General features: G+C 41.0%; 2 protein-coding genes across 4 annotated transcripts in view; both read left to right on the plus strand.

Moving 5' to 3' along the window:
* Positions 1-4,986, plus strand: part of nmi (N-myc (and STAT) interactor) — a 12,853-nt gene extending 7,867 nt beyond the window's left edge. For both annotated transcript variants that reach the window (XM_028023599.1, XM_028023600.1), the window contains exons 7-9: positions 311-497; positions 1,829-1,932; positions 4,195-4,986. In XM_028023599.1, the coding sequence (XP_027879400.1) occupies positions 311-497; positions 1,829-1,932; positions 4,195-4,398 (495 nt within the window). In that variant the 3' untranslated portion in view covers positions 4,399-4,986. The remainder of the gene's footprint in view (positions 1-310; positions 498-1,828; positions 1,933-4,194) is intronic.
* Positions 4,987-13,707: 8,721 nt separating this feature from the next.
* ubxn4 (UBX domain protein 4) lies at positions 13,708-60,745 on the plus strand. 2 transcript variants are annotated; one of them, XM_028024277.1, is made up of 13 exons: positions 13,708-13,900; positions 15,550-15,652; positions 17,602-17,630; positions 17,735-17,853; positions 24,040-24,193; positions 32,662-32,764; positions 39,070-39,124; positions 46,308-46,472; positions 46,565-46,692; positions 50,237-50,339; positions 51,078-51,209; positions 58,705-58,913; positions 59,970-60,745. In XM_028024277.1, the coding sequence occupies exons 1-13, from the start codon at positions 13,819-13,821 to the stop codon at positions 60,106-60,108; spliced, it is 1,521 nt and encodes a 506-aa protein (XP_027880078.1). In that variant the 5' UTR covers positions 13,708-13,818; the 3' UTR covers positions 60,109-60,745. The 2 variants fall into 2 exon arrangements, with proteins under 2 accessions (XP_027880078.1, XP_027880077.1); XM_028024276.1 differs by having other exon boundaries at positions 13,709-13,900; positions 32,644-32,764.
* Positions 60,746-60,948: the final 203 nt, after the last annotated feature.

Genomic DNA, 60,948 nt, shown 5'->3' on the forward strand with positions numbered 1-60,948 from the left:
TAAAAAGACAGATGGTTAGATAGACAAAGGTGTGCACTGATATTATAGATGGTGTTGAATATAATCAGGATTGCATCATTCACACTCACTGAGTTTTTGCCCTTGCTTCTCCCCTTTTTGATAAATTTCATTCATTTTGCTTTGCTCATTCTGCCAACCAACACCTAACATCTTTGAGGGTCGCATGTTACACTGACGTCTGATATTCTATAATATATAAAGTGTGAACATAGTGTAAATATTGTCATTACCACTCAAACATTGCATTATGAAATAACTTTTTTGCAATACCTTTGTTTTATCTGTGGAGGTCCATGTGGATGTGTCCAGAAAAGAGCTGAAAGTATACAACATCCCCCCTGCCATGCCGGAGGACAGAATGGAGGACCGTCTGGAGATCAGCTTTTCCAGACCAACCAGGGGAGGAGGAGAAGTGGAAAGTGTGGATTACGATGGCAAGACTGGAACTGGGTCCATTACATTTTTGAAACCTGGAGGTATTACTCTCAGGGTCACACACACTGAGATGTAGTAAAATGCCAAAACAACCTACGTGTGTCCTTTGTTACCCATTTACCTTGAAGTCTACATGACATGGTATAGTAGCAATTCATAAGGTATGGCACTCAGAATTATTGTCTGAGTGTCAACGTGTGGCCCAACAGATTTACTTAGATTCAGCTAAGTGTTTTATTAGTAATTGCTCTAGGTTTATTTCAAGCTGTGGCTGCTATCCAGTAGCATCAGTATGTGAAAACACTACAAAGTGAAGTGCGTTGTAGTCCTCGAAGTGCTATGTACAGTAAGTACCATTTACCATTTAGACACCTGTCTGAAAGGTTTATTTTGTCAAAGAAATGCACTTGAAATAGGGAAGGAAAAATATAGAAACTACAAGATTTTAATATGAAGGATTAATTTCTTTATACTAAGATTGAAATAGATCCAAAACTTGACAGATCATTCCTGTACAATAATTTAGTGCTATAAGGTAAATGCTTTTTTATTTGCAAGTATTTGAGGTGGAGGTGGTCAGCACATACAAATACTTGGGCCAACAACTAGACAATCAGCTGAACTGGTTCTCCAATGTAGATAATGTGTACAAGAAAGAGAGACACACAGAGACTGAACCGCCTCATCTGCAGAGCTGGCTCCGTGGTCGGTGTGAGCCTGGAGTCTGTGGAGACGGTGGTGGAACAGAGGACACTGTCTAAACTCAGTCTAGTCCTGGAGAACACCAGCCATCCTCTGTACACTGTTTTCTCCAACCAGAGGAGCTCCTTCAGTGACAGGTTCCTCTCACTGGGTTGTTCAACTGAGAGGATTAAAAACTCCTTTGTCCCACAAGCCATTAGGCTTTATAATGCTGCTATCTTTGGGAGGGTGAAGGGAGGGAGATGGGGTAACTAGTATGTTAACATATTTAAGCACTTTTACTAGACCTCTTTTTAGTGGTAATGTATTTATTTATTATATTCTTGTACCTTTTATGGATGTCTCCAGTTGTACGATTTTAATGCTGTGTGGATGTGAATTAATGTGTGAGCAACAGATAACCTCAATTTCCCTACAGGATTAATAAATTTTAACCTAACCTTATTTGAACCCCGAAATTGCTAGAAGTTTGAGACTGAGATCATGCCATAAGTACTCTCCAGTTATTTTAATCAGTAAAACAAAACTTATTAAATTGCCTATAGATTGTGTCTGAATGGCCACAATCCATTCATTTTGAATGGACACTAGTGTAAAGATAATAAAATCAAATTTTTGAGCTAATGATGAATTCCATGCTGAAATGTTGTCTTTGTGTGTGTGCGTATAGTTGCCTGGAGGTTGGCCAGAAAAGGAGTGTACAAAGTAAATCTTGAATCTGAAGTTAATGTCAAGGTTGGACCAGCGTATGAGTACAAGTTGGAGAAGTTTCAAGTAAGAGACAATACACTCGTCCTACAAACAGTTCTGTTTATTTTATCCTTTATAAATATTTCTGTCCATCATTCATTCCTCAAAGAATTTGTTCTTCATGGGCAAAAGTGTGCATAAAAACGGTCCTGTTTTCCAACAAAATGTTCTTGGGTTTTTTTTGTCAGATTACCATTTACTTCTCAAGTCCTAGCAAATTGACGATTCAGTTTGTGACTTGAGTCTGACTCCAACTCACAATACAAAAAGGCAGAGCCACGCTGGATCTGCTAATGGAAACTGAATCTGGCTGGGCAGACCAGGACCAAACCAGTTGGAGGCGCACCTCTGCCCTGCTCTTGACCTCTGTACTGTCCTAAATGTTCCATCAGAAATTTCTAAAAAAAACAACAAACACAGTTGTGAGAGGTGTCAATAGTGACTTGATAGGTAAGCCTGGCAGTGGATGTGGCAATAGGAATCAAATGTAACAGAAGTAGTAAACAGTGGATGTAAAGTCGACACAGGTAGCTAACCAGTGACAGGTTGTCTTTGCGATGCGAACCGGAGACGGAGGAAAGACAGTGTTGGTAGCTTTCTAACACCTTAATGAACACAACCAGAATCAACTTTACAGCAGATGGAGTTGGTTCTTCCTTGTTGGTTATAGTAGCTGCAAACAGCGACAAATTGACCTTAATCTCGAGGGCAGTGGAAGCTGATAGAACTACTTTGTCCCTGGATGCTAATGCACCCATCAGAACAAACTAATAATTGAGATGCATGAGTTGAAGGTTGTCAAGCCTTTATGCAACAGGACATCTGAAGAGGCAAGGACACTGGCCTCTTCAGATGGGTCCTATGCTACAACCAGCCAGCTGTGAACTCTTCATAAGCAGGTTATAGATGGGCAGCAGAACATTTTAAAACAGATACTAATGTAAACATGAGAGAAGAGACTGCAGGAGAATCAGAGACAGACACTGGTTCTGGTATCAGATAAGTGAGTAAACAGTCCTCTGAGTTGGGAGTTGGTCTACAAGACGTACTTCGATAAGTTGAAAGGTATTTTTCTCCTCAAACCATTTCTGTACAGTGTTTGCTTTGTGGCAGTGAGCATTACCCTGCGGTTTTAGCTGTGGCTCTATATTCCCACTCCATGTTTAATCACATTACACACTTTTCCACTAGAGCACCTCCAATTGGTTTGGTCCTTGTCCATGATTGGCTCGTGATTTACCTCACTTAAAACTCCAAACAACATTATAGTTTAGCTGTGGACTGTGGACATGCTGTCTGCTACCAGAGAGCTGCTCAGTATAGAGGAGTGTAATTATGAGTTTAATCACACTCAGCACCAGGAACACTTTAAATTTTGGAGCAGAATGACTGATTTAGCTGCACAGCTAGCAGCTCATCTCTCTGAAGAACTGACAGTAATAAAAAGAGAAACGGTTCAGTTGTGGTCAGCTTTCTGTCAGAGCTGCAGTTTAGTGGAGACAGTGGGAAACACCTGAACTAAATAATATTAGCTTATGATGTGAATTTTATTTTTTCCTTTGGATTTAAAAAAACAATTATAAAGCTCAGGTGTGGATATTGGTTTACATCTTTTGACTGCTTTACCTAAATAAAAAAGGTTGCACATTTAATTAATGTAATTTTATTTATATGTATAGCAAAATAATCAGCTGATCTAAGTATTTATCATTATGCTGGATTTATTTATTCCCTATCTGGGTTTATTTGAGTCCATCAGAACCAGAAACTGGAGGTTTCTCCATTGCTGAGTGTTGCTGCAAACATCAGCAGAGAGTTGAGCACAGCTGCTGCTGCTCACATCCCATCAACAATCGTGAGGAACAGAGAATCATGGAAAAGCTCACTACCTGGGTTAGAACCGAACCTCACACTAACTGGTTAGGGAACGAATTCCCAGTGGGAAAGCAGCTATTGATTACTCATGTTCCAAGCTAATCACATGGACATGCCACTCCCTGTTATAGTAGAACTGGTCTTCAAAATAAAAGTCTTGCCATGGTAATAATTCTAAATATTAATTGACGGATCAAGTCTGAATTATGTCTGTATAATTACTCTGTGCAGCATCTTACTCATTCCCATAAACAGAACATCTGCCCTACTCCAGATGTTGCTCTCTCAATTGCTGCCTACTCCATGTCACTCCAACACCACAACACTAATCAATTAATGCTTTGAAAATCTTGGGCACCGTATGTCCCACATCATTATGCAAGTTGATCTTATGTCTGTTATTCATTTCAGACATCATGCGGCTCATCAAGGCGAACCGTTCTTCTGGAAGGCATTGATGATGTGGAGGATGAGGAGGACCTGCAGGACCACCTGGAAATTCATTTTCAGAAGCCCAACAACAGTGGTGGTGAAATTGAAAACATCAAGTATATTTCTAAGGGAAAGTCTCTCCAGGCATTTTTCAGTGAGGACAAAATAGACATAACCAACTAAAGTTAGTTGGAAGTAGTCATCTTCAGCAGTATGTGAGTTTTCAGGAAGAGAGGAGAGCCTGACTCCATGGTCTGTTCAGTGGTAAAAACAGAAAATGATTTTAGTTTTGACACTTGGAAATGTTATTTGGTTACGGTGATATTTTCTTTATGTTCTGGAAAAGCGGGTGTAGGTTTAATTTTAGTATATATAAGTTACTATGCTTACACAATCTGTAGATATGAACTGGGTTTCCAGACAGAAACTACGTATGTTCAGTAACCATGTGACATCTCAACCCTGACGAGCTAAAATTACATATATGGAATATTGATCTTAATGTAATTTATGACATAACAGGTATTGGCAGCCAGTTTCTAAAGTGTTTAAAGTATACTTCAGCACTAATTTAAGCATAAATTATGTATTGTATGAATATATGGTGGTAAATTACCCTCACTAGGGATGACAGATATTTTGCATACTGTGTAAAAAGCAAAAATCAGACTTTTTGCCTGGGTTATCACTAAGGTTTAAGCTTCTACTTGTTATTGTCTCTTCTGCCCTGTTTATGATGCCTATTAAAATATAAAGACTACGTTAGTAGAATTGGTTTTGTGTGTGTCTTTTACTTTTGACTTCAAAGTTAAAGGAATGACTTATCATTCCTTCAAATGATAATAGTCCTATTTGCTAGAAAAAAATAGGTAGCCTATAATGACATAGCAAATGTACGTTTTGTCTTTGCTTGAGTTCAAAAATTCTCAAGATCTCGATTTTTTTCTTTTTGTTTTAATGGCTGGTTTCTCTAATATATGTTGAACTCCTCCACGTACATAATCTTTCCTTGTTATCTAAAAGAACACTTCTTTAAACACCTATTAGCTGACTGTCCTTAATTTAGTATCCAAACCACAAGAGGACACATATTTTAGATTACTTTTAACAACTGTTTGCATCCATAATGTTTTAGGACATTCATGGAAAATAAGGGAAGTGCATCAAGGTTGTAATTTAAATCGTAGTCTATACAAGTATCATGCAGAGTTTTTGCCGTATTACATACAGTACAGACCAAAAGTTTGGACACACCTTTCTAATTCAATGGATTTTCTTTATTTTCGTGACTATTTATAAGACAAGAAATCCCACTTATTAACCTGACAGGGCACACCTATGAAGTGAAAACCATTTCAGGTGACGACCTCTTGAAGCTCATCAAGAAAATGCAGAGTGTGTGCAAAGCAGCAATCACAGCAAAAGGTTGCTACTTTGAAGAAACTAGAATATAAGGGGTATTTTCAGTTGTTTTACACTTTTTTTGTTTAGTGCATATTTCCACATGTGTTATTCATAGTTTTGATGCCTTCAGTGTGAATCTACAATGTCAATAGTCATGAAAATAAAGGAAACTCATTGAATTAAAAGGTGTGTCCAAACTTTTGTCATGGAACGGTGGGGTGTAGGTGATGGTGAGGCAGACGCAGCAGACCCAGGTAAGGTAAATGGTGTATTTAATGACGGGAACACAGTCCAAACAACGAGCAGCAGGCACATCGACACACTGGCCACGAATAGACTAGACATTGACGACGACAAGGACCCGACGAGGAACAAGGAACACAGGTGGATTTAAATACACAGCGGGTAATCACAGAACGAGACACACCTGGGAACAATCAAGGGGAGGACAGGACAACGAAGAGACTCAAGGACACAAAAACTCGAAATTAACACACAGAAAACACAGAACACGACAGTACCCCCCACTCTAGGGCGGCTACCAGACGCCCACAAAACAAAAACACAACAAGGGTGGGCGGAGGGGCGCTGGACGGGGGGCCAGAGTCCAGAAAAAACAAAAAACAACCCACCATCGTGGGCGGAAACACAGGAAGGGCCAAGAGTCCAAAAACAACAAAAAACTACCCACAGGATGGGCGGAGTCAAAGGAGGCGGGAACCACAGAGGTGGTCTGGCGGTCGTCCGCGACGGCGGGAACCACGGAGGTGGTCCGGCGGTCGTCCGCGGCGCTGGAGGCGGGAACCACGGAGGCGGTCCGGCGGCCGTCCGCGGCGCTGGAGGTGGCGATGAGGAGTCCCGGGGGCCTCCCACAGACGGCGACGACGAGCCCCCAGAGGCAGGGTCTCTGGTGGAGCGCAGAGAGTCGGGGTCTCGGTCGGAACGCAAGGGGTCTCGGTCGGAACGCAGGGGGTCTCGGTCGGAACGCAAGGGGTCTCGGTCGGAACGCAGGGGGTCTCGGGTGGAACGCAGGGAGTCTCGGGTGGAACGCAGGGAGTCTCGGTCTCGGGTGGAACGCAGAGGGTCTCGGTCTCGGGTGGAACGCAGAGGGTCTCGGTCTCAGGAGGAAGGCAGGGGGTCTCGGTCTCGGGAGGAACTCAGAGGGTCTGGGTCTCGGGAGGAACGCAGAGGGTCTGGGTCTCGGAAGGAACGCAGAGGGTCTGGGTCTCGGAAGGAACGCAGAGGGTCTGGGTCTCGGAAGGAACGCAGAGGGTCGGGGTCTCGGAAGGAACGCAGAGGGTCTGGGTCTCGGAAGGAACGCAGAGGGTCGGGGTCTCGGAAGGAACGCAGAGGGTCTGGGTCTTGGGAGGAACACAGAGGGTCCGGGTCTCAGGAAGAACACTGGGAGTCTCGGGAGGAAGTCCAGAGCTAAGCCTCGGGGCCGGCAGCGGAGGTGAGCCGGGACGAAGCCTCGGGGCCAGCTGCGGCTCCGGAAAGCGATGAGGGGCTGGGTGCACCGGCGGCTCACGTCGCTGTCTCCGAGTGGGCAGCGGAGGTGGCGGCTCCGGAAAGCAACGAAGGGCCCGGTGCACTGGCGGCTCATGTCACTGTCTCCGGGCAGACAGCGGAGGAGGTGTTCCCGGAAAACGACGAGGGGCCGGCTCCACCGGCGGCTCACGTCGCTGTCTCCAAGCGGGCAGCGGAGGTGGCGGCTCCGGAAAGCGACGAGGGGCCCGGTGCACCGGCGGCTCATGTCACTGTCTCCGGGCAGACAGCGGAGGAGGTGTTCCCGGAAAACGACGAGGGGCCGGCTCCACCGGCGGCTCACGTTGCTGTCTCCGGGCAGGCAGCGGAGGTGGTCTTCCCGTGGGGCGACCAGGGGCCGGGTCCACCGACGGCTCAGGTCGCTGACTACCTGGACGGAGAAATCGACGGGGGCCGAATCCGGGGGGTGCCAACACCAGTCTTGTCCCCCGGAAAAGCTCCCGCTGCAGGTCGGCGAGCGCCTCAGCAAGCACCCTCTCCTCCCTGCCAGATCTCCGCCTCGGTCCGCTCTGCCTCTTAGGAGGAAACCTCACTCCAGCTGGGTCCATTATTAAGCAGCCTCACCAATCGGTTTGGGTCGGGTCCTTCTGTCATGGAACGGTGGGGTGTAGGTGATGGTGAGGCAGACACAGCAGACCCAGGTAAGGTAAATGGTGTATTTAATGACGGGAACACAGTCCAAACAACGAGCAGCAGGCACATCGACACACTGGCCACGAATAGACTAGACATTGACGACGACAAGGACCCGACGAGGAACAAGGAACACAGGTGGATTTAAATACACAGCGGGTAATCACAGAACGAGACACACCTGGGAACAATCAAGGGGAGGACAGGACAACGAAGAGACTCAAGGACACAGAAAACTCGAAATTAACACACAGAAAACACAGAACACGACACTTTTAGTCTGTACTGTATGTCACAGGCAAACATTAAAAAAAATTTAAAACATAAACACATATCATGTCCCCAGGAAGCAATCGTTTCTCAACAGCCAAGAGCCCAAACCTTCTGGTTAAACCAAGTACAAGGTACTAGTTTCTACTAGGATAGGATTGACTACAGGGAATGAAACAGGTCTGAGGATACTTCAGTCTTGCTGTGCCTCAGGTGAACATAGAGCTGAAGCTCTGGCTGGATTAAGGCATCACGAGGGAGAAATATACTGTTCTCCTGTATGACATACTGATGGTATAAACACTTTTCTACTAATGAGACGCAGCTATATTTATCCATAAATATAGAGCTGGGCACTGCCCCTGGAGCTGGGCACTGCCCCTGATCCTGTTCCGGCTCCCACTCCACCAATCCGGCCTGGGTATTCAGAGATTCATCCACCTACCTCTGAGAAATACACAGGTGATGTAAGTCATTGTGGAGGATTTCTTCTACAGTGTTCACTAGCCTTTAACCATTCCCCTCAAAGCTTTTGTCACGATGGTGCCAAGATAGCTTACGTTACCTCCCTTCTGTCCGGCAGAGCCTTAGAGTGGGCGGAGGCCAGGTTTCCCAATCCTGCAGACTTTGGATGTACGTTTGAGGAGTTCTTAAGGGAGTTTAAATTGATTTTTCAACAAGGATCAGACAACACGGCAACATCTGGAAGTCTATGGACTTTAAAACAAGGACAAAGGCCAGTTTCTGACTTCGCTGTAGATTTCAGAATAAAGGCAGCAGCATCAGGTTGGAACGAGTCTGCTCTTAAGAGTGTGTTCTTTCAGGCTCTTAGTGAAACGCTAAAACACAAGTTAGCAACTCTAGATGAACCTGGGACCCTGAACGAACTCATTATGCTTGGCCACTAGATTAGACAACCGCTTGAGAGAGTGAAATAAAGAGAAGTCCAAACGAGCCACCTCATCCAGATTTTTGACTGCTATGGTTCCATCAACATTTCTTTCTTCTTCCCCACAAAGCTTACCTGAGCCAGAGCCTATGCAGGACGGTCACACCTGTTTAACCCTGGAAGAATGACAAAGAAGAATGAGCTCAAACCAGTGTCTGTTTAGTGGTTCTGTAGGTCATTTCATTGCAGCCTGTCCTATACGGCCAAAAACCCGTGCCCATCAGTAAGAGTGAGGAGCTTGATGGGTCCAAAAGAAAAAACAAAATCTCCTCGCCCATTGCTTCCAGGCATCCTAATCTTCAATAACGACTCGGTTAACCTCTCCGTATTGATAGACTCGGGCTGCGAACAAAATCTAATCAACTCCTTTTTTTGTTCAACAGGCTTCCATTGAGACCATCCCACTTCCTTCACATCTCCATGTCTCTGCTCCGGACGGTAAAGCCCTGCCACCGATCACAGACAAAACAAAACCATTACAATTAATAATTTCTGGAAATCACAGTGAACATATCTCGTTCTATGATTTTCCTACTGCTAACTCATCAGTTATCCTTGGTTTCAACTGAATTCAGAGAGAAGACCCAAATATTAACTGGTCAGAACTCCATATAGAATCTTGGTCACACAACTGTCACTTCACTTGCCTCTGTTCAGTAGTTCCTCCAGGTCCATCCCTGGCAAATTTACAAGAAGCAGACCCTCCTGATCTAACCACTCTACCTGCCGAATACCATGATCTAGCACCGGTCTTTAGTAAGTCCCTAACCCAGCTCCCTGGCACTTCAATGGCAACATTCTCTATCCCCTATTAGTTTAAGAACTATGGAATTCTTTCGGGAATCAATACTTAGCTTAGGACTTTACTTTTGCCTTGCTTTGGGTTCCGTACTTTCTTCTAAAGCTCTTCAAACTGCCTTGTTGCCAGAAATGTGCTATATAAATAAAAAATGTCTATTCCTTGATGAACAATGGGTAAAACGGCATTTAAATCCATCACCTAATGTGGCTTATCGCAGCAGATGTCTGTTCACCATACCATTCTAGTAAATTAGTTTCAGAATGCTCAGAGACATTGCAGGTCCTGCACCTATGACTCTCTCTCATGCTATGCTATGTCAGCAAATGTGGCTCTCAATGCCTATGTTCGTCTCTCCTGAAGTCTCCACAGCTCTGCCTGGTCCTTAAATTTAAAAAATACAGCTAATAGGGTAGCGATAGCATTTATTGTGCCACAGTTTCAAATTAAAGTAGGAAAAGGGATTAGAGATGGATTCTGGGTGTATACAGGAGAAATGCTTGCTTTGCTTTTAACAGTTCAATGGGTGGAAGAGGTCAGATCATTAAAATCTATCATTTGCTCAGATTCTAGTTTTTCATTACTCAGTTAGCAAAATAATCAATCAGACAGAAGCCCAGAAAAATAAAATGAAATACAAAAAAATGTACAGAATCAATATGATTCTATAAAAATTTACTGATGGGGCTAACAGTAAAATTTTGTATGGGTTCCAACACATCACGGGATTAAGGGGAATGAAATGGCTGAGGAGAGTACCAATCAGGTAAGGATAATTATTTCACAACTTAGAATCAGACACACTGGATTGAATAGATCACTAGTTTTGATAGGGAAACATCAGGCAGGGAAATGTAACTGCGGGGAAGATTAGACAGTGGAACATGTTATTATGAGTTGTAGGAATTATCTGATTCAGAAAAACAAGTTAATTAGAAATCTTAGTAATATGAGAATTAAATTTGATATTGTTGATTTACTGCAAAAGGACTCGGGAAGCAGAAGATATCAGGCTATATTTGATTTTCTGAAACAGAGTAAGTTGTATAATAGGATATAATTTTTTTTTTTGTCATGTGGTCCACACTCCTTACCAGTTGGTGACAGTAATGCTGACATAACGTTTCTTGCCAACCGCCAATACATTTCCAGAAGAAGAAGAAGCAGCAGCAGCAGCAGCAGCAGCAGCAGCAAAAATATGGAAAGAAGGATCGATACCAAATAGTTGGAAAAGGGCAATAATATTACCATTTAATAAGCCAGGTAAAGATCCTACCTGTCCAAATAATTACAGACCAATTGCTCTAACTTCTCATTTAAGTAAATGGATGGAGAAAATAATAATAAATAGACTAGGATATTTTCTTGAGAAGAATAATCTAATTAATGGATATCAATGTGGAAACAGAACAGGAAGATCAACAATGGATGCTCTAACTAGAGTCAGTAATGAAATAGGGAAAGCTTTAAAAATGAAGGAACTAATGATTATAGTATTTTTTGATATAGAAAAAGCGTATGACTCACTATGGAAAGAAGGATTACTTATAAAAATGAAACAGATGGGAATAGGTGGGAGAATGTATAATTGGATAGCAAATTTTCTGTTAGATAGAAAAATAAGAATAACAATTGGGAATGATTATTCAAAAGAATTTAATGTTGAAAATGGAATACCTCAAGGTAGTGCAATTAGTCCAATTTTATTTAATATTATGATCAATGATATTTTCTATGACACTGATAAATGTATAAAATCTGCACTATATGCAGATGATGGGGTCATATGGATGAAGGGGAAAAATATTAAATATGTGGTAGGAAATATTAAAAAAGCAATTAGTAAAGTAGAAAAATGGTCTTATGAATGGGGTTTTAAATTATCAGCAAGCAAGTCTTCTTATATGGTTGTCACAGAGAAATATTAATATAGAAACAATAACATTATATGGACAAACGTTAGAAAGAGTAACAGAATATAAATATCTAGGTTTATGGTTGGATAGTACTTATTCATGGAAAACACATTTAGATAACTTAGAAACCAAGTGTAAAAAAAGTTATTAATCTATTAAAGGCTGTGGCTGGAAATAATTGGGGTGCAGATAGACAGTCATTATTAAGCATATACAGGGCTCTCATGAGATCAATAATAGATTATGGCAGTTTTATATATGGAGCAGCAGCTAAAACATCATTACAAAAAATAGAAAGATTACAGTGTAGGGCTTTACGTATATGTACAGGAGCAGTAAAAACAACACCTATTAATGCTCTTTTAATTGAAACTGGGGAAACTCCACTGGAAATGAGGAGAATTAAATTAGCTTTAGCATATTGGATGAAAGTTAAAAGTAATAAAGATGATAATGTGAATTCAATTATTTTACAGAATTGTTGGGAATATTTGAAGTTCCAAAGTAATGGATTTGGATGGATGGTTAGGAAATGGATTAAAATGTATAGATTAGAGGACAAGGAAATAGCTCATTTTAATCCAATTAGCGTTATTCCTTCATGGTTAATACCAGAGGTTAATGTAGATTTGGAAATTAATACAATGAAAAATGATTGGAATTTAAATGAAATAGGGATCAAGACTGATATTTATTTAAGAAGTACATATAACAATTATCTTAAAATTTATACAGATGGTTCTAAGAATTTAAAAGGATATGTGGGAATAGGAATATATATATCAGAGTTTAAAAAATTTATTTCTAAAAGAATATCAGATCAATTGCCGGTTTTTACAGCAGAAATGGTGGCAGTTATATTAAGCTTGCAATGGGTTGAGGAGGTCTGACCAGACAGGGTGGTGGTGTGCACAGATTCCAAAGCAGTAGTAGAAAGTAGGTCAATTGGTTTCTCTACATTCTCCCTAGGTGTGAGTGTGTGTGTGCATGGTTGTTTGTCCTGTATGTCTCTGTGTTGCCCTGCGACAGACTGGCGACCTGTCCAGGGTGTACCCCGCCTCTCGCCCGGAACGTAGCTGGAGATGGGCACCAGCAACCCTCCCGACCCCATTAGGGACAAGGGTGAACAGAAAATGGATGGATGGATGGATAGTAGAAAGTATTAAGGGAGAAGGAAACGATAGAAAAGATTTAGTATTAGAAATTCATCATATTTTATTGAGATTATATAGGGGTGGCATTGATGTTTGGTTTTGTTGGGTGCCAGCACATGAAGGAGTAAAAGGCAATGAAAAGGCAGATAAATTAGCTAAAAGGGCTTTAGAGGGGGAAATAATAATTTCAATTCCTTTTGGGAAAGGGGAAGGGAAATCACTTATTAGAAGTAAAGAAATGGAGAAATGGCAAAAAATGTGGAATGAAGATAAGAAAGGAAGAAGATTATATGAAATACAAAAGTCAGTTCGAATTCGAAGCATTAATGAAAGAAACAGAAGAGAAGAAATAATAATTAGTAGATTAAGAGTAGGTCATACCTACTTAAATGACATGCTTTATACAATAGGGAGGAAAAATAATGATAAATGTGAGAGATGTGGAGAGAAAGAAAATGTAGAACACATCTTGATGAACTGTAAGTCATATGAACTCGAAAGGCAAGAATTAAAGAAAATAGTTAGAAATATAGGGCATGAATGGAATCTTAAAGGTATATTAGGAAATGAAGGAAACATAACAGATATTCACAAATTAAGGAAAGCATTGTTTATTTATCTTAAGACTACAAAATTAAAAAATAGAATTTAATAGATGTGAAGTAATGCTGCTACACACTCATGTACAGTAGGTGGCGGTATGCACCTTAAAGTTGTTTGTGATCCGCCATAATAGAAAAGCAGCAGCAGCAGCAGCAGCAGCAGACTCCGTACCAGTAAGTGGCGGTAATGCTACTAACAGTTTGTTGCCAACCGCCAGTAAAACCAACAAGAAGAAGCAGCAGCAGAAGAAGACGACACTATTACTGCTACTATTATTGCTGATGTCACAGCAAATTGAACACGTAGACACTAGAAACTAAATATTCAGCGATGCTTTGGTTTGACGGATCCATTCCTGAGGCCATAAACTCTGCTAAACAACGCAGTTTGGTCTTTGTCGTTGTCATTGCAGGTAACTGTGATAAAATAATTCTAAACGGACGTTGATGTTAGAGCCTTCCGGCATTAGCAAGCGACCTCTCGGTGTTTGATAAACTCGTTCCAACGTTTCGCTGTTGTTTGTTCGAACCGGTTCGTTTTAATGCTGTTTCTAGTTTGCCTCGGAAATCAGTTAGACACGAGGATGACGTCAAATCCAACTTAAACTTATTAAAGCAGCAGGTGAACCAGCTGGCTTTGCTTGTTTTGATTTCACTCGGAAACATGGCTACCATCCAACACCCAGGCAAGCCGCCAACCACAAATTTCTTAAGAACTATGGCTTTCAAACACCGTAGAAGACTTTCCCTTACGGAAGGTGTACAGTCCTTTAAGTGTGATCAATTTAATGCAACATCTCATAAAATTAAGTATTATGAAAAAGTTCAACATATTTTGTCACTCATTCAGAGAGTGAAACAGATGGAGTGAGATATTTCAATCATTTATTTTTTTAATGTTGAGATAACGAAAACACAAAACTTGGCCGAAGCTTTTAGTGTGGTGTTCTACTTCCATTGTGTGACTGAGACATTTGGAATTGCTGTGGTTCTTAGACTGACAGACTTCATAGAGAGGAACCCAGTGGGGTCTTTTCCCAGCTCTGTACTTGAGTTTTGGTGTTACGACCAGAATTTCTTCCCACATTTTTGTCGCATGCTTGTATTAAAGCTGTTTAGGGACGACCATTGTAATATGCTGTTTATACAATTGTTTTACAAAAATAATGCTTTAAATATGTTTTTGCATTTTACTGGAATCTTTTGTGATAGGCGACTATAGGGTAGAGCTTAATTTTGAAGATGAAGAAAAATTAGATGCATGGTTGTATGTTTAGATTTGTTGACCTTTAGTCTTTTGCAAAAAAACCCTCCAAACTTTTTTGCATTTTTCTATTGGCTCTGATCAAGCTAAACAGCAATTCTGTTCTGCAAAAGTGAATTAATTTTAGTTTAATAGAATTCTTTTAAGCTTTATTAATCCAGCTGCCTCAACAAAGTGAAACATGAGTCCATATGACTAACAGTTCTAGTTTGAATTCAGTTAAACAGGAAGATGATTCCAAACACATCAGAAAATCTACAACACAATGTGATAAAACAATACCCTAGTCAAATCTCTTAAAACTGAAGAGTTGCATCTCAAAAAAAGAGAGCCGGTCGAAGTCTAGCCACATACACGTGATAGAACTATTAAAGTAATACAGGAAAGGACTTTCCAAGGTCGCTGCAGCTTGTTTTATGTAATAAATACAGACAGTATGGAATGTATCTTCTGGATTTAGGGTTGAATTCAAGTCATTTTCAGATCTAGTAAAGGCCAGATGACTTACTATAACTGGATATGTAGAACAGTAACATTCTTTTTTCCCCTCAACTGTAGTTACTAGGCAGCAAACTGTTTGGTTGTTACTTATATAAAACACAGTTGTATCTATTTGAGGAGGACAACAAGTCTGTGTCTTCATGATGTAGAGTATTGTTTACATGTAAAGATATTAGATGTCTGATTTAAATTATTCTTTTTAATCAATTTAGTAAACTTATTTTTCAGCTAACCCTTCTGTGAGATGTTTACAGGTTCTGTGTTAAATCCATTCTGCCTGTGATTTTACTCTGTCAGGGGAAGATGAACAATCTAAGCAGCTGATGTCCAGTTGGGAAGACGGCAGCGTCTCGGAGGCTGCCCAGAACTGCGTTGTGGCCATCAGGGTTGATGCCAAGAGGTACAGATTAGTTTTCTGCTGTGTGTACAGCTTCAGTTAGTTTGTTAAAACAGCTATGTAAAAATTAAAAATTGATTGTCACAGCAAATGTCTGACCTATAAAAGCACTTTGAACACTGCAATATGATATAATTGTTTATGGGTCACAAACGACAGCTCAGTCAACATAAATGACTTGGGCTCAGCCATATTTGGGAGGAATTCTTGTGCGAATTATTCAGCTACTCTGATAGCCCAAAGTTAGACTCCTGGGGCCTCGTGCATAAAGCGTGCGTGCGCACAAAAATGTGCTGCGTCTTATTTTACGCACAAGCCGGCATGTATAAAAATTAACTTTGTATCAAAGTCTGCGTAAATGTACGCACATTTAGCTGCCGTGAAAATGTGTGGCAGGACGGCAAACTTTTTCAGTGAACAATATCAAACTACAAAGCTAAATACACTGAAATCTGACTCCATTCAGTTATTTAGACCAAGAAGTTTCAAACCCAATGTTTTTTCATGATTTTAATATTTTATTGTTTATACGTAAACAATGAAACTGAACTGCATTTATCCTCAGGCAATAATATAACACGCACACAAAATAAAGAAAATAAAAATAGAAGGATGTGAAAACCTCACTCAAATGTAAATAGTACTTTTCCTCAGTTTTTGCCTCAAAGATTGGTCTGTGCGCATGAAATACATCTATGGGGTTATTTCATTCTGACTGAAAAAGACAATAGGATTGGATCAGCAGATTAACTCCAGATAGGTTTGATTATTTTTAAAGTGATCAAGGTGTGTATGCAATCACACATATTCAAGTAGCTGTGCAAAGGTATGCTGCGTAAATGTGGGGCGCTTTGGCTCTGATGGAGAACATCGCCAATGGAAGGATTCAGAGCGAGCGATTGATCATATTGATCTGCTGGGAAATGTTGATGATGGTTTATTAGCGTTACATTGCTCAGACTGATCATCCTGGAGCTCTGAACAAAACTTAAAGAGCCGTGAGGTACCGATACCGGTCCAGCTGCAGTCATCCTTCAGTCGAGCCGCCTGCTTTGTGAATGCTCCTTTCTAAACAGAAAGCATCTCTATTCTATAAATGTATAACTTAGGCACATAATTCCACTATTTAGAATAAACGTCCACATTCTCACTCAAATGACTCTGGTGCGCTGTCTGCCCGGCTGAAAATGCTACTGTTCAAACAGGCACGATTTCTTTCTTTCTTTATTTTTTTATTTGGATTTTTTTTTTCTTTAAAATGTATTATTTTTGTTTTTGTGAGGTGGCCTTATGTGTCCTGAAAGCACCTTTTATATAAAATATATAGTTATTATTATAATAAATATTTATACTGCTACAAACAAGAACGTTGCCATGGTTATTGCTTCATGTGGTGTCTGACACCTGGTATTTATACTAATTTACATAATGTATTTATGGGTGGCGACAGACGAACCAGCAGTTGCGCTCAATTTCCCGCAAACTAGGATGTACAAAGGAAAGGTGCGTGCGCACAGCTTTATACATCCAAATTTTTTTGTGCGCCGCACTTTTCTAAATTTTTCCATAGGCCAAGTTTTAGTGTGAAAACTGCGTACTCTTTTATGCATGAGGCCCCTGGTCTTTTTGGGTTCAAACATCTAGTAGGTGGGTAATTTTCCAGTTTGCAAGTGCAGCAGTGGAACTGGAGCCAACAGGTTTAGAACATGCAAGATCCTCACATTCATTTACTTTTTGATGACCATTGCGAGTTCACTTTTCACTCCATTTATTGTATTTTGCAAAATAATTACCTCAGTTGGCCATGTTCATAAAATATTGGCTTTGAGCTGAACTTGGTGTGTTGTATAAGATTTTTATTTTATCTCTATAGATGTTACTAAACAGTCCATACAAATTCAAAATGCTTTAATGTATATTTTATTCCTCATGGTATCACTTTCTCTTCCCAGTGACACTTGTGTCCAGTTTTCCCAGATCTGTATCCTTTGTTGCTGTATATGTGTTTTACATATATTGTAACTACATTTATGTCTAAGTACAAGACTTTGTTAAAGCTTGTGTTCCTTCATTAGCCTGTTATAGATCCCGTAGTATGCATACCCTCTAGCTTCTTCATTGGGGTGACTGGAATTCCTCTGGAGGTCATTGCTGGAAGCGTGTCTCCTGATGAACTGATGAAGAGAATCAACAAAGTAAAAAAGGTAAATCCTCCCTGTAGCACTGGCATCTTTTCAACACATTATATTAAAAAGATGGCTTGATGAAAATAAACAAATAGGTTAACTAAAACCAAATGTAGAGTATTTGGTAGCTGGAGGTTCGACACAAAGCTTAAAACAAAAAGGATTAATGGCTAAGTTGATGCAGCAGGTCTTGATGCTCAATTCCGACTTTTGTTTGTTTTTTGCTGAAATTCTCCCTTTTTTTGTCTGGTCATTGATACTATTAATTAAACGTGACTGTAATCATATTTTTATGTGAATAATTTACGACTCCAAAGCAAGCAGCATGCGCAGGCCAACAGCGTAGATGTCAGACAGCATCCATCCATATTCTTCTGTTTTTCCGGAGTTGGGTCGCAGGGATAGCAGACTAAGTAGGGACTCCTACTTAGTCAAGTGTAGTAGTAGTAGACTAGGGACTAGTTAGTCCCTAGTCCCTAAGATTATGGGCCCTCTCCCATAATCGTTGGGAGAGGGCCCAGACTTCCCTCTCCCAACCACTTTGGCTAGCTCCTCCAAGGGAATCCCAAGGTGTTCCCAGGCAAGCTGAGAAACATAGTCCCTCTAGCATGTCCTGGGACGTGTCTGGAACACCTCACCAGGGAGGCGTCCTAACCAAATGTCAAACCACCTCCACTAGCTTCTCTTTACCTAAGGAGCAGCGGCTCTACTCTGAGTCGCTCCCGGATGACTGAGCTTCTCATTCTATCTCTAATGGAGAGCCCAGACTTAAGAAAACTCATATCAACCTATTGTACCTGTGAGCTCGTTCTTTCGGTCATGACCTAAAGCTCATGACCATAGATGAGGGTAGGAATGTAGATTGACCGGTTAATCAAGTGCTTCACTTTTTGAGTCGGCTCTCTCTTCACCCCGACAGACTGATACTGCGGACGCTGCGCCAATCCGTCTGTCCATCTCCCGCTCTATTTTTCCCTCATTAGTGAACACTCTTCTACTCTGGATTTGTACCTGGTGAGAGGTGCAAGGCAGGAGTGGCATGCTTAAACTCCTCCACTTGGGAGAGATCATCCTCCCTGACCCGAAGAAGGCACTCTACCCTTTTCCGACTCAAGACCATGGCCTTGGATTTGGAGGCACTGCTCCTCATCTTGGCTGCTTCACATGGCGAACCACTCCAGCAAATGCTGTAGATCACGACCTGATGAAGCCAAACATCATCTGCAAAAACCAGATTGTTTTGATTGTTGCTGCCGCGACAGGCACTAACAACCTTGCAACCACAGCTTCGATAAGCCGCCTCAACAATAATGGCGTCAAACATGGTCCACTCAGACTCGATGTCCCCCACCTCTCTCAGAATGTGGGAGTTAAAGCTCCTTCTCACGGGAGACTCTGCCAGGTGTTCCCAGCAGACCCTCATAATACATTTAGGTCTGCCAGGTCTGACCAGCATTCTCTCCCCCACCATCATAGCCAACCAGTGACGTGCATCATGGGAAAATAACAAATAATAATAAAATAATTTATATTGCTATTTTCAATGTACAATAAAGTACCTATTTTTCATTTAGATTAACCAATTTTGATAATTTTTTTTCAAAATCGCTGAATTTTCGCATTTTCCCATTCAAACGCTCGGTGAGGCAGCAGCGAGCTGAGCCTCACCTGGGATCGATCAACGTCTCGCTAACTTCACTGGCTGCCATTCTATGAGAGCATGTTCCTCCTGTCTGTACGTCGCCAATAAAATGGCTAAAAAACATTTAATGTATGAACTGATTTTCCATAATTTAGCTTATGTATATAATGTACAGTGTTTTTTGTCACAAACTGTGTGTGTAAAGTGTTTGTGTGCTGAGGAGCGATCAGAAACGGCAGAGGTGAAGCAGGCAGTTTTCTTGCCTCATGGCAGGGGGCGCTCATGATCCCAGACATTGTGACTCCACAACTGCAGAGTAAGAGACAGTAACAGCGAGCTGGCCATACAGTAAAGTCAAGTCCAGCGATATATTTATAGTTTTCTCCTCTTACCTCACCAATCACTTATTAATAATCGCAAAATAAACATTAAGCCTAAAACCATACTACTGCAACAGAATGTTCTGCTCTTCGTGTGGGAAATATCCGAGTGTTTTTTTGTGGCGCTGTCATTTGCTATGGCCACAAGTCTGCGCGTAGCTGCGCTGATACAGAGAGCGAGAAAGAAGTGGTTTCGAGTTGTACTTTAACGGTTTTCCCTTTGCTGCACAGCACGAAATTAGTAATATCTACATGTCCAAGTTTGATTGAGTTAACAGAATTATTGTACGGCGGCAGCGCGGCTATGGATTACATGGAAAAGAATAGTCTTTTTGCCCTCCAGCGTCTGCATGCACAAAATTTCCTTGCGTAAACAATAACATGCAGGGGTCTATATTTGTAAATCTGATTATGATTACGTGTCCCTCACCAGCTATGAATCTCACCGCACATCACTGGAGCCAACTCACCACCAGGTAGTGGTTAGTGGACAGCTCTGCGCCCCTCTTCACCTGAGTGTCCAAGACCTGTGGCCGCAGATCAGTGAACCTTTCATATAGAGATAAATGATATCAGTGAAATCTTGCAGCCTAGGGTGTCCAGGTGCCAAGAGCATATACGGACATCCTTGAACATGGTCTTTGTTATGGACAATCCATTACGAGCACAAGTTCAACAACAGAACACCACTCATGTTCTGTTGTTGGGGATCAGGGAAACCCCAGGGGATCTGAACCCCCTGATTTGAACCCAAGATCGGGGGGTACCTCCCAACCACACCCTTCCAGGTCTCACTGTCATTTCCCACGTGAGCATTGAAGTTCCCCAGCAGAGCAAGGGAGTCTCCAGTACCCCGTCCAAACACTCCAAAAAGGGTGGGTAATCTGAAATGTTACTTGCCGCATAAGCACAAAGCACCCATCCCCCCACTCGTAGGCTATTTGGCGCATAAGTACAAGCAACACTTAGAACCTGTCTGGGGTAAACCACAACATTCAGGCACCCAGATGGGGGACAACAAGTATGCCCACTCCTGCCTAGCACCTCTCACCAGGTACAAATCCAGAGTAGAAGAGTGTTCCTCTCAAGTAGACTGGTTCGAGAACCAGAGCCATGCGTTGAGATGAGATCTACAGTATTTCTAGCCGGAACCTCTCAACCTCACACACCAGCTCAGGCTCTTTCCTCACCAAAGAGATAACATTCCATGTCCCGAGAGCCAGCTTCGGTAAGATCAAATCACTAAGCCCCCCCCCCTCTCCCCCCCCCCCCCCCCCCCCACTCATCTCACACTGCACCCATGGAGGGCTGCCACCTTATTTCTGGTACAGAAGTATTAATGGATGCTGCTGTTGAGGAATCAGCTTTAAATTACTTATTTATCGTTATTCAGAGCCGACAGGATTGTTACAAGATCATAGCATGAAGGAAGATGATAAAAAGAAAGCACAACTAATAGCGATGATGTTTTGACTGCAGCTTCAGTAGAGAAGTCTGGATGTGTCGTCAAAACCAGGAGAATGGGATTGGAATGTGATGGGGTTCACTGATAGACTACTTTCATAATGTCATAATTTTAAATTTCAGCCATTATTTACATTTGGCTCTTTCTCCGGTAAGGAATGTCTAATGTCAATAACTTATCAGTCAGATAAGATGCAACATAACCATTGTCGTGGAAAACATTACTTTAGCAAGAGTCTGGATGAGAAGATTTAAGAAATTTATGAAAACATTGCGAGGTCAGAACAGAAATACAGAGTCAAAGGAGTCTGTCAAGTATGCAAGTGGATTTGGCTTTCTTTTATAGGTTCTGGTCAGAGAAGAGAGACTTGATTGGACTATATGTGTGAATCCTTGATGTCACGTATATTTCGTCCAATCACTCTATGTGATTGGACGAATTCATAAGGATTCTGTGGAGCCCAATACAGATGGTTTTGCCAATTGTCTATTGTTAAGGAAATTGTTCTTTGATCAAGAACCTCTCCCTGCTGTTATATGATACTGTAGAGGTCTATGTGAAAGCCGCTTGACCAATCTCATAAGACTATGCAGATAACCTAAAGCAGAAGAGGGATGAGGAGCAGATCATAAAATTTTACATTACACCATTTAGACTGTGAACGTTTTGAAAACAATCTGATTTAGTACCACATAAGGAAGTGGAACAGATCAGACTTTTGGGGGTTCGAAAACATCAAATTTGGGTCGTTCAGATTGTCATGAAAAAGTCAATTACAGGTTGCATATGGGCTAGCTAAAAAAAGTCTGATTTGGGTTGCATTTTCCTCGTAGCCTCGGACAGTACAGAGACATACAGTACATGGTGGTGCAAAGAAGTTTGAATTTTTTGATAAAAAATTTAAAGAAATAAAATAGAAAATAATTTCATATAGAGATAAATGATATTGGTAAAGATGATCTACTGATGCTATAGGATGCCCTGAAGGCAGTAATACGAGGGAAGATGATTTCTTGGACATCATTTACATATATATATACAGTATATATATATATATATATATCTATATATATATATAGATATATATATATATATATACACAGTATATATATATAAAACTAGAACAAAATCACAAAGATGCAATAAGCAAATAAAAAGGCAAAAGGATTTGGAGCTGCTATGTTATAAAGCAGTAGCAACTAGGCAATACACATCTGAGCACATCTGCACCTAAAATGTGCTGATGCTGGCTTCTTTGCTTGGGGACCATCCTATTGACATTCCTCAATGACTGAGGTGCAGTGCCGTTTTTGATAGGGGCGACATGGAAAACCGCCCGATGCGGCATCTTGAGGGGAGCCAACCCCTACCCCCTGCCATCAATTGAAAGTGAACAATGCCTAATGCAAACCTCCTAAGTCCCCCTCATCATTTTTTTAAATATAAAAGCTCTTCCAGTTCCAGCCTTAAATGTTCTTTTGATATTAATTTATTGACCTCTGAGAGGGTATATTTGCATTGTTATGCAATTAGTTAACAGTGGTCTCAAAATGACAATATGTTAGTTATTCGCCAGGCAAAATTTGGCCTATATATAATTTAAAAAGTGGTGAAAGGAATGGAAGAACCATATAAGTGAGGAAGAGTGGCTTAAAATCTGTAAAACACAATACACATCCACCTGCTTCCATGTTTGGAGAGAATTCAATTTAAAAAATAGTTAGATGTTTCATAACCCAAATAGTAGGAAGGGATGGGATCCAATCCACAACCGTGGTGGACATTCTGTGGTCAGATGGCTGGAGGTCACATGCACATATTCTAGTCATGTCAAAAAATAACTGCATACTGGGATAACATGTTTCTTACTTTAAAAAAAGAATAGGATGTGGAGTACCCAGATCATGTAGGACACTCTATTTGGGGTGTGTTGCACATGGCATAATTTAAAAAGGTGATGAATACCTTGTATAACTCAAAACGCCATCACAAGATTATGGTACAAAGAGGACCCACCAACTGTGCAGCAGTGGCAGAGCATTGTGGAGGAGATTTCTGTGATGTAAAAACTCACATATAGATTGAGAGTGCAAGAGGACCAATTTATTGAAAAATTGAAAGAATGGAATGATTTTGCAAACAAGGATGACACCATTCCCAAAACCAGATAATATAGACATTGATGATGAACAATTGTGTATGAATATAAATATGTTGTCTCTCCACTGTAACTGTTCAAAGAAAAGTTCAGCATAAAAAAAAAAAAGTAAATGAAAACATTTCTGTTTTTATATTGGTTTATTGATAGATTGGTCTCTAATTTCCTATCTGAAACAAACTTCTTAGTAAATTAAAGCAATTTAAACTGTAATCCTTGGTGGATGTGTACCTTAGGCTTTCAAATGTAGATTCAATAAACCAGACACTAACAAGATTTAGCCAGGTCTAAGTTTTGTAGACTTTGTTGAGCCACAAACCTTCTAAACCTAATTATCTGCTTTAGCAGATGGAAATCGATGAAAACAACTAACATAGGACAGAACGCCAGACAATAAAACATTTACAGTATTTAATACAGTATGCATTTTATTTAACTTGGGAAACACGAATATGAAAACTAAAAATATGAACAACTTTTTTTCTCTTGTCTTTACCTATTTTCCTTTAAGGAAGCTGAATCTATAAAATGTTGTATGCATTTTCCTGTTTTCTTATAGATGCACTGTCAAGGAATAGAAGATACTGCTGCAACAGATGCACAGGATTCTTTAGAGACCAGACCACCTGATAGCACAGCTATGGATCCTAGCTCAGTTCCAGCACTGGAAATGATCAGTGATGAACCTGGAGAGGCACCAGCTGCAACAAAAGGTGTGAATGATTGCTCACTCATTCAGTGATTGTCTAAGAAGTTCCTTTTTCAGAGTTTCTGCTCCAAAGATGTCAACTTATGTTTTTACTAAACTTAAAAGGGATTGAGGGGGGAAATTAGGTCATCCAACGACTTTGTCTTCAGCACATGTCTGTAACCTACCGACCTGATTGGATTCATAAGAATTTAAGGACAGATACAGCTGGGTGTCATCAGTATAACAGTGGAAATTCATCACGTGCTGATAAACTTCCCAACTGGAAGCATAAACTCTATTCAGTAAATAATTTGTCCCAAGCCTGTGGTACTCTACAAGTAACACCGGAGTGTGAAGAAGATTTATCATTTACCTGAACAAACTGGAATTTGACAGATAGATTTAAGGGGGCCTACTGCTATTCTCTTGATGTCTATCCTGGAGAGTGTAGAGGCAGAGAATCCACGTTGCTTGAGTTCCAGTGTGACGTCTCCACTCAGTGATGCCATGTTGTCTGCTGCTTGTGGTCCACTGGGTCTTCTAAAGTCCAATGTCAGAGAAACCATGTCCCAAAAATAGGTTGAATTTTATTGAGAATATGGCTTGTAAGTTGAGGTGTTTCTTGTAATGTAGAAGAAATGGCGTCCTCTGTGGAGCGATATGCAAACTGGAGCAGATCAAAAGAGGAGGGAGTTTTGAGATAGTTTGGTGATGAAATTGTGGGTTTTTTGGGTATTGGCATGATGGTGGCAACCTAAAAGCTGGTTTGAACAACAGCATAGCTCAGCGAGGTGTCCGTGAGGATGTGGGCCAGCTGGTTAGCACAGTTCCTGAGAACCAGTCCTGCTATGTTGTCAAGAAGCTTGCCGTAGCTAGGACCCCACCTACCAGACACTACACCAGACTTATAAGACAGGATTGGCCTTGTCAGTCTGGTGAGCCATGAAGTGTTTGGTGTATCATGGAGACAAACATCTTTATAAGGGTTAGGGTTATATATATTAATTAATTGACTAATTAATTAATTAATTAATAGTTATCTAATTTATATAATTAATTTATAAATTATAATTTATAATTTATTTTTATTATTTTCTCCTCTCTCAGAGCCGGAGGAGCCTTTCGGTTTTCTCCCCCTCCTTTTTGCTCCAGGACAGCTGCTCAACCTGGAGCAGCTGTCCAGGTTCTTCAGGGAAACTGGAGATATGATGACTTTTACTTTGTAGCCCCTTTTGGCCAGGTCCTCGGTGGCTTCCTCTATGGTGTTGTAGGTTTTGGACCCTTCTTTGTGTCTCGCTTGCAGCCTCACAGGGCAGAGTGTCTGAAAAGGAACGCCGTTCTGTTTCATAACCCTCCGAACCTTGGTGAACTCTCAGCGCTTTCTGAGGATGGCTGGTAAATCTGGTAGTCATGGTCCAGATTTATTTGTTTTTCACACCAGACAAATCCCTTATGCTGCCAAGCCTTGCGAAGTAACTATTCTTTACATTTGAAGCTCAGAATTCTCACAACGATTGACCGCGGTGGCGTGCCCTCTGGTGGCTGCGGTCCCAGCGCCCGATGGTCTCGTTCAATCTGCATGTCTGGCCTGCTGTCTTCCAGACCGGGCCCTTCTTTCAGTTTCCATAAATGTAACCATGGATTCAGAGTCCTTTTCAGCCCTCTCTGGAACACAATACATCCTGACATTCTCTCTCCTAGATCGGCTCTCCGGGTCCACCAGCTTATCCTCCAGTTCTGCTACCACTTCCTGGGTTCGCTCCTTCGTCTTCTCTGGCTGCTCCTCTACTTCATTAATCCTTACATTCGCCATTCGTATTTCCTCTTTACTAGTTGAAAGTTGTTCCTTGGATTCCTGACGGAACCCTCTCAGTTCTTCTAAAAACACTTCCAGGCTAGCCATTCTGTCCTTAGATGACATTAGCTTAAAGCTACAATATGTTAGCTGTACCCGTTTGTGCCAAACTTTAAGTCCTCCCTCTTAATTATTATATTGTCGTTTGGGCTTCGTTACTGTCTTACCCACAATAACTGGTTTTTGTTAGACAATCCCAATCAGCTGAATGGGAGTAATTCAGTCATTTCTCCGGTTGTCTAGGGAGCCTCTCTACTGAGTTGCCATCTTTACTCTGTTTCTGCCAGAAGTGGAGAAGAGGTAAAGTTTAGGCAAAAGTTGGTTTGAGATACTTGGGGGTCACACTGACTGACTTGTCACAGTTATATGACACCAATTTATAGCAAGCTTTTATCTCAGATTAAAAAAAGATTTGGAGGGATTGCAAATTGTCCCCCTATTTCTAGTGGGCAACATGGTAACTATCAGGATGAATGTGCTACCATGGCTACCTTTTCTCTTTAACTCCCTCCAGGTCGTAGTTAATAACATCACCTTTAAACTTTTGGACAGACTAATATCTAAATTAATCTGGCAAAACAACCACCTGAGAGTGAGATAAAGTTATTTGTCCCTCTTAAGACTTAGTTGCTCTGGCCCTTCCACATATTCTGAGTTATTTTTGGACAGCGTAGCTTATGGCTCTAGTTTCATGGATCAAGTTCTAGATAGATACAAAATGGTTGGGGCGTGCCATGGTGGCGCAGGGGGTTAGCACGCCCCACGTTTGGAGGCCTTAGTCCTCGACGCGGACGTCGCGGGTTCGACTCCCGGTCCCGACGACCTTCGCCGCATGTCTTCCCCCTCTCCTCACCCTCCTTCCTGTCTGCCTACTGTCGAAAAAATACGAGCCACTAGCGCCGCAAAAACTCTTCGGAGAAAAGAAATGGAAAAAAATAAATAAAAAAATGGTTACAGTTGGAGCAATGCTCTGTAGCAAATTTCATCAGTTCCGTAGCAGCTTTATCTTTTTTAAGATAAAAAAAAAGGTGAAAACTTCCATCCATCCATCCATCCGTTTTCTAACATCCTTGTCCCGAGTGAGGTCGGGAGGGCTGCTGGTGCCTATCTCCAGCTAACGTTCTGGGTGAGAGGCGGGGTTCACCCTGGACAGGTCGCCAGTCTGTCGTAGGGCACACACAGGACACACAACCATGCACACACACTGAAAAATGGATTATGTTTCCTCTAGGAAACATAAAAGGTCAGGAAGATATTAAGGTTGCTGTTTTATTTATCACAACCATCTGGAATAACTGACATAATTGATTTTGTACCTACGAAACTTGATGGGGGAATTTCTTTGGTAAATGGGCAGACAGCGGCTTGATTACAATAAATAAACTATTTGCAAGAACAGCACTCAAAACCTTTTCTCAACTTTGAAACAAATATAACGGGGATAATGGTCACCTATTCAGATGCTTCCAAATAAGGCATTATTTTCAGAATCATGAGAAACTAGACAAGTAAAAATACTGACAGATTTTGAACAATGCTTGTCTGATGTGGTAAAAGATAAAATGATTTTAATTTTAAAAATATTATTTCGATTCCACATCAGAAATTGCACACTGATCAAGATGGAAAAAAAGTTGATGTAGAGATTAAATAAATGGGAATTGGAACTCACTGCCCTAATCAATGGTACTGACTGTGGAGATTCTTTGAGTAAATGGCATAAATGTCTTAATAGTCAAAACTGCAAAGAGTTTAGCTGGACACTGAGGATAAAATTTTTTAAAACCCCAATTATAGCCAGTCATGATAGTAATGCTAGTGCCTTATGTTAGCGGAGGTGTGAGCACATAGGACATTATTAAATAATTTCCACTTGTTAAGTGTCAGAATAATGAAAGAGGCGTATTAGAAAAGTTTTTATTTATTTTTTTGGTTCGTCCTGTCTTTTTTTTTTTTTTTTTTTTTTAAACATTTTTATTAGTTTTGTGTTTTCACAAACAGAAAAAATATATATAACATTGTACACTGTGCTGCCAGTCACCTTACATGAGTATGAGATACAAAGCAAAAACAAAACAAAACAAACATAAAAAAAAATAAAATAAAATAAAAGGAAGCTGCCGTACAATGTAACATTCACGTTAAATCATGCCTTCAGTGGTCGGCAAACATTAACAGACATGTTTACAGCCTGACATCAGCACAATCATATCTAGCCGGGTGATCAGAGAAAGAAGAAAGATGCATAGGAATACAGAAGGAGGATGTCCATTAGTTAAGATCTGGTGAGACCTTCCACTTTATAGGATTCTGACCTCTCATCACAAGTCTTGTCAGCTCTTTAGGTAAATAGTTTAGAACAGGAGACCACATATCAATGAAATGTTTCTCATTACCCTTAAGGACTGCACTAATTCTTTCATGAGGGAGGACCCTAAATATTTCTCTATACCATTGTGTGATAGTTGGTGGTTTATCCTTAATCCAATTAATTAAAATGCATTTTCTAGCCAAAAGCAATAATTTGTCACAAAGTTTGAAGTGTGATTGTGTCAGAGTGACTGATTTTGACGGGAGGCCAAGAAGAAACAGACCTGGGTCACATCTGATTTTTACATGAAACACGTCACTCAGCTCTTTAGAGATTGCACTCCAAAATCGTTTAATCAGTCTGCATTGCCAGAAATAATGGTAATATGTTCCAACCTCTCTTCCACATTTATTGCATAAGGGAGAGAGCTGGCGATCCATCTTATTCAATATAGAAGGTGTTATATGTAGACGATGTAGTATTTTATACTGTGTCTCTCTGAGCGTATTACATATAAAGGTTGAATTAACCACATTAATGGCTTCTTGCCAGTCATCCTCGCTGTATACCGTGTCAAGGTCTCCTTCCCATTTCCGTGCAATGTTCCCGGCACCACCTGGGGTAAGAGAGTAGAGCACTGCATAGAAAGCGGAAATAAAATGCCTAGGATTTTCCCGGTCGACAAGGAATTTCTCAATCTCATTGTGTGTGACCAAGCCAGAATGAGAGAGCCTCATAGAACCAATGAAATGGCGAATTTGGAGAAAACCAAAAAAGTGTTCTTTAGGGATACCAAATTTTGACTGCAATTGTTGAAATGTCATGAGTACATCCTCTGTAAACAGATCTCCGATCACTCTCACTCCTCTGCTATGCCACAGGTCAAAAATGTTGGGCTCAAGGCCTGGGATAAAATCCTGGTTTCTTGTAAGAGGTGTCAGGAGTGAGGAGCAGAGCCCACCTCCCGAGTGGTTCCAAATTCTCTGCCACACCCTAACTGTGTTATAAATGATTGGATTATGTTTAATAGCTTTTGATAGCCTTTTCCTATCTCCGGTTGTGAGGCTCCACAAGGAAGCAGGCTGAGAGGCCCATGAGTCAAGGCAAGGGTTCGAGTTGAGATGAGCATGTAACCATGGTTCGTCCTGTCTATTGATTATGTTTATGCATACTGGAGTTATCCATTTGATGATCTGTTCTCTAAGCATGAAGGCAGTCAGCTCCAATGACAAATGCTGAAGAATATTACTAAATGCTCTAAGCTATGCAGCAGTTTACTAATCTGCCTTTTTAAATCTATTGAGTGTTTCTTTTGGGTTGAGTAGTTTGCACATACAGTACAGACCAAAAGTTTGGACACACCTTTTAATTCAATGAGTTTCCTTTATTTTCATAACTATTGACATTGTAGATTCACACTGAAGGCATCAAATCTATGAATAACACATGTGGAAATATGTACTAAACAGAAAAGTGTAAAACAACTGAAAATACCCCTTATATTCTAGTTTCTTCAAAGTAGCAACCTTTTGCTGTGATTACTGCTTTGACACACTCTGCATTTTCTTGATGAGCTTCAAGAGGTAGTCACCTGAAATGGTTTTCACTTCATAGGTCAACCTGCCCTGTCAGGTTAATAAGTGGGATTTCTTGCCTTATAAATAGTTATGAAAATAAAGAAAACTCATTGAATTAGAAGGTGTGTCCAAACTTTTGGTCTGTACTGTATATATTTTTAATATTTCCTTTATATGCTTTTTTAATAAGTTTGTATAATTACCATTTTTTCCAGACTATAGAGCACACCTCACAAACCCACAAAGTTTTTTTTAAAAACTGGAAATGTACATTATAACCGGGCTGTAAGCCGCTGATACCTCTGCCACTCTCGGTTTTCTGGTTTTCCACAAGGACACAGCCCTTTGCTGCATCCTTGTGGAATAATCTTGAAAAAGAAGACAAAGTTGCCAAGTTCAGCTTTAACTGAACATAACTGAACTGATTAGTTTCTGAACAGTGCCTGTAGCATAGTAAAAGTGCTGATCAAACAAAACATGAAAGTTATTGATTGGTTTTTTTCATCTTCGTCCTGTATACTGAAACCATTGAAGTCATCTTCTTCAGTGTTGGAGTTGAACAGCCTCAGAACAGCTTTGTCACATACCTTTTCTGTCTCTGTGTCAGTGTTGCTGTCCGTGTCGCTGTCATCCCGGGGTAAAGATGGCTTTGAAGCTGTAGTGCCCTCTTCACGCAGCAGTCCAGCCTTTCAGTGACGGTGGATTCATTCACTCTACTCCACGTTGTTAGGCTCCACTAACAAACCTCAGAAAATGTCGCTCTTTGCATGCTGCCAGTTTTTGTGAAGGATTTATCGGCGATAGTAAACCAAGCCTCCCATTCACCCTTGAGTGCTGCTATAAATGCTTGATTCACACTGACGTCTAGGGGTTGCAAATACTTTGTTGTACCTCCAGGAATAACAGCAGGAATTGAGTTAGTTCTCTTGATGACTGCTTTCACCGAATTGGTGGTGTGGGCCCTCATACTGTCCAAACAATCAGCACTTTTTTCTGGTGAAAAAATCCTCCTGGGTGCTTTCTGTAGCACTCCATTAACCAGTCCTTCATTAGATTTTGTAGCATCCATCCTTTCTGGTTGACTTTAACCACAGTGTCCTTTGGGAGTTGGTTTCCGGCATAGTTTTGCGCTTAAAAATTATCATTGGGGGAGCTTTTTTCCAGAGGTGGTGCAGCCCAGGACACAGGTGAAATGTGAGGATTTTGACCATGTTAAATAAGGAGCTTATTAGCTTATAATGACAATCACTTGTGTCAACTGCACGTAAGCTAGGGTAGATTATTTGCTTGCCAGATAATCTATCTGACAAGCATAGATTGCCAGATAGATTATGATGATCCTCATAATCATGATCCTCTAAATGATGTTAGAGGATTATTTGCACTAATATACAAATTATCCTCATTTGTATATTAGTGCAAGTTTAACTTTTACAATTTATTAGATTTATTCTACATGTATGTTAAACAATAAATGACTCAACCTTTTCTTTTCACTCCACACTAAAACATGCAAGAGGAAAGTTCTTTCAGAAATCATAAACAAAAACATTGACATTCTAACTCAAGCAAATGCTCGAGTTTTATTTGCAACAGTAGACAGGATCACAAACCCCCTTGAGACTGTAACTAAATGAATTTGCCAACTTCTTTACAGAAAAACTTCCAAAAAATTAGAGGGTTAATCTGCACATACACACTAAATCCAATATCAATACTATGCCCACACAGCAGAAATGCTGAGAAATCCTCAGGCTTTAAAAACAGCAGGATTAAACCACTGATTAAAAAGAACAATCTGGACAAATCACTGATGCAGAATTACAGGACAAACTCTAAAGTGCCATTCATTGTTATTGAAAAATCGGTTTTAATAGTTAAATAGCTTCCTAACGATAACCAACTGCTTTAATGTCTATCAGTCTAGTTTCCATAGTACTGAGACAGCCTTTATCAAAGTGTTCAGTGACATCCATCTAAATACAGACTGTGGAAGAACCACAGTGCTGGTTCTGTTGGACCTCAGTGCAGCTTTTGACACTGTTGATCATGATATATTACTGAATCAACTGGTGAGTTGTGTACGACTCTCCGGTCCAATCCCCAACTGATTCAAATCTTACATAAAGAACAGAGATTTCTTTGTTTCAATAAGTAACTTCTCATTGAAGCGGACAGAAGTCACATGTAGTGTACCCCGAGGTTTAATCCTAGGACCCCTCTTATTTGATATCTATATGCTCCCACTAGCTCAGGTTATAACAAGACATAAGATTAGTTACCGCAGCAACGCACATAGTTCTACACAACGATGTCACCAGGTGACTCTGAACCTATCCAATCACTGAACAGATGCTTAGAACAGATACTGTAGATGTTCTAAGCGACTCCAGCTGAACAGAAACGAAACTGAAGTTATTATCTTTAGACCTAAACAGGAATAATCTGGTCTACTCCTTTAAATCAAGGCTAAACCCACTTGTTTCGAGTTGCTTTTTAATATCATTAATGGAACATCAACCAGCATATTTGATGTACATTGATTATTTTGGTGGCCCTCACCAAAATTTTATGTTTGTTACTGGTTTATGAATTGTTGACTGTAAGGTGTTTTTTTATGAATTCATATTTTAGTGTTTTTCTGATGTAAAGCATTTTGAACTGCTTTGATGCTGAAATGTGCTATACAAATAAATTCGATTGATCGATTGTGGTCTTTTTCAATATAGAACCCCTTTCGAGTTCAGCAGATGGAGATGGTGTTTCCAGCGCAAAGCCCTCTATGGAGAATTCCTCTTTATGTCAGGCTACCTGTTCTGAGAATGAAAACCTGAATGCAAAAGTAGAAAGGTAAGAGCAACTTGGATTTGTATTCATTTCTGCATAGTACAGGCAGGGAGTATCTAACAAACTTTTATTGCAATATTGTAAGATGTTTACAAATGTGAATCCCTTCCCCAATTTGCCAAAATGGTGTTTACTATGCATATGTTAAATCCAGGATAATTGACTTAAAAACTGAAATATTCTCAACAACTTAAGTGCAGTTGAAAACTCTTGTTTTTGCTTAGATGCTGAGCTAAATAACTTAGCGCTGCAGTTAATTATTGTAAATATAGGGGAGGCGCGATTTGACAGCACTGTTGGCACTAAGGTTATCAAACTTCTAGGAAAGATGGTGAGTTCTGTAAAATATGATCTCACAAGTTGGTAATCATACTTGATGTACACACCTTTCACTGTAACTAGAAAAAACAAATGGAAAAATGCAAAAGAATTTTTGGATCAACTCAAAGATGTTCCAGAAAATCCTATTTGTGCATCTCAGCTGTATGTTTGTCCTGCTGAGTCTCATCTCTTCATCCACTTGGTAGATGGCAGCAAAATGTTTTATTAATATGTTGTTATACATACAGCCAATTCTGTATGCTGAAAAAAAAGGCTCATACTATGAAGTTCCCACCTCCAGACTTTACTGTTGCTATGGTGTTTTGCAGTTAAACCTAATAAATGTAGCATTGTACTCTTGTTCTTAAACAATGTAGTGTTTATGGGGCAATGATGGTTGGAGTTCAGTGGGTTCCTGGTTTGATTCCCGCTCCACCTGCTCTGTCGTTGTGTCCTTGGGCAAGACACTTCACCCGCATTGCCTGCTAGGGGGGTCAGAGGGCTGCATGGCAGCCTCACTTCTGTCAGACTGCCCCAGGGCTGCTGTGGCTACTATCCAGTAGCTTGCTACCATCAGTGTGTGTGTGAATGGGTTAATGACTGTAGCTTGAAGCACTTTGAAGTCTTCTGGACTTGATAAAGTGCTATGCAAGTACAAAGTCATTTACCATGTCAACCATAGCGTTTTAGTGCTTTGTTTTCTTTGAAACACCTATACTTGTTGAACAATTTGAAGCTCTTCACAAGGGGTCATCATCCTAAAGCAGTGTTTTTCAAACATTTCAGGGCGCGGACCACTTAACCCATTTAATGAACAGTCGCGGACCACCTAACCTGAAAGCCCCTGCGATAACGCATCTTAATATATGATGCAACCTGAAACAAAAATATTAGTCTCTTAACTCATGTATTGTTGTTTTCTTTGTTCATCCTAATGAGAAGAGTGGTAAATTGGCCTGTTCACGACAAAGACATGAACACGTCCAGTTGGGCATTTTGAGTTATCAGATTCTGAAAGTGTGGAGTCTAAGCTTTCCAATGATGCCAAACACAGAAATAAAAAAATAAGTTTTTTTTTTTTACCAAGTGTCATGTGCATTAATAACATTTAGGGCTATTTGTAATTTAGAAGCACGATTAAAGAAAAATAGACTTCAGTTGCTCTAACAGAAACAAAAAAACTTTTTCTGCACCATTAAATCTAAGAATAATTAATCAATTTCTATGGGTTTGTATTTATTTATTGTATTTGTTTAATTTAATTTAATACATTTAACTAAATAAAAACAATAATAGCTGTTGACCAGAAAGCAGAACTTCATTAATTACCAAGCAAAGTCACAAAAAACAAAGAACAGTGCTGACTAACTGGAGCAATTCCTACTGCTAACCGTTCAAAGGAATCCAATCGCTAGTGAACAACACATCAACACTCAGCAGCTATAACTTAGCTTCCTCTGATCATATAATGTTCCTGGAGTTGTTTTCTTTCCACCGGTATCTGAAGTAAACCGGTTTTAAGCCAGTTTTTCATTATTTTTAAACACAATCCTTTGGTAAGCTAACTGTAGTGTCACACTTTGAGCTCACGTCACGGCAAATAAACCGTGGTTCATATGCAGCACCTCCTGGACAGTTTGAGAAAGACTGTCCTAGAGACAAGGGCAGCTTGTGGAGTTCTATGCAGAACTTTTTTGTGTGTGTAAGAGATATTTTGTCATTGGTTGGAAATTTCAGGTGGGCCTGAGCTAAATATACTAGGGATGCACTAATTGCAGTTTTCTGGCTGAGCACCGAGTACCAATCTTTAAAATCGAACCTGCCAAAATCGAACCAATTCCTATTTTGGCCAACACCAATTTCTTTGAATAAAATGTTGCTAAATAAAGCAAGAAAGTAGTTGGATTTTAGCAGTAGGGTGAATATTGTAAACTGCAAGCATGCAGACATGACCTGTTGGGTTAATCTGTCAGTCAAATCTCTCTCACAGCTGAGAAATAGAGGAGAGTGGTGGATTTTTTGACCTTTGCTGTGGTAGATAAAATCAGGGGATTAGATCAGTTTTATATTGGCCGATCACACATCTCGCAAAATTAAGGAAATTGGCGCAGATAAATTGGCTGGCCAATAAATCAGTGTACCCCTAAAACATGCAAACCATGGACAGTTTAACAACAAAAACTGTAAAAGACCACATTTCTCTGTTCTTAGGTACTTCATAGGCACTAAATCAGCTGATGGTACTAAGCACTAAGTGGCAGGATTGGTTTCTAAATTATTACACTAATGATTCAGCTGCTGTCATGAATTTTAATTCCGTTCTTTAACTTCCTTTACTTGTTCAATATTTTTTTTTGCCCTTGTTATTCCATTTTATTTTTAGAACCTTAAGTTATGAACAACTTTGCCTCAGATTTGTTTTTATTATTTGCACTAGATAGGTTTTTGCCAACATCTGGAGAAAATTTCAAGTGAGCTGCACATTTCGAAATGTACCAGCTTGGCCTTTCAAAGGCAAATATGTCTGTTTTGCTGCAACATTTGTCAGTACTGTAACTAAAACTAAAAGTATTGTAAGCATGACTGTAAGTCAAAGGTGGCCAACATGGATAATAACAAAAATGAAAGCTTTCAATAGCTTTAAACAAAATTGGTCTTATTCTAGCAATTATTTTGGACAATGTACTAAAAGGCTATTGTATAACTGTAATGTCTTGCTGCTTCCATTAGGTGGTGGCAGAGAACTAGCTACAGAAAGAGGCAGAACTTTGGGTTACTCAGAATGTTTTGTCATTTAGCAATTTGTTCTTGTTGGGTTGCTTAACGTCTGGCAATATTTTCATTGTGTAATGTTTTAATTTAAAAACATTTCATTTTAAAGTGTTCTGGTTGTATAATTTATAAACTATTAAATTACATTTCCTTTACAATCCTCTTAAGGCTGCAGCTATCCCTGTTGCATGATCACCTTCTTTCTAAACATGTTTTGGTTCCACTAAATCAATGTGTACTCTGCTTTAGTTCTCCACCTTTCCTGTCATGGCATCTCAGGCAGACCATGTGAAGGATATCTGGATATTTTAGCCAAATTGCTTTATTTACTTTATTAAATCAAGGTTTCATCAGGCATCAGAGTAGACGAGTTGCATTAGCAAAATACACCCAACCCCACATACTGGTCATCCTGTAAGATTGTGTGGTGTGTTACTGTAGATCGTCATGGCCGCTCCGATCTAAATCAGGGGGTTTCCCCGACTGGGAGTTTTAACGCAGTCTGTTGAATGTGACAGGCAGCCAATCAGAAAGCGCGGATTCTCTCAGTGCTTTCTGAGGGGAAATTACAGAGGGGAATCCCAAACAGCTGACACGGCGCAACCCGAAGTCCAGCCGACATTGGAGATGATATGTGGAAACAACATTAATGTTTATTCAACATGCAAAGAATATAGAAATGACAAGAGGAGGAGTTGGAGCGAAACTGCTAACCCGGTAACTTTTCAGCTGTTCTTCGTTAACGTGACATAAGTAGGTTCTAATGATTTTCATTCAGTCAGGACTTTACGCTGACACTAGCCACATGCATTGCAGGTAGATTGTAGTAAAGCATTGATTAATGCCTGGTTTTTAAATTAGTTCACTGGACTTGTAGCCATTATTCTGTGCCCATTGTTGGACACCACACGGCAGGAACGAACCCGATTGAACCGTTATACCTAGGATTTCTGTCGGCTAATGTGTGGTCTCTCAGGTTTTGAAAATGGGCTGACAATCGGCTGGCAGCTCTAAGATCGTGTAGTGTGCGCTGGGCTTTACACTAAGGAAATGAGAAAGGGGAGGGTCAGTAGAGAGCACCGGAGTTTAGCCTTTTTTCATTCGGTGTCATTAACAGAAAGAGAAAAAGGTCGGAAGAGACGATAATGCCGATAATTAAAATGACGTGGATAGTTTTAATCTAGAAGCAAGCATTTTGTCTGGCCATGTAGACATCTGGAGCTTTCAATTCAATTTCAATTTCAAAATTTCTAATTCCAAAATACTTTATTAATCTTAAAGAGAAATTAAATGTGTTGTAACTCAGTCATGGCACTGATGTCATCTCCATCACTGGGCTGTTTTTATTCAATAGAGAAAATCCATTATCCATCCAATTTATTTTGATAAGTTATGTTTGCAAACTTTTATGAGGATTTTCTACTTAACGCTAACAAAAACATATTTAATTTCTTAGAAGAGTTGAGTATTATGTCAAACCAACAAAACACATTTAATGCACAAATGTTGACTTGAAAATATTTTTCTTTCTGCTTAGAGGTTATTTTTTAAATGTTTTTTTAACCTGGATATGGACTTTCCCCAACAAAAGGGGTTTTCCCAGAAAACCTCAAAAGAGAGGCTCTGCCCGAACCATCCTAACCTTGTTCTCATCACATCAAGGTGCTGGGAGTGCTTGATTCATTCAGTCGGAAGTGTACTGGCCTCAGTTATAAAACAGCAGATCATGAATTACATGTTTGCCTGTAATTTATGAAACGTTGCAAACTGTTTTCTGTGAGGCTGAAGCCATTTTGAATGACAGGCCCATTTCTTTATCTTGGATGATCCAGATGATTTAGAAGCCCAAATCACATCCTGATAAGTAGCAAACCTGCTTTGTCTCCTGGACTGTTTCAACGACAAGAAAAATGTAATTTTCCTTTGGGCTCAATAAAGGATTTTTGAATTGAATTTGAATTGACCTGTACGTCAGGTGACCATGGAAACAAGTACAGTATAGGTGTCATGAAGTGGTGTGGTGAGGAGGTGAGGCAGACGCTGAGACCCAGCTTGACGTGCAAATGATGGTTTAATGAAGAAAATATCCAAAATGACTCGGTCCAACGCACAATCTGAACAGTCCATAAACCTGGCAGCACAGCAGAGCGGAAGCTAGGGCTCAGCACTGGTAGCAACAGGTTAAACGATAGGACAAAGAGACTGGTGCAACAACAACGCAGAACTGACAAGGACCCGACGAGGAACAAGGAACACAGGTGGGGTTAAATACACAGAGGGTAATCACAGAACGAGACACACCTGGGAACAATCAAGGGGGAGACAGGACAACACGGAGACTCAAAATAAATACACAGAGAACTCAAAACACAAAGAAAACGCCAAATCCTCACAATATGGCTGGACTATTTTGGAAAAGATGGGTCTCTGTGTATTTGCCGTTGATGGAGGAGAGACAAAAGTGGATAAGACAGGAAGAAACATCTCTTCTGGAGATATTGTCCTCACTTAATGTCTTTGTATTTATATATTATATAATTGAGGTTGTGGTTTGAATAGTTCATTTAGGCTTGAGGGAGCTCTGCATGCACATGGGTGGTCATATAGTTGGTGTTTTTTTTACCAGTTACCCAATCAGCAGTAATTAGTCAACACCAGTCAGTCTGCCACTCAGTCAGTGGGTGAGCGGGTAAGTCAATCAGGCAGTCAAACAATGCAGGAACCAAATTAGGAGAAGCAGCAAGGGATTCTGTGAACCTGTATCATGTTTGCCTGTAATTTTGGAATAAACCAAAATGGTGCATTTTTCATTTTTTTCTGGAACTGCATAAGCCAGAAACTCATACTCACAAAGTTACATTCATTTTTTGTTTTATCACCTTTAAAAATATTTTTGATTTTCATGGACAGGTAGTCACTACAAACATGCACAGCATTTCTGTGATGAAATCTTGATTGTTTATTTTCATGGAGACAGCCTTTTGGGTGCTGTGTACAGGTTGGAGGACCATGGAAGCAACCATGCTCTTTTATCTGTGACTTGTGGCCTACATTCAACTGTTTGACTTGATTATAGGCACACCTTTTAAACTTTTTTCCAACTTCAACCAAACTTTCAGGCAAGAGAAGGAAAGCGGTCTGTTTTTCACTTATAGGCATAATTCTAATTATATTTTATTTTTCTTCCCCCCTCTTTTTCTTTTAATTTTGTACAGATTGACCAAGAAACTGGAAGAGAGACAAGAGCAAAGGAACAAAGAACAGAAAGAAGTAAGGAAATAAATTGACTAAACATAGTTTTACTTGAACTTCTCTGGATCCAGGAAATGTAATTACGATGGACCATTAAAGGGTGTCCCGATCAGAGGTCGCGTTAATGGAATATTTTCCGTATTTGACTGGTTATTTTTTAAAACAACGGGAAATTTTGAAGCCCGTCCTTCTTTTTGACGGGTTATAATTAATACCCTTGACTGGTGCACATTTTAGACTTTATGCAAAACGTTCATCGCAGAGGCAACTAAAATCAATTAATAAAAAAAAATCATTTCTGAATATCATCTCATGGACACTGAACTAAATGCGTCTTTTTAACCAGGAGCTCATGTGTTGAAGAGTTATGGACTGGACGCTTTAGAGCGCAACTGGTTCAGAAGCGCATTCCAAACCTTTGGTTGAAATGGCGCGTTTAATTCCAGTCTCCATTACATACAGAGCAGAGAAAACTAAAGGGTTTTCAATGTTGTGTTCATCCATTTATAGTCTAAACAGAGGAGTTGGCAGTTTATCTTGAGAAAATAAAGGTGAGAGAAGAGGGTCTAAGCACCCTCTTCAGTGCTCAGACTATACGCCACACACTACATCAACTTGGTCTGCATGGCTGTCACTCCAGAAGGACATGTCTTCTGAAGTCTGCACACAAGAAAGCCCGCAAACAGTTTGCTGAAGACATGTCAATAAAGGACATGGATTTCTGGAATCAGGTCCTGTGGTCTGATGAGACCAAGATTAATTTGTTTGGTTCAGATATAATCAAATGAGACATCATTGGGGAAAGTTTTGAGGCACACTGATTAAAAGAGAGGGGAAACCAACCAAACCATTGTTGTGTCAAGGCATGAAGAACAGATCAACAATGCTGAGAGGAAAGGAGACATCTGGGGACATCAGGAAGAAAGTGGTGACAGCTTCTTCCTTCTGCAAGACCATCTCCAAAGGATTCTAGCTTCACCCATCCACTGTAAAACAAATCATTTACAAATGGAGGGTATTAGGCATCACCGCAACTCTGCCCAGAAATGGATGGCCATCAAAACTTACACAAATAAGCACCAGAAAAATTATAATGCAGGTAACGGTCAATCCGCGCATCACTTCCAGAGAGTTGTAGACCTCTGTGTCAGTGTCTATAATCAGGCGACATATCAATAGACATGGCATTCATGGGAGAGTTGCTAGAAAGAAGCCTCTGCTCTCAAGAAAGAATGAGAGCAGAGGCTTAAATGGGCAACAAAGTTGCCCATTTAAACTTTGCCAGAGAGCACTTGGACAAACCAGAAGCTTTCTAGAAGTTTATTCTCTGGACGGATGAGTAAAAAATTTAATTTCTTGGCCATAATCACAGGTGCCATGTTTAGAGAAGACACTGCATTTAAAGAGAAGAGGCTCCTCCCAAGCGTGGTGGTGGAAATGTGAAAGTCTGGGCCTGCTTTTCTGCCTCCAGACCCTGACGTCTCCGTATAATCCAGGGAACCATCAATTACCAGGGCTGTCAACAAATTCTTGACCAGAATCTCCTGCCATCAGTCAGGGAGTTGAAGCTGGGACAGAAATTGATTATGCAACAAGACAATTATTCAAAACATTCCAGCAAAAGTACCATGAAATGGCTTAAGGGAAAGAAGATTCACTCTCTAGATTGGCCCAGTCAAAGTATGGCCTTCAATCCCATAGAAATACTGTGGCAAGATCTGAAACAGGTGGTAGATGCCAGATGTTCCTCCAACCTCTCTCAACTGGCAGAGTTTTGCAAGGAGGAGTTTACAAAATCCCAAAAAGCAGATGTGACACAATCGTTTGTGGTTACAGAAGACATTTGGTTGAAGTAATGGCTGTAAAAGGAGGTGCGACAAGGTACATGTTTGGGTGGTTCACAAACGTTCAAGCAGCTTTGTGTGTGTATATATATATATATATATATATATATATATATATATATGTATATATATATACTCAGCTGATCTGTGATTTGTGGTGCATAGAAGCTGAATCCTGCTTCTCCTTGTTTGGTTCTGGTTTTTGGGATGCAGAACAGAACCAGAACCCGAGAGGTCTTTAAAGTTGATAAAACACCAGCAGATCTTTAATGTATTGTGGTGCTAAGCTGTTAAGTGATTTATAAACTAACAACAGTATTTTAAAGTCTATTCTCTGATCTACAGGGAGCCAGTGGAGGGACTGTAGAATCCCGGTTCTACAGTCCCTACTGTAGAAAGAGGGACTGTAGGGGGACTCTATCTTCCTGGTTTTAGTGAGAATGCCAGCAGCAGCTTTCTGGATGAGCTGCAGCTGTTTGATTGATTTGTTGGACAGACCTGTAAAGACACTGTTGCAGTAATCAGTGTGACTAAAGATAAACGCATGAATGAGTTTCTCTAGATCTCGCAGACATAAGTCCTCTAATCCTCTAGATCACATATGTCAGAGTCAAGGCCCGCGGGCCACATCCGGCCCGCGAGAAGGTTTTTTACGGCCCCTGGAATGATCTTGATTTATTATTAGAACCGGCCCGCAGACCGCAGTAAGCCGGCACCCCGTCTGAAAAAAAAATACCTTCCTTATTTGAACTGTAAGTAGTTCTTTAAATGTTCTGTGAGATGATGTACTTACCCATGTATCCATAACAACCGGAACTTTCAATATCCACCAAGTTATTGCCGAAATATACCATCTATTAAAGGAGTGCCCCCCGGATTAATTACACTCTCTGCAGCTGCAGCTGCGAAGTTACAGTATTAACCCGATACTTGCTGGAAAGTGCAACGTCTCCCCTTTCAGAAACCGTTGGAATTTTTCCACTTAGCGCTACGTGTGGCGGAATTACGGTACTGCAAATTTAGATGTGTCGCCGGCGACACGTGTAGAAGGGATTTATTAGCACAGCAGTCGTCAGCATAACTGTAAAATTAACTTTCAGATACCCATCAAAAATTACTGTGCAATCACATATTTAGAGTTTTTACTCAGTTCAAGTTTAAAAGTTAAAGTTTAATATTTGTTTTCACTGCATGCTACTTCTCCTTGATGAAAGTGTTGTTTTTGATTAATAGATTTTTGCACTTTATTTTATTGTATTTCAATCCAATTATATTTTAAAAATATTTCAGTTGTGTCTGTTGAAAATTAAAGATTACTGACAGAGCCATAAGAAAATGTTGCTTTATTTATCTGATCATATTGGAATATATTTGTTAGGTTTTCAGTAGGTTCAATTAGGTTCACTAGACTATATGCGTCATTTAAAAAAATTTCAATGAACATTCGATCAGTCCGGCCCTCGGCTTGTAGCTAAATTTTTTATTTGGCCCTCCGTCCATTTGACTTTGACACCCCTGCTCTAGATGTTCTTCAGGTGATAGAAGGCCGACTTTTTAACTGTCTCAATGTGGCTCTGACGGTTCAGGTTAGAGTCCATCACTACTCCCAGGTTTTGGACCTGATCGCTGGTTTTTAGTTGTATTAGCTGAAGCTGTGCATTGACTCTAGATCGTTTCGTATGTGTTTCAGTCTTTGTTGTACCTGTCTCACACTCACAGTCTCATCCTAGCACCAGGTGAGATCATTAGTGGCCTGTACATAGAGAAATGGAAAGTAGCCCAATCTCTCAGCTTCTAACACTAACGGGTGTGTGTTCCTCAGTTACGACCTTAGGGAGTCGATTTAATCTCTTTCAATTTCTGATGCCAGGATGTTTTTTCTGCACCAGCCCTTAAGAAGCTCAACTTCCCTTTGTGCATTGAGTTCTCATTCTAATAACTGAGTTCTACTATGTTGATATCGACTGCTAATTTAAGAAAGGTTGTCATGCTAAGATGCTTACTGTAACACTTAGGCATACAGATGTCTTGCTGCTCATATATTTATGGAGGCATCTGGGAATGATGGCTTGACACTTGCCATTTAAGATTATTTAGAATATGTAACATATCATTAACAAAGCTTTTGTTTTCCCGGGGTTGGTGATGAAAACTAACAGGGGCCTCCTGTATAAAAGAGTGTGCAGCTTTCACACTAAAAATAGGCATCTGGACAAATGGGTGCACAAAATATTCATAAATACATATGTAAATTAGTATAAATACCTGGAAGGCTGCCAACACTTGAAGCAATAACCATGGCAACAGTACTTACTTGTAGTAGTATAAATATTTATAATAATTTCTATTTTTTTAAAAGGTTCTTTCAGGGAACATAAGGTCACCTCACAAGAAATAAAAATAAATTGTAAAAAAAAATAATTCCAAATCAAAAAAAAGAAACTAAAGAGATCCATGTGCAAATGCTTGTTTGAACAGCAGAGCGTTCAGCCAGGATTTAAAGAAAGACAGCGTCCCAGAGTCCTTTGCGGTGAGTGGGGAACCTGGACATTTATTCTAAATAGAGGAATTGTGTATAAGTTGCACATTTACAGAATAGAGATGCTTGTATTCATAAAGGCGCATTCAGAAAGCTGGGATGGCTCGACTGAAGAATGACTCTCGATCTGTCAACAACTCCAGCTGGACCGGCACTGTTAACACACAGCTCCTTTAAGTTCTGCACAGAGCTCCAGGATGATCAGTCCAAGTAATCTAAGTGCTAATACACCATTATCAACATTTCACAGCAGATCAACATGATCTCTGATCAAATGCTCTCCCCAAGTCTTTCTATTGCCGATGTTTTCCATCAGAGCCAAAAGGTTCCACAATTACGCAGCTCACCTATGTGCAGCTGCTTATATAAGTGTGATTGTCTACACACCTTGATCACCTTAACCCTCTCATGCATGAATTATGATCCTTTGTGTCAGAATTGTTTTTCCATGTTTTAAAATTCTTTTCTTTAGGCATAAAAAAGGTAGGAAAATTTTTTTGTAAAAATAATTTTTTATTTTATTTTATTTTTTTTATGTGATCAATTGTAATTTTGTCCAAATACAAAGTTGTTATTTGAAAAATACATCAGTAGTATTGTTCCTTAGGGGTTATCTGATGTCACAATATTTTTTTTACTTGCAAGAGTCGTCTACAGTAGAAGGAGGGACCGGGTCGGTTCTCATGCTTTTTTGTCTGTCAGCCATATTGTATTTAACAATAATAATTTCTTGCATTTGCAGCTGATGGCCAGTAGTTGATGGTATATTTTATGATACATTAGTGTCCACTTCAGTGGTCTGTGTGCATTTATAACAATAAAATCCACAGGAAGCACAAGAAAATGGCTTTTAGATAGCTGTCCACTGTAGTGACCACAATGCATGAAAGGGTTAAAAATGATCAAACCTGACCTGTTTTGGAGTTAATCTGCTGATCCAACCCTGTTTTCTTTTTCAGCGAGAATGAAAGTACCCCACAGATAATAAGTACTTCATGCGCTTTGGCGCACAGACCGATGCGTTGCATCTTTACATGACAAAAACTGAGGAGATTTACAATTTACATTCAAGTGAAGTTTTCACATCCTTTTATTTTATTAATTTTGTGTGTTATGTTACTGTCCGAGGATAAATGTAGTTCAGTTTCATCGTTTACAATACAATAAAATGAAATGCAATATAAATACAATAAAAGATTGAAATCATGAATAAACATTGTTTCAGTGCTTCTTGGTCTAAATAACACTGAATGAACTCAGGTTTCAGTGTATTTAGGTGAGTTTTGGTGCTTTGTAGTTTGTTATTGTCCTCAGAAAATGTTTGCGTTGCCACACATTTTCACAGCAGGTCAAAAGTTTGCATATATTTACGCCACACATTTTTTGGGCGTACGCACAGTTTATACACTAGGCCCCAATTCTTTCCTAGGTTATTGGATTTCATGCCTACAACATCAAAAAGATATTGGATTTTGTCTGGAAGAGAAAGGACTCCATGCCACATTAGTCTGCTTTCTGTGTTGCAGAGGTCCCCAATCCTGCTGGCTGCTTCACAGCAGTCATACTTTACGTAAAGAATGTGTCCAGTATCAGAGAGTGGTGTTGAATGGTGGATGCAGACATTACAGATCAGCCTTTGTTGGTGTATAGCCGACAGTTTTTACCCACGTTGGCTTCTGTTGTGTTTGCTCAGAACAGCCTCATCACCTCCACCTGTTGCTGCAGGCTTATGTTTCATGTTACCAGGATAAAGCTGCTCACCTGTCTCTCCATTCTGTCCTTGTTGCTCATCCAGCTTGTTGTTGAGCAACCTGACAGCAGAAGATATTGTTCCTTCTGCTGAAGCCTCCAAACTAGGGTCTGGAGGCTTCAGCATTGATTTTGGCTCTTCTGCTCCTCTTTGATTTACCAAATAACTTTCTTTTTTGCCTCTTTCAAATTGTCATGACATTATCTGAATACCTTAAATGAATGGAGAGTCACACTGTCACCTTCTATTTGCTCATGTCTAATATGAATAGAGAAAGAACATTTCCAAAGGTCTAAATGCTAAGCTTGTTTCATAGATTTACTTGAAGGCCTTCAGAGGCACTGATGGCTGGAAGTCCTTTGGGAAATGGTCAAGATCATTCAAGGGAATAAATTTTCATTCTTCGTATATGTGTTGATGGCTCGTGACTAAGGTTTGTCACCATTCCAGGCTAGGTGTCAGTTTTACTTTGTCAGGGATCTGTAATCCTCCCATGTAGCTTTCTCAGAGATCATGCTCGTCGTTTATCATTGTTATCACTGAGAAATTACACTGTACAGAACACTTTAGCCAGTTTGCAGATAACATAATATATTCTCAGGTCTTGGTTTACAGGCAGTAATGCTGGTGATTTGTGTAATCTCTCTTACTTCCATCAGAATCCAGGGACAAATAAACAGTTTTAAACCCTTAATATCTCATTCTTGGCAACAATATTTGAATTTAGGATCGTTGTTTTAAGAGAAAAACACACATAAGTACATAAACTTTCAAAAAGCATTTTATGCTGTAAAAACATTTTATTCCCTTTTTAAGATTGAGATAAATTATTGTACATTTGTTATTATTTTTTAAGCAACCAAGTTAGTGAAATGCATTTTATATCCCATTTCTTTTAAACAGATAACTTACTAAGTTTTGTAATTTAATATATAAAAAGAAACACTTGTTTATATTTAACCATTCTTTTTAAAGAAGAATGGTTCTTTAAAACCATTCTTCCCCTCAGTCACTAATAATGACTGAGGGGCTTCTCCGTCATTATTAATTTACTTGCATGTTTTTCAGAATGATGTCAGAAAAGAAATTGAGCGCAGGAAGATGGGGAAGCAAAACCAAGAATTTAAGAGAAAGCAGGATCAAGAGAAAACCAAGCAACTCCTGGAAGAAAGGAACAGAGAAAAGGCAGAAGAGAAGGCTGCCAGAGAACGAGTGAAGCAACAGATCGCTATGGTAATCTGGTCTTTTTCCTATCTTAAATTTGAAGGTTGCTGTCATTGTATGAAATTTCTTCTCCTGACTTGAGGAAATTGTGGTTGTTGTAGGACCGAGCAGAGAGAGCTGCCAGTTATGCCAAGATACGTCAGGATGAGAAGGATGCCAAGCAGAACCTTCTACAGGCCCGGCAGGCAGACCAGGAGGCCAAGAGGGAGACTCTAATCAGAGAGAGGAGGTAAATGATTAAACAGATTGCTTTAAATGAAGACTACTACATAATCAGTGTTTAACATCATTAATTCAGCTTAACTCTTCACATAAGCTCACAGAGATTCTTAAAAGTGGCAACTGTAGATTCTTAAAGCATATTTATTCTATAGACTCTTATTAGAGGTCTATTGATACATAGGTCAACCGATATTTTGGGTCAATATTTGTTCTCTTCTTGTATCGGCATCAGCAATATGTACATGTATTTGCTGATGCATTAGCGCATTAAGTAGCCATTCCTGTGTTCACATGAGCGTATGCATTGCCATGTCCTCCCTGGCAGAGAGCGACTGGTAATGTTGTAAGACTGAGTGCCAACAACAACAATGGTAAGTTTTCAACTTTTCATGTATTTTAACTGTCTAATTTAGCTGTGAAAGTCTATCAGTGTCACATTGTGAACGGGAGGGAACAACAGTGTGTATCTGTTTCCCTCTAGCTCGGGCCTTGAAAATTCACTGGAGGATTGCAGGCATTTGTAATGCGGGAAACTCCCGCATAAAATGACAGTAATGTGTGATAACATGACGCTTGCATCGGCGAGATGAAGTAGACGACTTCCATCACTTCTCTCTTTAGTGTGAACTCCCTCCGCTGTCCAACTCTTGTTTTCAAACCAACAGCTGTTGGATTCTTTTGACAGAACGCTAATGAAAATGTCTTTAATGTGTAAACTTACCAAATGAAGTAAAGGGGGGGGGAATATTAACCAAATATCTTTTTTATCAGACTCTAAAAAATATCACCTTCACTCTGTGGCTCAGATGTTTCTCATACAGCAGCAGCGAACTAAAAATGGCAGGCAGATTCATTTAGAAATGGTACATGACCTGCTGTTATATAGCGCTTTATCAAATGTGAGGACTCCAACCCGTATTCAGTCATTTAGCCATTCATGCACAGATTGACTGGAGTGTATGTTAAAAACTTCTGAAGATACGCAAGTTAAGTGTGAAGACTAAGGCATGTAGGACTGATCCTCCATTAGTCAGTTGTTTATTTAATACAAATAAACAAATGGCTGACTTAATTAATGTGGCAAATATTGCATCAAAAAAAGAACTTTACAAACTTTGGTGACTTGCAATGTGACATAAAGTAATGTTTGTTTATAATTTACCAGTATTTACAGTGGATATAAAAAGTCTACACACCCTTGTTCAATTGCCAGGTTTTCATAAAGTTAAAAAATTGACAGCAAGACAAATAATTCTACAACTTTTTCCTTTAGTGTGACCTATATTCTGTACAATGCAATTGAAAAACAAACTGAAACCTTTAAAGGAGAAACATATAAAATCAAAAACTTAGAAGACCTGAGTGCATAAATGTGCACATCTGTAAACTAATACTTGCATAATAGTTGCAACACCTTTGGCTTTTATTACAGCACTCAGTCTTTTTGGGTAGGAGCCTATCGACGTGGCAGATCTTGATGTGGCAATGTTTGCTCATCTTCTTTGCAGAAATGCTCCAAATCTGACAGATTGTAAGTGCATCGCCTGTGCACAGCCCCACAGATATTTGATGGGATTAGGGTTACGGCTAACTCTGGCTGGGCCATTCCATAGCCTCAATCTTATTATGGTGTAGCCATTCTTTTGTTGTTTGATGTGTGTTTTGGGTCGTCATTATGAAAGATGAAGTTCCTCTTCATCTTTAGCTTTCTAACAGAAGGTTTTGTGACAACACTGACTGGTATTTGGAACCAAGACCACCACCGAGGGAAGTTGAGACCGAGTCAAGACCAAGACCAGTGCCCCGCGCTACATGACATGACAAAATGTGAAATATGATCAAAATTGCTTCTCAAATTGATCTGAAACACCTAGAGCTGACATAAATTTAATCAATATTAAAAGCAGAACAAACTTTTTGTTTGTTAGGGTTAGGGTAGGGTCTTTGTTCTGCTTTTAATATTGCTTTGCTTCCATCTCTGTGCTACAATCCGCGGTGGTCTCATGCCATCCCTAAAAAGATAACGCCCTGGGCATTTGCGCAAATCATTCATGTCAGAAACCACCCCTCTGCACCATTAAACAGCAATTGAGACAATGCCCTGATGGTAAACAACGCTCAACTAAGAACATTGACCAAAGAGCAACAAGCAAGAAGTAACCAAGCACAAGGTGCACACCATGACTGTTCTCACCCTCTCTCCCACTGCATGAAGCCAGGCAGCACAATGTTGTAATGTCTGCCATCATGGCAGACATTACAGCTGCCACTTTGAACAAAAACAGTCAAAGAGCAATGCGCATATTCTACGTGTTCTTTCATTCTTGTGTTTTATTTATTTGCTAATTAAATAAATATCAATGTATATAATTAAATAAAATAATGATAAGTGAGACCAACTAGTTATCTGTCTTCTGACACAAGATCAGCTTGATTAGTTCAAGGGGGTCAGAGACCGAGCTTTCCAAGTAAAAAATGTCACTTCCTGTTCTGAGGGGCTTAGGTGGTGGCAGACCCTGACGACATAGGATTGTGAGGCATCCAATCAGGATCACTCAAGCCAAGTTTGGTGCCAATTGAGATTTTATGTGAAAGTTGTAGTGTTTTGTTTTCTTTGGCGAGTACGCCAACTTTGGCGCCCTGTAAAGCCCCCTCAACATGTACAAAAAGTCTTTTTTTGATACCTTTAAAGCCCCATGCCTTATCTGCATCCTGACCAAGAATGAAGCCGATAGGTCGAAATCCCTAGGAGGAGTTTGTTAAAGTTCGACATGAGTAAAAAAGAAAAATCAGCAAAATTTGACCTTTGATCCAAAGCGGACGATCTCCTGTTTATTTTAGGGGGTACCGTCAAGAGACTTTTTTTTTATTTGGGAGCCTCTACCTATGTACCAAGTTTCAGATCTCTACAACTTACGGTTTCTCCTATCTCACGTTAGGGCCCTATGGAGCCGTCACACCACGCCCACTTGCGATTCCTCCAAAATTTGTACATTTCAGCCATTATTTATGTCTGATCTAGTTTCTTCTGTCCCATAATTATCATGTACAGTATGTGTCATGCCAACAATATAGATGCCAGATAAAATACGATGTGACTGTGCAGACTGCAGACACTTTAATACCAATCAGAGATGTGAATTAGGACCATATATGGAAGTGGATCAAATCAGATTTTTGGGGGGATAAAAAGCTCGGGATTGGGCCGCTCAGACTGCGATGATAAGTTGGATATGATTTGCATTTGAGCAAAAAAAAAAGATTTATGTCACATTTGCCTGTGGTGTGAATGTAGCCTTTGAAATGTGTTTAGGCATTTTAAGCACCATTGAATTAGGACGTGTATCTGTATGATATTGAAAATGTTTTCAGTATCTTACAGATGTTTTCCTTTTCTTTAGTATAAAAGATGCATAGATGTGGAGTTGATTGTTAGAAGAACAGATTTAAACTGTGAATCCAAAACAAGACTAAAACTGCAACTATCTTTGCTTCTTTGAATGATGTTTTAATTCTGTGCATCTTCATTGTGTTTGTGTGTGTGTGATCAGTACCAATTCAAGGATACAGTTTCGACTTCCTGATGGTTCGTCCTTCACCAACCAGTTTCTCTCACAGGCCAGACTGCAGGAGGCTTGGGATTTTGCTTTTGAGGTCTGTCTGACTTAATCATATGCTTATTCTGTATGTCCTCCCCATATTCATTCTTTATCTGTTTTTGTAAATATGTTTTGCCACATATAAACTGCTCATCTGCAGTTTCTTTCTGAAACATGGCCAAACTGTTAGACGTACAATAAAACATGCTTTGAGTGCAGAACTCAATATAAACATGTAGTAAAAATAAATAAGAGACATTTTTTTCTGAGAGGAAATGAGACAGGCATCTTATTTTGGAAGGAATATCACATTAAAAACAATCTTTATATGGATTACAAACATCAAATCCTCATAACTATTTAGCAGCCTTGCATGTTTCCACTGCTATTTGGATGATTTATCTATGATTGTGAGGTCCATTCCTTTCAGTTAGAAATGTCTTCCCACTGTCACTCTATAGAATAGAATAGAATAGAATAGAATTACTATATTCATCCCAGCAGGGAAATTATTTAATCTTAGGTCTTTCCACAGATTCTCTTTCGGACTGCTCAGAATTTTGTCTTTGACACTCTCTCAGTCCTAGAAAAAAAAATTCCTAAAACAAATGTCGAGAGAAATTAACCGACTATGTGAATGAGCGCAGAGTGAAACATTCTTGTGGTATATGTTCAAATGACTTTATCGCTATGACTCATAAAACATGTTTTCTTCCTGATGTATGCTTTGAACTTTCATCTGAGAAATATAGCTTGGCTAATGCATCTAATAGCAGTGTTGCTTCTGTTTCAGGAAATAGGAAATCTGTATGGTAACTTTTCCTTAGCAACCATGTATCCTCGACGAGAGTTCACCAGTGAAGACCTAAACAAGACCCTGCTGGAGCTGGAATTGGTTCCAAGTGCTTCCATTGTTGTCCTCCCTGTGAGTAGTCCAGAGTCTGATCTACACATCTTCTGTTTATTATGCCTTCATTTTCTGTTTAAATTAGTTTCTCATTTCTATTTTTATTTTTTTCTCCAAAGAGTTTTTGCGGCGCTAGTGGCTCGTATTTTTTGCAACAGTAGGCAGACAGGAAAGTGGGCGAGGAGAGGGGGGGAAGACATGCGGCAAAGGTCGCCGGGACCGGGAGTCGAACCCGCGACGTCCGCGTCGAGGACTAAAGCCTCCAAACATGGGGCGTGCTAACCCCCTGCGCCACCACAGCACAATAATCATTATAAAAGAACTTAATACTGTTATGTATTTTTTCAGTTTCTTATTGATAAGTTCAACAAAACCATAATACATTGTATAACACCTTTTTCCCCAGTTCAGTGAACACTAAAACCTTTACCCCTCCCAACAGCCTCCAACAATTGCACCAAAATGGGTATATTCACTATATTGCCAAAAGAATTCGCTCACCTGCATTAACTCACATTTGAGCTTAAGTGACATCCCACTCCAAATCCATAGGGTTCAATATAATGTTGGTCCACAAGACTGTCCACAAGGTTTGGGGGTGTGTTTATGGGAATTTTGGACAATTCTTGCAGAAACGCAATAATGAGATCACATACTGATGTTGGACGAGAAGGTCTGGCTCCTAGTCTCTGCTCTAATTCATCCCAAAGGTGTTCTGTTGAGTTGAGGTCAGGATTCTGTGCTGGCCAGTTAAGTTCATCCACACCAGACTCTGCCATCCATGTCTTTATGAATCTTGTTTTGTTTACTGGTGCAAAGTCATGTCAGAAGAGGAAGGGGCCAGCTCCAAACTGTTGCCACAAAGTTGGGAGCATGGAATTGTCCAAAATGTCTTGGCATGCTGAAGCATTCAGAGTTCCTTTCATTGGCACAAAGGGGCCAGGCCCAGCTCCTGACAAACAACCCTCCACCAAACTTTACATTTGGCACAATGCAGTCAGACAAGTACCGTTCTCCTGGCAACCGCCAAATCCAAACTTGGCCATCAGATTGCCAGATGGAGAAGCACGATTTGTCAGGCTCCTACCTCCTGGGGACTTGGTTAGTGCCTTGAAATCGTCTTCAGGTTCTTCTAATCCCCACTTATGTTTCTCTGCTGCAGCTGATTCTCTATTTTTTATCTATCTTTCCGTAGATGTTCTTTCCCTCCCTAATTGTTTTTTCACAATTTCTTCTGCACAACTCACCGCTCCTTGTTTCCTAATTTCAACAACTGAAGAAATTTGGATAATGGAAATTACAATATTTACCTTTGGATTTAAGGTATTTTAGAATTAAAATGAATGTCTTGCTAAGAGATGCTTAACTATGTAATTTCAAGAATTGCGCCACTGAGGGTGGCAGCATGTTGGAGTAGCTCCGTCCTTTAATTGAAATCTTTTCTTTTAATCAAACATTGATTTCTGCTTTTTTGGAGGGAAATGGCTTTTTGGATAGTTGTCCCTTGTTTTGCATTCTGTGTGGTTGGATTAATGATTTGGCAATTTTTTTTTGTATTTTTTCTATTTTGTTATGATGCTTAACCATAGTAAAAGGGTAGTTTACAACAGGGAGCAGCTGATCAACATCAGATAAGCTGAAATAATCCCACAGCTGAAGCCAAAAATACCAGTGGAGTTGAGAAGGAGGCGTTGTGGATACAGATCAGGAGCAAAAAGGAAGAGAGAAGGAGGAAGTTCAAACTATCCATCTGTTATAATAAGCAACGGACACAGTGGCGGTTTCTGAAATGGCCTACATGGGAAACTGCCCAGGGTGGCATTTTGTGAGGCGATGCATGAACGGGAGATCAGAGATCTGGTGGACCACTTTGTGTCATGGTGTGGAAACAGTCATCTCATCTTAAATGTGAACAAAACAAAGGAGCTGACTGTAAATTTCCAGAGGAACAAGGTTAGATCAAACTCTAGCTGTGCCCAAATTCAGGGGCTACATTCTTCAAAGGCCCGATTTGTAGGCCAGCTACGTCATAGCGTGGCAATAAAGACTATCTGAATTTGAAGACTTCTTCAAATGTGGCCGACAAATGTGTCCCTCTTTTCCCCAGATTTGAAGGATGTCTGTGGTGTATCCTTCATGGCCCACCATATCCCATAATTCTTTATGGGTCCAAACCTGGCATTCAGGCAAAGCGGCAATGGCGGTGAAGAGCGGCAAATTATTTTGCTATATTACAATTTAAGTGACACAACATGATTTTTTATTATGTTTTTAGGCGTGGTTGCGTAAATTTCAAGTATATGCTCGGTTCCTCAACACGTCACCTAATTGCAACATTGCGCCAACATTTTCAGAGATGTCCTCTCCCACTGCATCTACAGCCATCTCCCTTCGCTCCAGGTTCAGTTTACCAGGAGAGAACGCCTGACTCCTGGCACATTGTTTTAAAAACTTCCTCTAGCTTTCCCCAAATGAGTGGAAGTTAAACACCGATATTATTAAGCAGTAAAATGCTCGGTTTACCAAAAGTATTTAATTTTTTTCTGAGCAAATCGGTTTCACTGATTAAAGTTAAGCCTTCAAACATAGTTTTATTTAACTGAGAGCTGGAGAGTATTACATTTCCATCCATCCATCCATCCATCTTCTTCCGCTTATCCGAGGTCGGGTCGCGGGGGTAGCAGCTTCAGAAGGGAGGCCCAGACTTCCCTCTCCCCAGCCACTTCTTCCAGCTCCTCCGGGGGAATCCCGAGGCGTTCCCAGGCCAGCCGAGAGACATAGTCCCTCCAGCGTGTCCTGGGTCTTCCCCGGGGCCTCCTCCCGGTGGGACGTGCCCGGAACACCTCACCAGGGAGGGGTCCAGGAGGCATCCTGACCAGATGCCCAAGCCACCTCAACTGGCTCCTCTCGATGTGAAGGAGCAGCGGCTCTACTCTGAGTCCCTCCCGGATGACTGAGCTTCTCACCCTATCTCTAAGGGAGAGCCCAGCCACCCTACGGAGAAAACCCATTTCGGCCGCTTGTATCCGCGATCTCGTTCTTTCGGTCATGACCCAAAGCTCATGACCATAGATGAGGGTGGGAACGTAGATCGACCGGTAAATCGAGAGCTTCGCTTTTTGACTCAGCTCTCTCTTCACCACGACGGACCGGTACAGCGCCCGCTTGACAGCAGACGCTGCGCCAATCCGCCTGTCGATCTCCCGCTCCCTTCTTCCCCCATTCGTGAACAAGATCCCGAGATACTTAAACTCCTCCACTTGGGGCAGGACACCCCCCCTGACCCGGAGAAGGCACTCTACCCTTTTCCGGCTCAAGACCATGGCCTCGGATTTGGAGGCACTGATCCCCATCCCGGCCGCTTCACACTCGGCTGCGAACCGATCCAGCGAGAGCTGCAGATCACGATCTGATGAAGCCAAAAGGACCACATCGTCTGCGAAAAGCAGAGATGAGATCCTGAGGCCACCAAATCGGATCCCCTCAACACCTTGGCTGCGCCTAGAAATTCTGTCCATGAAAGTGATGAACAGAATCGGTGACAAAGGGCAGCCCTGGCGGAGTCCAACTCTCACCGGAAACGAGCCCGACTTACTGCCGGCAATGCGGACCAGACTCTGACACCGGTCATACAGGGACCTGACAGCCCGTATCAAAGGGCCCGGTACCCCATACTCCCGGAGAACCCCCCACAGGGCTCCCCGAGGGACACGGTCGAACGCCTTCTCCAAGTCCACAAAACACATGTAGACTGGTTGGGCGAACTCCCATGCACCCTCCAGGACCCTGCTGAGGGTGTAGAGCTGGTCCAGTGTTCCACGACCAGGACGAAAACCACACTGCTCTTCCTGAATCCGAGGTTCGACTATCCGACGGACCCTCCTCTCCAGGACCCCTGAATAGACCTTGCCAGGGAGGCTTAAGAGTGTGACCCCTCTATAATTGGAGCACACCCTCCGGTCCCCCTTTTTGAACAGGGGGACCACCACCCCAGTCTGCCAATCCAGGGGAACTGCCCCCGATGTCCATGCGATATTGCAGAGTCGCGTCAACCAACACAACCCTACAACATCCAGAGCCTTAAGGAACTCCGGGCGGATCTCATCCACCCCCGGGGCCTTGCCACCGAGGAGCTTTTTAACCACCTCGGCGACCTCGCCCCCAGAGATTGGAGAGCCCAACCCAGAGTCCCCAGGCTCCGCTTCCTCAGTGGAAGGCATGTTGGTGGGATTGAGGAGGTCTTCGAAGTACTCTGCCCACCGGCCCACAACGTCCCGAGTAGAGGTCAGCAGCACACCATCCCCACTATAAACAGTGTTGGTGCTGCACCGCTTCCCCCCCCTGAGACGCCGGATGGTGGACCAGAATCGCCTCGAAGCCGTGCGGAAGTCTTTCTCCATGGCCTCTCCAAACTCCTCCCACACCCGAGTTTTTGCCTCAGCAACCGCCCGAGCCGCATGCCGCTTCGCCCGCCGGTACCCATCAGCTGCTTCCGGAGTCCCACAGGCCAAAAAGGCTCGATAGGACTCCTTCTTCAGCCTGACGGCATCCCTCACCGAAGGTGTCCACCAACGGGTTCGAGGGTTGCCGCCGCGACAGGCACCGACAACCTTGCGGCCACAGCTCCGATCGGCCGCCTCGACAATGGAGGCACGGAACACGGTCCACTCAGACTCCATGTCCCCCACCTCCCCCGGGACGTGTTCGAAGTTTTGCCGGAGATGGGAGTTAAAGCTCCGTCTCACAGGGGATTCCGCCAGACGTTCCCAGCAGACCCTCACAACACGTTTGGGCCTGCCAGGTCTGACCGGCTTTCGCCCCCGCCACCGGAGCCAACTCACCACCAGGTAGTGGTCAGTGGACAGCTCCGCACCTCTCTTCACCCGAGTGTCCAAGACATACGGCCGCAGATCCGATGAAACGATGACAAAGTCGATCATCGAACTGCGGCCTAGGGTGTCCTGGTGCCAAGTGCACATATGGACACCCTTATGCTTGAACATGGTGTTCGTTATGGACAATCCATGGCGAGCACAGAAGTCCAGCAACAGAACACCGCTCGAGTTCAGGTCGGGTGGGCCGTTCCTCCCAACCACGCCCCTCCAGGTCTCACTGTCGTTGCCCACGTGAGCGTTGAAGTCCCCCAGCAGAACAAGGGAGTCCCCAGGAGGAGCACTCTCCAGTACCCCCTCTAAGGACTCCAAAAAGGGTGGGTAATCTGAACTGTCGTTCGGCCCGTAAGCACAAACGACAGTCAGAACCCGTCCCCCCACCCGTAGGCGGAGGGATCCTACCCTCTCGTTCACCGGGGTAAACCCCAACATACAGGCGCCGAGATGGGGAGCAACAAGTATGCCCACTCCTGCCCGACGTCTCTCTCCCTGGGCAACTCCAGAGTGGAAGTATGTCCAGCCCCTCTCAAGGAGACTGGTTCCAGAACCAGAGCCATGCGTCGAGGTGAGACCGACTATTTCTAGCCGGAACCTCTCGACCTCACGCACTAGCTCCGGCTCCTTCCCCACCAGAGAGGTGACATTCCACGTCCCAAGAGCCAGTTTCTGCAACCGAGGATTGGACCGCCAGGGTCCCCTCCCTTGGCCGCCACCCATCACACAGTGCACCCGACCCCTTTGGCCCCTCCCACGGGTGGTGGGCCCATGGGAGGGGGGGCCCATGTTTCCTCTTCGGGCTGAGCCCGGCCGGGCTCCATGGGTAAAAGCCCGGCCACCAGACGCTCGCCATCGTGCCCCCCCTCCAGGCCTGGCTCCAGAGTGGGGCCCCGGTGACCCGCGTCCGGGCGAGGGAACACCAAGTCCAAGGTTTTCCTTCATCATTGGGGTCTTCGGGCTGCACTTTGTCTGGTCCCTCACCTAGGACCTGTCTGCCTTGGGTGACCCTACCAGGGGCATGAAGCCCCAGACAGCATAGCTCCTAGGATCATTGGGGCACTCAAACCCCTCCACCACGATAAGGTGGCAGCCCATGGAGGAGTAAATGAATAATTTACATTTGTAAATGAATAATTTGCTTATATTTATTCCTCGTATGTGCTATAAACATTTGAACATTTTAGAATCAAACTAACAGATTTATTTTTTACTATGAACCTTTACTATAAAAGGTGAAGAATAATACAGAAATCACAAGTAATACATGACTAAAAACAAACTTCATCTCAGTTTTTCTTTCCTTCGCCCCTCTGTGCTTCATGCTGTCACGGTTGCTAGGCAACATGAGTTTCACTGAGGTGGGGGCGGGGACAGTTGGTGAAGGCTGAACCTGTCCAAATTCACAGCTTCTCTCTTCCGGTCGTCGTTTATCCACGGCCTTGGAAGAACCCGTCCTTCGTAGACCGTGTCCTTTGAAAGATGAAACCCCTGAACTCGGACACAGCTCCTATTTTCATAATGGGAGAAGAAGTGGAGGTGGTTGAGGAATACAAATACTTTGGTCCAGTCTGTCATCAAGGCTAACACCAGAGATGCAACAGTGAAGCATCTAGAAGAATTTTACGGCAACACTTCTTGAGGAAGCTAAGATCCTTCAAGGTTTGCACCAAGATGCTTCAGAACTTTTATAAGTGTTGTTGAGAGCGTCATCTCTTCATTGATCATCTCTTGGGGCAGCAGCATCAGAACCAGAGACCTAAAAAGGCTCAACAGCCTGATAAAGAAGGCTGTTCTGGGGACGACTGTGAAACCTCTGGAGATGATTATGTAAAGAAAAATTCCTCATAAAATCAAGAAGATTATGAACAACCCTGAACATCCTCTTCATGAGAATGTCTTGGGAAGGCAGAGTATCTTCAGGCAGAGGCTTCTTCAGATTTACTGCAACACAGACCGCTACAGGAGATCTTTCATACCAGCAGCTAACCCTACAATCTACAATAACTCTTTGAAGAATTAATGAGTCAGACAACATTTAATTTCCCTTTGGGATTAATAAATTATGTTTGAATTTGAATTAAATATTGGTGTCTCGGGTGTGTCGTGGTGGCGTAGGGGTTAGCGCGACCCATATTTGGAGGCCTTGAGTCCTCGACGTGGCCGTCGCGGATTCGACTCCCGGACCCGACGATATTTGCCGCATGTCTTCCCCCCTCTCCTTCCCTGTTTCCTGTCAGCCTACTGTCATATAAGGGACACTAGAGCCCACAAAAGACCCCCTGGAGGGGTAAAAAAAAAAAAAATAAATATTGGTGTCTCTGAATTTCTATCAGTGCATCATTTCAGTTCATCAACAATGAATCTAAACTTGTTCACTCATTGATTTTTAAATCCTTAAAGTTGTACATTTTCCTCAAGTGTGGAAAGAAAAGTTCACATAAGTCAAAAGTTAGAAGTTAATATTACATTCATGTCTTTTATGTCTGTATGCAAGACTTGAATTCTAAATTTTTGTTTATTTTTTGGAACTGTCTATTTTGACTTGTTACTGTACAACAAAGATTGATTCATTTTTAAATGACCTCTGTGTGTGAGAATTAATTGGACCCTGTCTTTCCGTTCAGTCTCGAAGGCCTGCTAACACAGTAACCCGGTCTTCTGGATTTGGCATTTGGACAGCTCTGGGTACACTCCTTTACCCTCTGCTTGCTGTATGGAGGTTTCTCAGCTCCTTTCTCTTTACTACACCTTATTCATCATCAGCATCCAGAGTCCACGGAATGCACAGCAGCCCTGCGAGCAGCTCCAAAGTCTCCTCAAACCAAGCTAAGAGGTGAGAAACAAAAAAATGTACCATGCCACTTCCATTTTTGGATGATGGATTGAATCTCTGAAAAGTTAAAAGCTTGGGATATTGTTTATTAACCTAGCCCTGCTGTGGAGCCTCTAGAACAGCTGCAGTTCTACTGAGAGGTGGGCTGTTTTCACACCTGATAGTCTGGGAACCAAAATTTCAACATTTGTTACATTTTCAGCTGGTGCAGTTTGCTTTCACACTGCACTGAGTCAAACAACCCAAAAGAATTGAAAAACCTGTTACGCTGCCCCCCCCCCCTCCCACACACACACACACATACACCTTTTCGCCTGTACCAGGAACTACTAAAAGAACTTCTTCCCTAAATGTAAAATAAAAATGAAGTGGCATTAGATTTTGGTTGTAGTGGTTGTAGGATTTCTCCTTTGATATACTTTATTGGTTTGGACATTGCCTGTCAGCTGCTGCAGCTAGTGACACTCCTGCAGGCACCATTACTCTGGATTGAGTTATGTCTGCAAAACCAGACTTTGCTGACCACAAACATGGTCTTAGATTTCCATAAAATATTGCTTAAATTAAAGCTGAGAAAATTGCTGATGTTTTGATATGTAAAATAGATAAGATAAGATAAATCTTTATTGTCATTGTCACAAGAACAACGAAATTTAAAAAGTGCCATCAGTCAGTGCATATGCTTAAAAACAAAAAATAACTGTCTCACAATTCACACATATTTTCTCTGGGTATAAATCTATAAACAGATTGTAGTTTTATGTCCTTGCCGGACATAAAACTTTTTGTATTTTCTTTAATTACTGTGGAAAATACCACAGAAGACATGGTATTTATCCTTTACAATAAGAGATGCAATAGGCATAAATCTTGGTTTTCATCAAGAAAAATTGTTTTCTTTATCTTGTATCAGTTTTGGAAAACGCTCATTTGAGTGTATACAAAATATTCTTGTATATACTAATAGTTGTTAGCAAAAGCTGTTATGTAAATATACAAGGCTGTATTTTTTTTAACATTGTTTTGTTCTTAACTTTTGCTTCTGTTTGTGTTCAGAGAAACTCCCACCAAACAAAATTTGGAGATCCGGCCAAAGGATTTCAAAAAAGAAGGGAAAATCTGCAGACTTCGGACAGAAGAAGACGATGATGAGGATAACAATACCTGGAATGGGAACTCGACCCAACAAATGTAGTACCCTGGCTGACATAAAGCTGCTGCACCCCCAAATCCCCGCTTTAAATTCTGATTTAGTTTTTGTTTTTTCCTGCTCTTCTTTCTCCATTTTAGCAGTTACGTTCCTGCACTTTGTCTGCATGTTCATGTAAATTTAGTCCCATTTGACCTTGACATGAGTAAAATATTTCTGAATTTAACACGATTGAATGGATCATTTTGATTGTGTGAAGCCACTATTTCTGTTTTTGTGCTCATTACTGATCTAGTAAATTCAATAAACAAATTTTAACCAATCATGGGGACCTTATTGTGTCTGGTACCTAATTCTTTCTAATAATAATAATCATCACATTTATTTAAAATGCCCTTTATATCTCCAATTGAAATCTCAAAGGGCTCATTCACATGCTGATTACAGCAGGCTCACAGAAGCGAAACTACAAATTTTAGCCCCACCCACCCTGCCTGCTGGTGTTCGGCACGAACACCAGCAGGCAGGGTGGGTGAAGCAAACGATGAGCAGCCCAGAAAAAACCTTCAGCCCTGGATTTCCATTGGAATTAGAAATTGTGCTGAAAATGTTTTTCATTTGACTATTACAAATCAGAAGTGTATGAGCTAGCTGAAGAAAGGAATAAACATCCATTGTGTACTGTTTGTTTGGTATGACAGCATGTTTTTTTTTCTAAAATATGAAAAGCTGAATTGTTTCCCCACAATTAAAGTAATAAAATGTTTTCAAAACAAGCTGACTTGATCAGTCATTTATGCACTGATAATTTTATATACAGTTGTCAAGTTTATTTGCATTGCACAATTCCGTAACGATGCAGATCAAAGTGCTTTTCATGAGGAT

This window comes from Xiphophorus couchianus, chromosome 7, assembly GCF_001444195.1.
Source record: "Xiphophorus couchianus chromosome 7, X_couchianus-1.0, whole genome shotgun sequence".
NCBI lineage: Eukaryota > Metazoa > Chordata > Actinopteri > Cyprinodontiformes > Poeciliidae > Xiphophorus > Xiphophorus couchianus.

Excerpts from the sequence above, each read along its gene's own strand:
- ubxn4 (XM_028024276.1), top strand. The coding sequence starts at position 13,819 with ATGCTTTGGTTTGACGGATCCATTCCTGAGGCCATAAACTCTGCTAAA. Across the intron at positions 17,854-24,039 it reads GAATCAACAAAGTAAAAAAG|ATGCACTGTCAAGGAATAGA; the intron begins GTAAATCCTCCC and ends GTTTTCTTATAG. Across the intron at positions 58,914-59,969 it reads TCCTCAAACCAAGCTAAGAG|AGAAACTCCCACCAAACAAA; the intron begins GTGAGAAACAAA and ends GTTTGTGTTCAG.